The following is a 71829-nucleotide window of genomic DNA, read 5'->3' on the forward strand; positions in this document are numbered from 1 at the left end:
AGAAACTTTCGTGGAGTGTCATCTCTAGGATTAATCGGATCATAAGATTGGATACCTAGATTATCCAAAAAAAAAGACCCCTACGAAATTAATTTCCTTTAATGGAAAGACAAGCTTAGGACGCTAGCTGTGGAGTGATGCACCGTTCATACTTCTAAATTTATCTTGATGATGGGTGAAAAATTTCTATGAGATCGGACTGATAACTTTCAGGATTAGCCAATTCGAAAAATTGAATACTTAGATTTAAAACCCCTCAATAGATTCTTCCAAGTACCGAACATTTGAATCTCAAGATATACCCAAAAAAAAATCATCATCGTGTTTGAACTACTAGAACAACTAGGTTATTAGACCACCAAGTTATTCACACTTTTGTATTTATAGGGAGACGAATCAAGGGAAGGCCGTCCACTTCAAACTCTAATTAATCTAAAATTGAAAATTACACGTTAAATTAGAGAGAATTATTTTATTTAGAGTAATAATATTATTATATAAACATTAACCTTTAATTATAAAACGGTATTAGTTTAAACACTATTTAAACTATTAATTAAATAAAATTACTAGTTGTAGCGCCGCTGTTTTAACTTTTGTCAGGTTTTATTTGCCCCACTTTTTAACTAATAACTTTTTATGTCAGGCATTAGTTTTATCAGTTGGGTAAAAATTAAAAGTCTCCCTAATTATCATTTTCATAAAAAAAAGTATTTCTTTTTAAAAAAATCAAAATAATACTTCAGAATAAGTAGCAACTATGAGTAAAATTATAAAATTACTCCACTTCGTTCAAATTTATTATATATAAAAATAATTATATTATTTTTTTACTTATTAAAAATTAATTTAATGTGATTAAAATTATTTTTAATTTGTTGAAACGATTTTTATTATTGATATTTAAAAATAAAGTAGGAGGCGTCGCCGTCCAGTCCACCAGGAACAAAAGAAACCGTTGGATTTTTTTTGTTTGTTTTTAAATCAATGGGCTGTGTCGATTTAATCTGACGGACCTCAAACACGATGCTCCAAATTTCTCTGCTCTGCTCGTCTTCCGCGGCGTCGTCTGCACAGTTCTGAATCCATGAATCCTAAAACCCCACCTTTAGCCTCCTCGGATGATCTTCAGATCCATCCGCTCACGATGGATGTCCAACACCTGCATCTTCCTGGCCCCTCAGCCGCCGGCCGCGTATGCCCCTGTGCCTGCCCCTTCTGCTGCCGCCCCACGTCCCCCTCCTGGCGCCGCTCCATGAAGCGCCGCCTCGAAATCGATTCCTCCGACAACGGCAGCGGAGAGGTCGAGAACGAGGCGGATGCCCTGCGCGAAGCCTTGGCGAGCCAGCAGGAGACGATCCAGGAACTGTGTGCTGAGCTGGACGAGGAGCGGAACGCGGCTGCCTCGGCCGCCAGCGAGGCCATGTCCATGATCCTCCGCCTCCAGCGGGAGAAGGCCGAGGCCCAGATGGACGCGCGGCAGTTCAAGCTGTTCGCCGAGGAGAAGATGGAGCACGACCAGCAGGAGCTGCTCGATCTCGAGGAACTCATATTGAAGCGCGAAGAAGGCATCCAAGGCCTCGCATTGCAGCTCCAGGCTTACCGAGACCTCCTCATCAGCCACGGCATTGATCCTGACGACGTCGACGACGACACAGCACTCTCCGGTGTATCTCAATTCGAGGAGATGCACACAGTTGAATACCCCCCTTTGAAGTGCAACCTTCCAAATGACGTCGATGACGCTGCTAATCTCGAAGAGATCGCTTTTGGGGAGACGCCGGATGCAGACGAGGACCTTGACAGTTTGGAGACGCGTATTTATGAGCTAGAGACCTCGCCCAATCTACTCGACGAAGTGCATGAGATTGCGACAGTTGGTTCCTCTGAGGATTGCTTCGATACACAAAGGGAGAAGTGCAAGAGAAGGGGGACGGATGGAAGGATGGAAGGCGGGACTCCAGATATCTGGAACCTGTGCATGAGACTGCAGGCACTCGAGGCTGACAGGGACTCAATGAGGCAAACCATTATTTCAATGAGAACAGAGAAGGCACAGCTGGTGTTGCTTAGAGAGTTAGCACAGCAGCTGCATAAGGATCCCTTTTTGCCTGAGAGGAGGATTGCCAAGAAAAACTCTTCGTATGCAAGTTTTTCACTGGTCGCTCAGCTCGAGGTATATCACTTTTTATTGATCAATCAGCTTAACATGACAATTGATTTGGAAGTCTTCTTTTTCAGTGGCTATTGACGTTTCTTCTTTGGAGAAAGAAACCATCAAGAACTAGGTACGCGCTTGGTTCGTCCAATGCCAATGTGGGCTTGTTGTTGGTTCTGGAGAAGTCACCCCGAATTAGTGACCGGAGATTTTGTTGCACACGAATAGCAGGGTGAATTAAAACATTCTGTTCCACTTGTTTTGTTCAAAGTGGATCATCTCGTACGTGTATCTGCTGCGTTTGTAAGTGCATTTTGGAATCATCATTCAAGCACTTGTAATATGGTGTTCTATCGATAGAGTGCTAGCTATATTTCGTTTCTTGAGGTTGATGTCGGTGAACGTTGATGCCAATGATGCTAATGATCTGGTATTGTCTCATCTTTTAATGTGTGAAATAAAAGCTAATTAATTTACAACGACCACAGTTTATATATACGTTGCAAGGAATACAAGAACGAGAGGAAGAATAACTGCTATTGGACATGCTCACCCAGAGCCAAAGGGTAGGAAATGGGAATGTGCGCTTGCCCACATTGCCCACTTTCTTAGAGCATCTCCAATGCAAGGCTATGTTAGAGGTTTGTAAAATTAAAAAATCTCACCAAAAAGAGTTTTTATGGTTGTGTATGCAAGGTGTGGGGTTTTTAATTTAAGAGCGGGTTTGAGTTTTCAAATCTGTTTTTTTCTCTTAAAGGTGGAGCCAATAATTAATGTCAATGATTGTCATAATGCTTTATTTTATAAATAATTAATAATAAATTCACTTATGGAGAGAATTAATGTGCATGAGCCATGCAATTACATGTGGAGAGAATTACAAAAAAAACTCACTTAGAGCTTTAATCATTGGGAATATTTTAATGAGCTTTTATAATGTTGATGTGGTATATTGAAATCTTAAAAAAAGCTCTTTCAAAACTTTAACGATTGGAGATGCCCTTAAGGGAAAAAGTCCCGTTTACTTCTACGATAATTTTCATTATAAAATGTGCATCCAAGGGTGGTTTACGAGAAGGGTGTGGAAGAACGAAAGGAAGAAGAACATCTGAGACTGTGAGATTTAGTGTGTGGAATTGTCAAGAAGTGTTCGTAACTGTAACCTTCTCGCAGACGGCAAGAGACGACTTCCTCCATCCAGCGTTTTGCTCCTCCTTCGAATTTCACTACAACGAGATATGATTTATTGTTTCGTATAGTAAATTTGAATTATAATTCCTCCATTGGTATTAGAGCATTAGAAATTATATCTAGTTGTGATTTCTCGTCACGGTTTGTACGACACATTAGATTAATGTGTCATAGCAGACGAGCGTCGACGACTACATCACAGCAGTAGGAGATGTTGACAGTACAGTCACAGGGAGACCAGCGATAGGGTCGCTGGTAAGCGTTGCTTGCCAGCGTTAGCAGCGCTACTATGCAACGCACTGCACCAGGTTGGAAAATCACGACAGTGCCGCGATTTCCACCGGGGCTGGGCTCACGCCATGGGGATATGTTGGCGACGACATTCCGAAGCCGGTGATAGCTTCCCGTCTAGCCGGCGATGCGCTAGTTGCTGGGATGCGTAGAACAGCGACCAACGATTCGACGGAGCCAAGTCGATCAAAGTCCAATGTCGGAAAGGATCGACGACCACCCGAGTAGGCCGGAAATTGGCTTTCATGGTTGGTGACTGTGTCTGTCACGGTTGTGTAGAAGCAGTGATGTGCGACATGGGTGGCGTGCGACAGAGAAAGCGCTGAGAAGAAGAAACACGAAGCACAGTGCTTCGTGAGAAAAAAGTTTGATTATATATATATATAAATATTTTGTTATACTACGGACTCTATCCTGCGGATTGTTATGCCATGTCATATTATTTTATTTTTTTTAATTAAATATTTTCTCTTTCGAAATTTTTTTTCTTCTTCTCGTTGTAACGAAGCCCGCGCCTCGTCGTCGCTGGCCACCCGCTTGTCCGCCGCCCGCGTTGGCCTGCTGACGCGCCAGAATCCGGTCGCGATCTCGTCGGATTCCGGTCGCTATCGCATCCGGAATCCGGCGCGATCGCGACCGGACTCCGGACGCGATCGCGACTGGACGCTCGCAACTGGATGCTCGCGACTAGACACGATCATGCCAGATTCCGGCGAGATCACGGCCGGATTCCGGCAAGATCGTGGCCGGATTCCGGCGCGATCGTGTCCAGTCGCAATATTGTCCGGAGTCCGGCCGCGATCCCCGACGGGTTCACCCTTGGGCTATAGTGTGGGTGGGTCCAGGCGGCCTCCGGGAGGGCGGGTGGCGAGCGCGCGAGGAGGCGCGGTGAGCACAGTGAGCAGGGATAACCAATTGTTTCGGCGAGAACGAAGAGAAAAAAAAAGAAAAAGTTGCATTTAAAAAATAAAAAAAAAATGACATGGCAAGTTCGTAACAATCCGTAGTAAATAGTCCGCAGCATAACAATCCTCTCTCTCTATATATATATATATATATATATGTGTGTGTGTGTGTGTGTGTGTGTTCCTGTCGGGAAGCTGAGAAGATGGATCTGCCGGTGTGACGTGTTTGAAAGGTTGACCGCATCCCCATGACCCGGTGGTGAGCTGTCCTCCATGTTGACCGAGTCGTTCAAAGTCCTCCTGGTCAACGTTACCTGTAACCAGCGACCGGGATGCCCCGGTCCCTGGTACCCCGATGCTCGAGGTAAATCCCACGGATATATAAGTAGCCGAATGATAATAACAATGGAATAGTGCAATAAATATAAGACGGGTACGGTGACATACCTTGGCCCCGGGGGTGCCCTTGGATGGATGGATGAGCTAGTTGCGGCGCTGATCGAGTCGTCGTAGCTGTGAGGAGTAGATAGACGTCCACCAGATGAGTAACTGGCTCCTATGGCTCCAAGCCGGACGTGATATGGATCCTCATGACGATACGCGGTCTGACTATAGCCTTGGCTTGCAGACTGGAATGCAACAGCGGCACGAAGGCCGAACACTCTATCGGCTCGTAGACCGAGATACAACAACGACACGAAGGTCAAACACGTCATCGGGTCGCAGGCCGGAATATAGGCATAGTGCGATACCTGAGCCCTTAGACGGAGACTGCTCGGAGGGTGACGACGACTGCCAGGAGGTGACGGCGGCTACGACCATGGCTGCCAGAGATGACGGCACTGGACACCGGAGGCGCTGGCCGCCCAAGGAGGCTGTGGCAGTGGTCGCTCGAGACGACGACGTTGGTTGCCGGAGGCGTTAGCCACCAAAGGCGGTTGTGGCAGTGGCTGTCATAGGTGGCGGAGTTGGCTGCCGGAGGCAACAATTGCAGCTAAGGGCGGCGGCTGTCGCTGGGGTGGCTCTAACCGCTAGAGGCGGTGCCCACTGGGGACGACGCTGACAGTGCTCTGAGGCGATGTCGGCGTGGAGAAGATGCAGCAACCCTCCGTCTCAGGTAGCCGAAGGTGTCTGCTGATAGAGGGAGAGGGAGAGAAGAGAAGGATAGCCCTGGCGACTGCCGGCATGAGGAAGATCGGCGATAGAGGCCTCCTGAACCGTGCGTGAGGCGCTGGCCGTGCTCCGAGGTGACACCAGCGTGGAGGAGAGGTTCCTCCCTCGCTTGCGAGCTTGGAAGCGACCAATGAATGCCCTCCTCTTCTTGGTGGCGGCAGGGAAGTGAAGGGGCTGGAGGGAAGGAGGAAGAGGATAAGAGGAGGGAAGCGCCGGAGGCTTCGTCAGCGCCGACGAAGGCGGCGAAGGCCCCCCCCCCCCCCCCCCTTTTTTCTTTCTTCCCCTTCCCCTTCCCCTTAACAGTGCTTATAAGCACTAAAACCCTAAAGCCTTATCCTCCCAAAATAACGAAAATCCCCCCTCCTATCTACTTAATTCCACCTCAGTCCCCTAATACATCCGCATCAAAATATATATACTTTTTGTTATTCACATCAAAAAATATAATTCTAAAATTTATTAGTAATTTACACAAACGCATAAATCTGTAATCTAGAGTTCAAGACTCAGCTGCGGTATATTATTGAGAATTGTTCTCATTAATCAATTATAGATCTAGAGTTTTCTTTAGTCTCACATCTTAGCATTGGTAACACTGTAAGCAAAGAAATTTCTATAAATATTTTGGGCTGCCGATATTAAAATCATACTTTTCTCAGCTTTTTGGTTAAAATTAAATATGACATTAAATTAATTTTTTATAAGGGGAAGTTTGTTATAGTAATTTGCTACTAGGATTCTCAAGCATTACCCTATCATTATACTATTGCATGGGTCCCTTACCTAAGAATATATTACCTGTATTATATTTCACACGCAAGCAAAGGTTACCTCACTTTGTATAAAGGGCCTAGCTCAAGGAGTGGTTACCCCACTTGGTATAAAGGGCTAGCTCATGCAACACGTGCACACTCACTAGTATATGAATGGTAAGAAAAAATAATTATTTTTTCTTCACCGGTTTGGTTCAGATCATATAGGTTTGAATCAAATGGTTTAATTACATCATTAGGTCTTGATCTAATTTAATTATTAGTTGATTTAGCCGAACTAAGTTATTCAAATTGAAATTGATTTGGGTTGATTTAATTGGGGCTTGGACCAAATATAATCAAATGACCAAATTTATTTTATTGGGTCAAATTTGATTATATTGATTAGATTTATTCTAATGGGTCAGACTTAAACCGATGAGTATTGGTTTGATCAAATGAACTTGAGTTTGATCAATAAGTTTAAAATTAGTTGAAATGAACTTAGATTAAATAATAACATAATATAGGTACGGCAGATCCTTGTCAAATTAGATTTGTTTTAATTGAGGACAATGGACCAAGCTCGGGATCTGAATTCCCGATCGACCAGTCCAATGGGTCAGTCAACTTAAACACCAGTCCAATGGGTCAGTCAACTTAGACTCCTAAAAATCAAGAAGATTTGCTTTTCTTGATTTATTATGTTGGTTCTATGCTTGTATAAATTGAATTAAGCTGGTTTTGTATTGATTTATTTAATTTTAAATTTTCAAATGACACGGATGATTACCACATTCTCTCGTCGCGAAGTGCAGCAGAACCAACTAAGGGAGGAAATTCAGGAGATAGAGTATAACTTTGTTTATGGAGTCGACGGACACGTTGGACAGCTTGATGAGCTATTTTGGAAATTTGAGCGAAAAGAGTTTCCAGTCCTGGACAGTTATAGGATTTGGAATTTGATATATGCGCTCATTACTAGAGTATCCAAGGTGATGACAGACTATGTTTGGGGTGTCATGAAGGACGTATCATATATTCAGAATTATGTGAGGAACTGCTTCATTATATGGCTGAAGAGAATCCTGAAGAGTTCGAAGAGGACCCGGAAATGATCAAGGAAGATCCAAAAGAGGATCCGATAGAGAATTCTGAAACTATCCCATCTGTGATTACCCCAAATGTGTATAGATTGAAAGGGATAATGTTGACCACTGTACTAGTGTCTGTCATAGCGGAAGTGGTGTTAACCTATCTAGTTTATTAGAGTTTTGTTATTATTATTGTCATTATGTATGAACAATATTAATCCATTTAGTTCATGTCAGATTGTTATATGTTAACAATATGTTGTATTTTTATGTTAATGATATGTTCATTCATATGTTTAATTTATGTTGTTTACTGTACATAATGCATGATAAATGATTAGTTCATTTTATTAAAGAAATCATGATATAATAAATGATTAGTTCATTTATTGGGATGTGTGTAATAGAATTATATTGATCAATATTAATTTGATTGATCATACGAATGATGAGTGAAAACATAGTTATCACTTGATTTTGTAAACCAATTCAAATTAATATTGAGTCAATCATAAATTGCATGTATATGATTTATACTGAATACTAAATAATGTGTTTATTTATGATAGATTATGACAACCAAAAATATTATAGCTGAACTCAACAAGGGTGAAAAACTTAATGAGAATAACTATAAGATCTGATACCACTACAAGAAAAAAGCCTAACAACAACGGTTTTTCACCTTTGTCATAAGCCCTTTCGGACTGTTGTTAAATGTCATGTTGTTAAAGAGGATGCCCAAAGACAATAGTTTTTAACCGTTGTCTTTGAAGACAAAGACAACAGTTTTACAACGATAAAAAATCGTTGTCTTTTTATTCAACGACAACAGTTGTTCACCGTTGTCTTTGAGTGTATTCCTTTAATAATATGCTCTTCAACAACAGTTTTGAACTGTCTACGACAACGGTTAAAAACTGTTGTCTTTTTAGCCAATGACAACGGTTAAAAACCGTTGTCTTTTTAGTCATCAATGTTATTTAACATCAGTTTGACAATGATTTTTCACCGTTGTCTTTTAACGCCATTGACAACAGTTTCACATATTTAAACTGATGTCTTTGGGTACAATATACAACATTTTGACAATAAATAAAAAACTAAATCTTTTTCATCATTTTATAACCATTATTTTATTTAAATAATATATCTACAAAATATCATTGATAAAAAACCTACAATCCAAACATCATCATCCAGTGCAAATTTCATTAAAGTACCAAACATCATCATCCAAACATCATTAAAGTACCAAACATCAACATCCAAACATCACAAAAGTTTACAAAACTAAATATATAGTACCCATAACAATATATCACACATATATATGAAGTCCAAAATATCTTGTTTTGTTGGATCAAATCTTCTCTACCTGTGCATCTTCTAAACACCCTGTGCATCTTCTAAACACCATATCGAGAACTGCAGCCTTTTCTGCTTTCTCCTCCCTCCTAGCTTTTCTTTTCTTCTCCTTTCTAGGTATGGTCATTATCTTTTCCCTGAGGTAAATAGCATATGATTGCAAGTTAAGTCATTTCAAAGATGCTGTACACAATTGAATATGATAACAATACTTCTTTCTAGGCACAAACTAAAATTACTGCATACCTCAATTTCAGTTCAAGTTATCTACAAAATATCATTGATCAAGAACCTATAATCCAAACATCATTAAAGTACCAAACATCAACATCCAAACATCGAACCCATAACAATATATCACACATATATATGCCAAAGTATCTTGTTTTGTTAGATCAAATCTTCTCTACTTGTGCATCTTCTAAACACCTTTTTACTTCCTGTGAAAATAAAAATCATATGATTTTAATCCAATTCAACAACAACAAGTCTAGCTAGTCTCCAGTAATATAGAGCTTTAGAGTTTGCAAAGTATATAACAAAAACTGGCTAACAAGGTTTGTTATTTTTTTCATTGTGATATACTCTAAATTAAACTTCTCATACAATATTTTCATAAGCAACCAACAATATGATAACACTATTAAAACAAAGGTAGAACAATGTAACACGAGATTTTCTACATAGATGTCGGTGAAGAGGAGGGATTGCAGCTCCTAGTGCTCCTTAATTTGTTAAAGTCTCTTCATTTTTTTAGTTTGTCGGCATTCTTCCCAATACTCTTGAGGACACCTATTCGAATAAAGATATATATTACAAATTAGAAACTAAACTGTACGCGTGATTCTAATTGCATTGCATAAATGTTACATAACCATAAAAACCATTTGATATAGTCATCTAACAGAAGTGCAAAAAGCGTTATCTATGTAACATAAATGGTAACCTCTTGAAACAATATGGTGGCTCTTAAATTTCTTATTAAGCAGAATTTTCATTCTATGTCACTGCATACAAAGTTTCTATTATAAACCATGCAAACATTATTTTTCCCAGTGATCAAGCAGCATTAATTCTAAAAGGTACAATCTAATGCAAATGTTCCCACACACTCCATATGATGCTAAGGAGTAAGTCATACATTAAATTCTAAAAGGGGAAATTAAAGGAAAGAATGTCTTAAATAAAAATGAATCCAGAAAGTTACCATAGGTTTTGGATTAATACTTTAAGTTTACATTGATCATGAGCTAAATCATAAAAAGAGAAGTGGAGTGACATGTTACATCAGTTGACTTTCTAATCTTTAATTTAAGTTTCACCATTTAAAGAAACAAGTCTATTTCTTCCTCTTGGAATCTCAAGATCTATTACATCATCAAGCTGATACATAGGATACCAATTTAGATGTTAACAACTTATAAAGTATATTCCTCATTAAATTTGTGTCCTCACCTTAAGAAAATATGGAATATACTATTTTAAAGTCATGAACACGTTAAGGTTTTCACCAACTATAGTAGGAATGACTACAGTAATTACCTGAAACAACATAAATCGTTAGTTTTGAAGGCAGAGTAGAGAGATGTCATGCAACTTTTAGAAATCAATGCAACATAATCTTAAATAATAACATTATAGCAGGATAAAGATGCTAAAAAGAGCTGTAGATTGAAGAACAATCTATCATTGATCTAGACTTCTTTGGTCAAAAAGTATGCTACAATCCCAAATTAAGGCATCTCATAGTGCAAAACAAATATCATTGAATTTTGAACTACGATATGAAATAACAAAACAAATATGAAATTAAACCTAAGGAACAAAAGAACAAAGCAAGTATGAAATCTAATCCTAATTAATGAAAGACATCCTATCTATCCATTAGTAGTGATCTCATAGCGCATTGTCACTCTACACTACGATTTCACCATTAACGGAACCAAACTAAGGAATGAAAGAGCAAAGCATTAAATGAACCTAAACTAAGAAATGAAAGATGATGCAAATAAGAAAACCTAGTCTAACTTAAGCTATGATTGCAAGGAAATTAAAGACAACATAAAGTAAGCAACTAAAGAAATTAAGCATAGAACGTAATCTAGAGCATTAAAGAAATCTAATCCTAATTGCATACAATAAAAGGACAACTATCACTAACATTTAACCAAACAAAGCATTGAAAGAAATTAAGGAACTAAAAATCAGTTAACAAATGTGTATCTTGAAACTTTGTGAGCATGGAATCTCTTGATGCATTCACTTTTGTTGCAAAGTTAGTTTTGTAACCAAAGGCTGTTTAAGCTTGAACGAAAATAGATGGTTGGTTTATGCACTCATTTTCAATGAAGTGCTTTTATTATTCCTTCAAATAACAAGTCAAAGTTCTCTAAATATTTACTTTACACAAATGAAAACAAGAATATATTTATTTCTTCGTTCAGGGGATAAACTCCAAACAAAGTAGAGGCTACATAAAAAAAAGACTACGGGGAAATGTGATCAATCCTTTTCCTATTTCTTCAAACTCAACAACTAAAAGATAACAAATCTTTTTTAAAAAATTAAAAAAAAAATAACTAAAAGATAACTTATAGATATTTCATTCACCAAAGTTAAAAATATGTGCCAAAACTCAATTGATTTGAGAAGGAAAAGGAATGGGAGTTGTGACTCACTTGTAAAGTGCAAAAAGTGAAGAGGGTGATGCCAATGTTCTTGTGATTGGTGTGCACAATGCCCTTGGATTTGTTCCCAAGGACTAGACCAGTAGCCTAGCCAGCAACACCAATGACATAGCCAAGCATCTGGCAAGAAATATGGAGGTAAAACCATGCAGGGTCTGCGGACTTGAATGTCTTCAGATATCTGACAAATATTTGACCCAGTGGAAACAAAACACCTTAACTGACAACACAAAGAATTCCATGGGTCTGCAAAGTATGGAAATCATAATCAAATCGATGATCAAAGGTTTATAAACAACTAAAAATTAAGATTGTGAAAGACCTGTTTTCTATCATTGATCATTGATTTGATTGTGATGACATGTTTTCTTCCTACTGGGGTTTATAAACAACTGACAATCAAATCGATGCTTTGTTTGGAATATGATGAAGGAGCTTCACATAAAACACCCAGCTCTTGAACTCCCAGAACCGATGAACAGCAACCAAATACCGGCTGTGCTTGCTTCAACAACGGTGATGATGAACGAATCTTCCACCAAGGAACCCCCTCGGATGGAAGATGAACGGAAGTAATGGAGGTGCTGGAATGAACCGCCGCCAACCTCTGCCTCTACCGCCTGAACCCCAGTAGGAAGAAGTGAAGAAGACCACCGTAAGGTGAAGGATCTTGTCGGAGAACCCCTCCGACAAGGTGGATGCTCATTGCTGCTGTCGTCGCTCGCTATTGCCGCCAAGAGATGTTTGTTGCTACCGTCACCGATTGGAATCCAGAAGAGGAAGATTGGACAGTGGATGGCCGGCCGGCGGCGGTGTGTGGGCAGAGGTTGTCGCTGGCCATTGGTGAAGGAGAAGAAGTGGAAGGGCGGTGGCGTCGCGAGCCCTAGATCGAGGAGAAGCCGCACGAGATCAGAATCGGGGGTTCTGGTACTGTGCCGTGTGAAGAAATAAAGGAAAGGGAATGGTTTTCTCCTCCTTTAATCTGGGTCGTCCGATTTGATGAAGATGGATCCATTTGATCTAGCTGATGAAGAGATGAGTGGTGCGGATCTAGTTGCCTTCTTGCTTCGATCCAATGGTCCATGTAGCTTCAAATTTGGATGGAGGGTTGGATGGCTTAGATCTGAATAAAGGAGGAAGATTTCTCTTGATCTGGATCAACGACTCATATTAATTCTACTTGATCTCCATCATTTGACCTCCAAATAAAGTCAAATTTGGAGGAGGAGCGTTTTTCACGGAGGAGTCGCGAAGGAGGAGTCGGAGATAGGTTTTTGTTCGTTTGAAGAGTCACAGAGAAGTGAGTTTTAGGTTTTTTTTTCATGGAGTTAAAAAAATTGTTGTGTTTTTAGGATTCAACAACATTCAATAGACAACAGTTTAATAAAACTGTTGTATATTATCACATAAACAACACTAAAAGATAATAGTTTTTTAAAACCGTTGTCTTTGACACACATTAGACAACAGTGTTTTGAAAAACTATTGTTATTTAAAAAATATTATGGTGAACAACAACAGTTTTCAATAAAACTGTTGTTAAATGGAAAAAAGACAATAATTTCTTGAAAAACTGTTGTCTATTAGGTGTGGTTAAATCCAGAAATTCTTGTAGTGTACCGCAGGATACATTATGTGTTGGTGCAACCTTAGGTCAAGGTTGATCTGGTTGACCCGACTCGAGGTGACTTGACTCGAGTTGTATTTTGATGTTTGACTTGGGAAGATTGTCGGTGCAACCTTAGGTCAAGGTTGACCTAGTTGAGTTGCATGTTGATGTTTGACACTCGTGAGAGAGTTCTATTCTTGATATGGGACAAGAATAGATGTTTGGGAGATTATTGGTGCAACCGTAAGTCAAGGTTGACTTGGTTGACCTGATTCGGGAAAAAGTCCAAGTATGGAGACTTGGCACTGGAGAAGTCCAAGCAGGGAGCTTGGCACGAGGGAAAGTCCTGGTGAGTGAAGCCAGGCAGTGGAAAGTCCTAACTGGGATGTTAGGCAGTTGGAAAGTCCTGGTGAGTGAAGCCAGGCAGTGGAAAGTCCTAACTGGGATGTTAGGCAGTTGAAAAGTCCTGGTGAGTAAAGCCAGGCAGGGAAAGTCCTAACTGGATGTTAGGCGGTTGGAAAGTCCCGTGAGTGAAACCAGTGGGAAAGTCCTAACTGGATGTTAGGCATTGGAAAGTCTTAGTGAGGAGCTAGGAAAGTCCTAACTGGGATGTTAGGCGGTTGGAAAGTCCCGTGAGTGAAGCCGGTGGGAAAGTCCTAAGCGGGATGTTAGGCGGTGTAGAAAGTCCCGTGAGTGAAGCGGGCAGCAAAAATCCGAGATGGATCAAGGTGATCGGACATCTGGTGGGAAAAGTCTAAGTGGGTCAAAAGGATTGACCGGACACTTAGCGGGAGTACTGCCGGTCAAGGGAGTGACCGGATGCTAGAGATGATGTACCAACAGTCAAGGTTGACCGGATGTTGGTGTGGAAGCCTTAGGTTTAGGGTCGAGAAGTTTGGATCGGCCGCACCGATCCAATGATATGAGCTCATCCGATCGGTCCGAGACCGATCGAGAAGATCGATGGCAAATTAGCAGAAGCGATCGGTCACGGACCGATCGGAAGGTTTCTGATCGGCGTGGACCGATCAGAGAGTTCTGATCGGTCCATGGACCGATCAGGGACGCGAGCGAAGGCTTCTTTCCCGATCGGTCCGCATCGATCAGATGTTCTGATCGGTCCACGCATCGATCGGGTTCTAGCCGCGACGCAACGGCCAGTTTCGCTGTTTCTTCTTCGCAGGTATAAAGGGGTCGAGGGCTGCTGCTGTACAGGCAACTCTTCTTCTTTCTTTCCTCTCTTCTGCTGAAGATTTGTGGGCTGCGATAAGAGCTCTGTTGAGTTCCTTCCGAAAGCTTCGCGTGAGCTTCCCCGACTGGAACAGCTGCTGCTGTTAGGGTTTTTGAAGCTGCTGCTTCATCCGGACTCCAGTCGACGAAAAAGCAAGATTGGTAGAGTGCTTGTGTATTCTTATTGTATTTCTTGCTTATTCTTTGTACTTGTACTCCTGTTTGTTGTTGCAAACAAGTGTGGCGAGGTTTCTCCACCCAGAAGGAGTTTTTATTAGCCGATTTTCCGGGGACTCATCCACCGACGGATTGATTGGGTTCGTCCACCTTACGGACACGCCGAGTAGTAGGAGCATCATCTCCGAACCTCGTACATCGCTGTGTTAAGGTTTGATATTCTTCCTTTCGTTTCTAGTTTATTTTTCCGCTGCGCTAACGAATTGTAGGAAGAAACGAGCGATTTGGGGTCGGCTATTCACACCCCCCCCTCTCTAGCCGTACGAAGAGATCCTAACAAGTGGTATCAGAGCGAGGCCGCTCTTCGTCGGATCAACATCCGTGGGAGCAAAGCTAGAGAATGAATCTCTATGGAGAAGACATCACCATTCCACCCTTCTACGATCGCGACGACTTCGCGTATTGGAAGGTAAGGATGAAATATTTCCTTATGACTAACATTGAAAATTGGAGTTGTGTACAATTAGGTTTCAAGCCTCCGATGGACAAGAAAGGAGAAACCCTAGAGAAGAAGGAGTGGACCAAGGAACAAGTCCACCAATCCCTAGTCAACGATGAGGTATTGAAAATTTTTGAATTTTCTTTACCTAATGATGTTCTATGTAAGATAGGAGGATACAACAATGCCAAGGAGTTGTGGAACAACTTGGCTAAGTTCCATGAGGGGAACTCCACTTCAAGCCATGAAGAGGAGTCAAGTGAGCCAAGGAGCTCACATCATGGAGGAGAGGAATTAGAAGTTGAGGGTTACTCAACATCGAAAGAAGAAGAGGAGGAGTGTTCCTCTTCAAGTTCGGAGCAAGGAGAAGAAGCTTCTACCTCCGGAAGGGATGAAGGAGAGAGCGTTCATCCATCCTTAACTCTAGGTAACTCAAGCCATTTAGTTTCTAGCAAATTACACATAATGTGCTTTGAGTGTAGGGAGTATGGACATTACAAGAGTAAGTGTCCAAAGAGGGTTAGGAAGACTCCACCGGCGCCAAAGATCAAGGAAGCCGGAGTCCCGATACGCAAGAGCAAGGAGCACGTGGTGTGTTTCCAATGCAAGCGAAGGGGACATTATCGGAGCCAATGTCCGAGGGGGAGGCAACCTCACAAGGACAAGAAGACGAGCACATCGATAGGGGGAGCTAAGGCAAACCCTAAGGTAATTTCTAAGGCACATTATTGCAATAATAATAAGACACATGCTAGTAGCCTTATTGCTATTGTCAAAAATGACAAGCATGTTAACACTAGAAATCAATACATGTGCTTAGGTGCTAAACATGTCAACCTAGATAGGGATACTACTAGGAATGCTAACCCTAGGATTAACACTTCTAAGGTTAAGGAAAACCTAGGTAGAAACCCTAAATCAACTAGACACATGCCTAGGAACACCTCAAGAAAGAATGACAAATCAAAACTTGAGGTAATAGAAAAGGAGAATCAAGTCTTGAGTTCAAGGCTTGATACCCTAGAAAAGGCCCTTAAAAATTTAGAGAAGTCAACTCTAGGGCCTAAGGGTCAAAAGTCCCAGGACAAGAAAGGTTTGGGTCACAAATCTAAGTCCCAAGTGGTCAAGCCCACTTACCACAATGTTCCATTCGATTATGGAACAAAACCTAGGGCTAGGAAGACCACCACCAAGGTCACAAGGAGTGACCCTAGAGTTGATCTTGATGAGTCCCAAATGACCAAGGCTTCAAAGCCTAAGAGGGTCATTAGGAGGGTTGCTAGGGAAGTTATCCCTAGTGAATTCTTAGTGAACCCAATGAGCTCAAATAGGTATTGGGTTCCTAGGAGCATCTTCTCTACCCCATAGATGGGTTAGAGAGTGTCAACTCCGATTAGAAGGGTAGTTAACCCAACTTTGAGGAAATTGACACTCAAGGAGCATTTTCAAGGTTTTGAGAACTCTTGAAAATGAAATGGAATTATCATTTACTCCTTTGAAGAGTTAAATGTGCCTAAAGATTGGAAATTTTATTTTTAATCTCAATTGGCACAATTTGGAAAAATCTAGAGAACTCTCGAGGAAAAATGAAACATGCCAAGTTTTGAGGATAAATTTGATCTTTAAGTGGCATGAATTAATCTAGAGTTCAAGAAGTGTCAAAATTATGATTTTGGCATCTTGGGGCAATCTAGGATTAAATTTGAAGTTAGCCAAGTGGTTAAGGATACTTAGATAGGTAATCTAGGTATATTTATTTATGCTAAATCTTGCCATGATTGTTTGCCCTCACATGTCATGACATCATGTTTAGTTTTATCATCATTTGAAATGTCATGATAATGTTTAGGCTAGTTTTTATGTCATGTTTATTTAAGTTTCAAACTTTATGCCATGACATCATGACATTGGCACATGTTTTCATTTATGATACCATTTTATGTCATGTCATCATCTCTTGCTTTAGTAATCAATTGAATTGATTTAAGGATGAAAAACACATTTTGATATTGAGATCAAATTTGTGTTTAGAAAATGCATGAGACCTTAGTCTAAGATACCTAAACCCATATCTCACATCAAAATTGACATGGATGTGTTTGATACACTTTAGATGTGTGTGAGATATTAGGATCATGAGTTAGGATCAAGGTGCATAGTTCTTGTACCTAGATGAGCCTAATTCAAGAAATGGAGGATCATAGGGAAAACTTGTGTACAAGTCATGTACATATAGTCCTAAGATTATGATCCTAAATTAAAGGGTTTAAAATCATTTCAAAATTGATTTGAAAAACCTTGATGAAGCTTTCCTAGTGATTGCATTCATCATTGATCATTGTGATACAAAGTTGAGTTAAACTTGAACTATTTCAAAGTTTTTGAACTTTGTATCAAGATTGAAAAATGGAAGTTATTTTTATAGAAAACTATTTTTCCATGATAGTGTATGATATGAGGAATGTAACCTCAAAGTTTCGTAATTTTTGGAATTTTCTTGAATTTATTAGGAGTTTCTGATTTTCCGGAAGGGGAAATCAGAAGTTCTGATTTCAGTGGCTGGATCGGTCCAGGGACCGATCCAGGGAAGATCTGATCGGTCTGCGGACCGATCCAGAGTATTGTGGATCGGTCTGCAGACCGATCCAGTGAGTTCCAGTAGCACGAGTGCGATCTGGTGAAGGGCTGATCCGTCTGGGGACCGATCAGGGCGTGCCGAATTTCTGATTTTTTAGCTGTTGTCTGAAATTTCAGTTATGGAAGTGATGTTTTTGGATTTCTAAAGGTTTGGAACTCTCAAAGACATTGTTGGTGCAATGGTCAAAGGGGGAGTTGACCTTTAGGGGGAGTTTTACCTAATTGTCAAGGGGGAGTTGACTTTTAGGGGGAGTTTTTACTCCTTAAGACTTTTGAGGATTAGTGATATGGGATTATCACTAAGTTGATTGTTGAGTTTAGTATCAAGGGGGAAATTAAGAGTTTCAATGAAAGGTATGAGACTTTCATTAGGAAGAAACTCTTGACCTTGATACCCTCCTTTTTCTTTTTGATGTATGTCAAAAAGGGGAGAGTGTTCATTGGAGAATTATTGGAGAACCCAAGTTAGGTTATCGGGTTAACCTAAGCTAGGGGAAGAATGTCAAGGAATGTTCAAGGAAGAACATTGGAATTCTTTTTGATGTGTGTCAAAAAGGGGGAGAATTATTGGAGAACCCAAGTTAGGTTATCGGGTTAACCTAAGGGGAGAATGTCCAGAGAATGTTCAAGGAAAGAACATTGGACATTGGAAGATGGTTCGAAAACCTAAGTTAGGTTATCGGGTTAACCTAACTTGATTATGGGTTTTGTCAAACATCAAAAAGGGGGAGATTGTTGGTGCAACCTTAAGTCAAGGTTGATCTGGTTGACCCGACTCGAGGTGACTTGACTCGAGTTGTATTTTGATGTTTGACTTGGGAAGATTGTCGGTGCAACCTTAGGTCAAGGTTGACCTAGTTGAGTTGCATGTTGATGTTTGACACTCGTGAGAGAGTTCTATTCTTGATATGGGACAAGAATAGATGTTTGGGAGATTATTGGTGCAACCGTAAGTCAAGGTTGACTTGGTTGACCTGATTCGGGAAAAGTCCAAGTATGGAGACTTGGCACTGGGAAAGTCCTAACTGGGATGTTAGGCAGTTGGAAAGTCCTGGTAAGTGAAGCCAGGGAAAGTCCTAACTGGGATGTTAGGCGGTTGGAAAGTCCCGTGAGTGAAGCTGCGATGGAAAGTCCTAAGCGGGATGTTAGGCGGTTGAAAAGTCCCGTGAGTAAAGCTGCAGGGAAAGTCCTAAGCGGGATGTTAGGCGGTTGGAAAGTCCTGGTGAGTGAAACCAGGCGGTGGGAAAGTCCTAACTGGGATGTTAGGCGGTGTAGAAAGTCCTGGTGAGTGAAGCGGGCAAGGTAAAATCTAGATGGATCAAGGGTGATCGGACATCGGTGGGAAAAGTCTAAGTGGGTCAAAAGGATTGGCCGGACACTTAGCGGAGTGCTAGCAGTCAAGGGAGTGACCGGATGCTAGAGATGATGTACCAACAGTCAAGGTTGACCGGATGTTGGTGTGGAAGCCTTAGGTTTAGGGTCGAGAAGTTTGGATCGGGCTGCAGACCGATCCAATGATGAGTTCCCTGATCGGTCCGGAGACCGATCGGAGAAAAGATCGAAGTAGAATCCCGATCGGTCTACGGACCGATCTCTCGACCTCTGTGTGGACCGATCGGTCTCTGATCGATGCGTGGACCGATCAGTGACACGTGCCAGAATTCCTGATCGGTCTGACCGATCAGATATTGAACAGGACCGATCGGGGTTCTAGCCGTTGCGACGCAACGGCTAGTTTCTTCGCTGTTTCGCTGTTTCTTCTTCGCAGGTATAAAGGGGTCGAGGGCTGCTGCTGTACAGGCAACTCTTCTTCTTTCTTTCCTCTCTTCTGCTGAAGATTTGTGGGCTGCGATAAGAGCTCTGTTGAGTTCCTTCCGAAAGCTTCGCGTGAGCTTCCCCGACTGGAACAGCTGCTGCTGTTAGGGTTTTTGAAGCTGCTGCTTCATCCGGACTCCAGTCGACGAAAAAGCAAGATTGGTAGAGTGCTTGTGTATTCTTATTGTATTTCTTGCTTATTCTTTGTACTTGTACTCCTGTTTGTTGTTGCAAACAAGTGTGGCGAGGTTTCTCCACCCAGAAGGAGTTTTTATTAGCCGATTTTCCGGGGACTCATCCACCGACGGATTGATTGGGTTCGTCCACCTTACGGACACGCCGAGGAGTAGGAGCATCATCTCCGAACCTCGTACATCGCTGTGTTAAGGTTTGATATTCTTCCTTTCGTTTCTAGTTTATTTTTCCGCTGCGCTAACGAATTGTAGGAAGAAACGAGCGATTTGGGGTCGGCTATTCACACCCCCCCTCTCTAGCCGTACGAAGAGATCCTAACATTATGTACTTAAGGAACAAGAAGTATTGGAGGTTGTAAATCAGGTTATGGTAGAACCTGTAGATGGTCTCACTGCACAGAACAGACGATATCTTGATGCTTATAAGATATGGAAGAAAAATGACTTCACTACAAAGGACATATTGATTAGTTCAATGGTAGATGATCTAGCTTTTGAGTATGAGTCATATCTTTTAGCTCATGCAGTTTGGGTAGCCCTTAAAGAAAAATACAGTGGAGTGAGTCTGAGCAAGCTTTGACAGTTGACGATTAAATTTGACAGCTACAAGAAGCGTCCGAATGTTTCAATGGTTCAACACATCAGGGAGATGTCAAACATGATTCGGGAGCTTAAAATTGTCGGTCATAAGTTGCCCGATGAACAACATGTTCAAGCAGTTATTCATTCCCTTCCAGATTCTTGGGAGACCATGAGGCAGACCTTGACTCATAGTGAGAGTATCAAGACTTTCATTGATGTCTCACGTCGTGTAGAATTGGAGGCGGAGAGAGTTGAATCCGCAAGGATTTTTAGACTAGCCTATGTGACTGTCGGTTTTGTTGGATCATCTGAATCTATGAAAAAGAAATGGTTCAAAAAAGGGAAGGGAAAGAAGAAAGAAACTACTACTGTGGGACAAGGCCCAATTAAGAAGATAGAATAGAAGACTGGAAAGATACCCAAAAGTAAGTTGACTTGCTTTAACTGCGACAAGAAGGGTCACTTCGCTCGGGAGTGCACTGAGCCGAAAAAAAGTAAATCCAAATGTGTTTTCTTTTCCTGATTATTTTGCTGTTAGCTCAGTGTTGTTAACTAATTCTTATCCTTGGTTGATCATAGATTCGGAAGCAACCAACCATGTAGGTGAGGAGCGAGTTACATTTGTAGAGTACCGTCGGGTATCAGCTGGCAACAAATGAATCTATGTAAGAAACAATGCAAGAGTTGAAGTCAAATGAGTCAACACTTACAAACTCAACTTTCGTTGTGGTAGTGTTTTGTTTCTACATGATATCCTGTATGCTCCTGAAATTTAACGAAATATCCTATTGGAGAGATGCATTATTAACTGCCGCTTATATACTTAACAAAGTGCATTTAAAATCAATTTCATCTACCCCATATGAACATTGGACAGACAAAAAATTATATTTAAGTAATCTGAGACCTTGGGAGTCAGTTGCTTATATTCATGATAGTTCTCACAAGTATGGAAAACTGGGATCTAGGGGGTAAGAAATGTATCTTTATCAGATACCATAAAACCTCCAAAGGTTATGTTTTTATAGGTGAGCAATTAGATGGAACATCTCTGAAATAGATTCAAGAGATGTGACTTTTCTCAAAATAGAGTTCCCAACCAAAAGTGATGTTGATAAAAGAGTTCTTCTATTTGAGGAGGATAAGATATTATCAACAAGAAAAGTATCAAAAGGGATACCTGAGTCTAACCAACCAAGTGAGAGTAATACGTCAAGTCATGAGTTGACTTCTCAATATCATAACTTACGAAGAAGTGTTTGTAAGATCAAACCTAAGAAGAGGTTTGATATTAAGAATGAGGCATTGATAACACTTCCAGTTGACGATGATGAACCTCAATCTATTGAGGAAGCATTGGGATATAGACTTAGAGAAAAAATGGAAAGCTGCAATGGTTGAAGAGATGGAGTCTATGATAAAAAATCATATTTAGAACTTAGTCGATCTTTCTCCGGGCCGAAAAGCTATTGGGAATAAGTGGATTCTCAAAATAAAGAGGAAAGTTGATGAATCGATTAACAGATATAAAACTCGTTTAGTTGCAAAAAGATATACCCAAATTAAGGGTATCGACTTTGAAGAGACATTTTCTCCCGTAGTAAAATTTGTATCAATACGAGTTATTTTGGCTTTTGTGACATATTATGACTTAGAATTATATTAAGTGAATATAAAAATCGCTTTCCTTAACGGTGAGCTTAACGAGAAAATCTATATGGTTCAGACAGAATATTTCATTGCTGAACGCCAAGAGGAGAAAGTATGTTGACTTAAAAAGTCTATATATGGGTTAAAACAAGCGTTAAGATAATGGAACATAAAATTTAACGAAGTTATTTTATTTTATGGTTTTGAGATTATCAATGAAGATCATTGTGTTTTCCTGAAAAGGGGAAAAGGAAAGTATGTCATTTTATCATTATATGTTGATGATATTGCTGATAGTTGGAAATGATATTGGATATGTGAATGAAGTTAAGAAGTATTGTCATCACAATTTGATACAACGGATATGGGAGAAGCTGAGTGCATATTAGGGGTGAAGATCATTAGAGATCGTCCTAAAAGACTTTTGGGTATATCACAAGAGTCTTATATCAATAAGATGTTATATCATTTCAGCATGTCTAATTACAACATAAAACATACACCTATTGTGAAATGTATTGTTTTGAGCAAAAGTATGTGCCTCAAAACTCCAAAGAAAATAGCTAAAATGAATAAAAAATCATATGTCATTGCTATTGGTAGTTTAATGTATACTATGTTGTGTACACATCATGATATCAACTATGATGTTGGCTTAGTGAGTCACTTCTAGTCAAACCCAGGACCGAGACATTGGAAGACGGTAAAAAGGATATTCATATATCTGAAGGTGACAACAAATTATTGTCTGTATTTTCAAGAATCAGATATGAGTCTGAAAGGTTATTCAGATGTAGATTGGGCTAGGGACCTGGATGATAGGAAATCCACATCATACTATGCGTTCTTACTGAATGGTGGCACCATCTCATGAAACAGCAAGAAACAAGCTTGTGTAGTTTTGTCAACTATAGAAGCTGAATATGTAGCATATTCAACGGCCATATATTCAGTGACTGTGCAAGAAGCAATCTGGTTGAGAAGATTCCTGAAGCATCTATCTGAAAATTGCTGAGGATAGTGGGAGTTCAGTAGCTGCCTACTGTGATAGTCAAGCTGCAATAACTTTTTTCAAGGATCATAAATATCGTAGCAAAGGTAAGCATATAATTATAAAATATAACTTTATAGTGATATTGTGGCTAAAAGAAAAGTAATTCTTGAGTATGTCTCTACATGTGCTATGTTTGTAGATCTTTTTACTAAGCCAATGAAAAAAAAGTCATTTAAATAATATGTAAAGTCTTTAGGAGTTCGTAGAATGTAACAACATTATAAGTACAATCAGATATTGTGATTTGATTGTATAATTTGCCATAATTTATTCAGTGTATATGATTTCGTTACATTCATATAAGATCTCGATGAGCATGTTGGCAGGTTGAGATTGGTCTACTCACATGGACAATTATCTATGTTTGCTGAGTACAAATAGAGGTAAGACCGTTATTAATGGGATAACTTATGTAGCTGTGAACAAAGACAGATCCATAAGTTAAGGTTGCCTTAATAACTGTGTCAAGTTGAGATCATTTATGTGTTAATAATGATCGAAGTAAATGAACCCACCATTTACTAAACCTGTTGAAAGCCAGATTGGAATTCATATGTTGAATTTAGGGTTACACATTAGGTATGTCTAATCAAAATCTATACGATATTAAATTTGAGGAAAACATGTGTTTTTTTTAATAAAGAGAATAATATCGTAGCATGTGATTTATACCATATGTGCTATTGCGACAATAAAGGTAGTAAGAGAATGGATCTATGTTTCTCTACTATGTGAGACTTTGGAGATTATAAGTTAAACTTAGTTGTGTTCTTAGTGACTATTTAGCTATTTACTTGACTATGGATGATTCAGTTTATGAAATATAACTAGGAAAGCGACTGATTAGAATGAATAGATTCTAGCTAAAAAGGAAGATTGAATAGATTTACATCTTTAGATATTATTCATTGATCGATCCATTTCTGTTATGTATAGAAATGATTGTGAATATTGAATATGGAACATGCTCTTGATATAATAGTCATTATAAGAGATTAAAGATATTCATATTGTAAATAAAAATTATTTAATCTAGGTAAATAGCAAGACATGAATATCTCCAAGATAATGATTGTGTGCCACTAGGAGATTAGATGTATCCTGGAGAAAGGCTATGTGCCACCATGACAGAAAGGTTATGTGCTATTATGAGAATGTCTCTGATTTATTTGGAAGAACGACTAAATAAAGTGTAACAACTTTGTTAGCATTGATTGCTCAAAGCCCGAATATGTAAAGTGTAACAATTTTCTTAGCATCTATCACTCAGTATGCTTGCTATCACACGAATCATTTTCTCTAAGTATGGATTGAATGTTCTGATATTGTCTTTGTGACTAAACTCTTATATAGTCTATGTGACTTATTTAGTCTTTGTGACTGACTGGTCTTAGTGATTTACTTGGATGAACTAGTATTAGTGATTTTCCTTGGACGAGTGGGAGATGTAGGAAATGGGAATGTGGACTTGCCCACGTTGCCCACTTTCTTAAGGGAAACAAGTCCCTTTTACCTTTGGGATAATTCCCATTATAAAGGGTGTGCCCAAAGGTGGTTCACGAGAGGGGTGTGGAAGAACGAAAGGAAGAAGAACATCCAAGGCTGTGAGATTTGACTTATGGAATCATCGAGAAGTATTTGTGATCGTAACCTTCTCACGACGACAAAAGACAACTTCCTCCATCCAATATTTTGTTCCTCCTTCAAATTCGACCATAACAAGGTATAGTTTATTATTTTGTACGGTAAATTTGAATTATAATTCTAAGTTCTCAGTTGCATTAAAGATGAGACAAGGGTTTTTGTGAGTGAGATGAGGTTGTAGAGGCCGTCGGGCAACAATTTTCAGAGATCCACGTAGTTCCAAATCAATTAGAATTTTTTTTTAAGTATCTAGACTCTTACATACTCCAACAACTATCGTCCTAAATATTTTATCTCATTCAAAAAAAAAATACCCCATACACGGTAATGAGATTTAAACAAAAAATGCTATTTGTAAAGATGATTAATCCAGCTCCATTAAAATTGTTTACTGGCAACCAGAGAAATTAAAAAATATTAATGAAGATTTATTAAAATAATTAATATTCTTAGACCCACTTTTACGACAGAAAAATCCTTAATAATGTGCCAAAATTAAGATTCAAAATTTAAATTTCTTAATTATCGATTAGAAGATCTAATGCACCCCTTAATAAACATCCAAATATAAAGTTTTGATAGGGTCGTAAACAATTAATCATTTTTTATCTTTTGGGAAAAATGATTATCATTTTAAAAGGTCACATTTTTTTAAAAAATAAAATAGTCAACATAGCTCTCTACTATATTTATATAATAAAAAATATTATACATAAATACAATTTTATATTTAAAAAATTCTTAATCAATTTAGTTTACAATTTTTAAGCTTGATTAGAAATGTGGGAATCCATTTATAATAATTCAAGTTTAATAATTTTGATCAAATTAATAATTTCTTTAATATAAAAAAATTCTATGTATAATATTTTTGATAAATTCGAAACAATTTATTTTAATACGTTATAACAATTATTTTGTAGTTGTTATAATAATAATTGATATTTTTAAAATAAAAATATATTGAGATATTATTTTATTTTGTTTTAAAAAATATAATCTTGTTATAATTCTAATAATTAAGATTTCTTTTTTGCTTTTTAATTTTTACCTTTTTTTCAATCCTCTATTTTACAAAGGTAAAAATAAAATAAAATAGATTTTTTTTATTCCCATTCCTCTAAAATAATCTAATATATTAATTAATTAAAGAATTCATCCGTCATGCTCGCATATAATTCTAAAATTTTATGCGTCTAATCGGTGGATTTCATCTCCGCCTGTTTTTATTTCGACTCCCCAGGTCTTTCGCTCTAACTGCTCCCGCTCTCACTGCTCCCTTGTTTCCACTGCGATTGAATTGAAACCCCAATTGTTCGTTTCCTTCGTATCTTTGCCGTCGCCCTCCTCGCCCTTCCATTGTGCTTTTCCCTAATGGAGATGCGGCCATACGGGGGCGGGATCGGAGGGAAGCTTCGCCGGAAGCCGCTCCGTAAGGTGGCGAAAACGCCATACGACCGACCGGCGACCTCCGTCTCCGGCATCAGGGATCCCGAGGAGGGAAGCTGGCTGGGGAGGCTCGTCAATAGCGTGTCCAGACTCTTCTCCTCGGTGTTGCCCAAACGTCTTTCTGCGAGGCCGGTCCAGGGAGTTCCAGTTATAGGTTGGAGACCTGAATCTGTCTTCTTGGAATTTTCCCATTCCAGTTCTTGAGTCTGGGATTGCTTTTTTTGGGATTTTTCCCTAGGGTTTTGGCTCCCTTCTTTGTTTATTGTGAATTTATTAAAAAATCGTATTATTTTCTGATCGATTGGTGTGACCGTGGTTAGGGGTTTAACTAACATCTAGTCATTGGTGAATTACACACTTAAGTATGAGTCTCTCTCTCTCTCTCTTTTTCTTTTTTCTTTTTTCTTTTGTGTGTCTAAATGCGTATATTGAGCTTCAATCTTTGGAGATTAGCTTGCTTATCTGCAGCCGGATGCCTTGTTTACTTATTTTTTGATTCCATGAGTTCAGTTGATTGCTTTACCTTAGTATCTTCCTTGATGACAATCAATCTTGAAATTCCCTCTAGCTTAATTATTGAGAATTTGCTTACGAAGTTAATTTGTTATTTAGTTCATATAGTAATGCAAATCCATTTGTTTAAAGATGCACGGTTTGTTTAGGCAACTATTGATTATCTATGCGGATATTATCATATGTTTGTCTTCAAAGCTAACTATTTTTTGTCAACATGGTATAAATTTCATTGTTTTCTTTGGACTCGGTGCAACCTTTTGAAAAGTTTCAGGAAGCCATTATGGTTATATTTTGCCTGCATATTTCATTTTTTTTTGTTTCTCAAAGTAATGTTTTTCTTCAAAATAATATGGTTCTTTACCATGTTTAGGCGTCGAGAAGCTTTTAGATGTTTATGTACATCCACATAGTTTGAGATGCAAACTATTATACCTTGTCTGTATCAACTATGACCCCTTATTAAATTTAGCATGAATATTGTCTTGGTCCAATGTCAAATGCCTATCAATTTATTGACTACATAAATAGATTACCCATTCCTGTCAGCAAGGGAGTTAATCTTTTCATGCAATATGTGGTCATAGCGTTGACAACTTATTTACGTTGGTGGATAAATTGGAAGTAAGAGGAGATAAATAGTATAAAAGGGTAGTCCGATACATGAAGCTCCCGTTAATGTGGGTCCTGGGGAAGGGTCACCTACATTAGGTCTATTGCACACTGTCTTATCTTGCATTGCAAGAGGCTGCTTTCGTGACTCGAACCCGTGACCATAAGGTCACATGGAGCAACTTTACCATTGCGCTTTGTGGTCAAACGAAGCAATTTTACCGTTGCGCTAAGGCTCCTCTCAAGATAAATAGGATAAGGAAAAAAAATGATATTTCATTTTTTGGTTCCTTATACTTTGTTTGCCCTCTTCTCTTGTGTTCTTCTTAACAAGCTTTGAATGCCTTAAGGATCCCCAACTAGAAGTTGACAAGTGTTATTTTGTGAGATTCCACTGCATGGCTCAGATGTGTGTGCAAAGTGCAAACCTCAATACCTTATACAATTTCTCTACATCACCACAATGACTTATATGCTTGCTTGAGATACTAGGCACAAGCAATCTGTGAGTAGGTTCTCAAAAACAGATTTGGAGTGAATGCATGGACCATTACTCATGAGGGCCATTTTTGAAATTTTACGTTGGTAATTCCAAGGTGCTAGGATTGTTGAATGCTCGATTTTGGAAACTCGTCGAGTCTCTCTATAAGTACAATATGAGAAAATTGTTTTCAACAAAGTCCTGCAAGTGAGCAACTTAGTACAATGTTGCATGCTATTATTTCAAATCTAGTTTTCTTGGTGGCAATTGGGCACCTTTGATGTTACAACCCATGATTGGGCAATTTCCTTACCATGACCTCTGTCACTCAAACTCATTGTTACTCCCTGCCTTACTGATGTCAACACTACACGATACTAGTATGGGTATAAAAACGAGCTTATGAGTTGAAATTGTTGAGGAAGAAACAAAAAGTGGGAGAAAGAAGAAGACACAAACGAGGAAACTTAACTCCTTGCAGGTAGCTAGCATCGCACTGGGGAGAAGCTTTGTAAGCAGGCTCGTGTCTTAGGCAAATTTGTGCAAGAAAGAGAGTCTAGCTGCAACTTCGCTTATGGTGGGTGGTGTTGTTGCACAGGCCAGGAAGGGCAAGAAGGGCGAGGAATGAGAATCATGAAATATGATGAAGAAGGTTAGTGTAAAATTAAGGTTATACAATATACAATATAAGATATATTTTAATTTATAATTGATATTATATAATATTTTGAATCATAATATAACATAATATTTCTTATGACTGATAACTTATAATAAAAAGTCTTATGTTATATGATGTAACACTAATATAGCACAACTTAAATTATATCTTATAACTTAAATATAACTTATATAACTTAAATTTGTGTATATAAGTTATATATTTTATAACTTAAATTATAGTTTTATTACAAAATTAAATATTTATTTATTTATTGTTAATATATTGAATTATAATACATACATATATGTATATATCTCATCTTTTAATTCATTCATTAAGAAATCATTAAATATATTTAGTTAATATATTTGTTTTAGCTATATTATTGTCTTATCCTTGTACCCCTATCATAAAATTGGACTCTTTATTGACGAATCCTTGTGTCTCAAGTCTCAACTTTGAGAAAATCATATGTTTTATGTTTAGATCCATACCTGTGTGTTTAATGTTTGTATCTGAGTTCAAGTAATATAGACCATGATAGTGTTTCTGTGCTCTGAGGTTACAAATACTATATGTGGCTGAAGATCCCATGCAATCACTATTATTTTGCATGTTAAGGCTTACATCAACGTTGCAATTGTGAGACCAAGTCTTAATTTTTTGCCCATTAGTTCCCTCCAATTACACATGAAAACTTCTTCAGCACTATCTATTTTGGAGAGAAAGTTGAGGAAGAATTGAAAGGTAGGGGAAAACAAAACATCCTAGCTTTCTTCCCAAATCTTTTTCATGAAATTGGAAATAAACTCCACTTCTTTCTCTCCTCTTGTAAATTTACTGTCTTCCCATCACTTCCCTCTTTTACATGTTGGTTGACCATGCTTTGCTATCATCACTCAATGATCTTCTGCCACATATGGTCTGTCTGCCATTGCTGCATCTGTCCATTCAGTGGGTGTTTTGACCCATGGTGACTGAAGGGAGCAGCAAGAGGAAAATGACAAAGGTAAAATCACCGTTCGTCAATTTCAAAATTTCTTCCTTCCTGTTTTTTTTTTTTTGAGCAAACAACGTTCCTCCCTTTCTAAATTATCTATCTTATTTTATCTTTCTCCCTTAGGTTTTTTCCTCTTGAGTACCATATCCTACTAATCTCCGTGATTCTTTAGGACCTCTTGTCTCTCTGTGCTTCTTGATAAGTTGGAATCATTGACATCTACACTCTAGTTAATATTGTTTAAGCTGCTGTATTTTTTTGCTACCTTTTTCTTGCAGTACACTATACCTATTGCCTTTACAATTTGAAGAGGTTCAATTCAATAATTAACTATCTCATTGTCATCCAACTGATAGATTGTTAAAGTTGTTGGTTATAATTACATTTGATTCTAGTTCAAGTTTCTTAATTGGTACATAATTAATCAAGTTGAGTGAGCTCTAGTTGTAAACCAGTCAGCCTTGAGCCTTTCATGGACTTGGTGAAACTTCCATTTGATTGTAATTGAAGCTTTGCAGTTCTAACATAATCAGTCAAGTTGAGTGTGCTTTACTTGTAAATAAGCCAGTCTCGAGTTTACATGAGCTTGGTGAAACTTAGATAAGTCAAATTTAAACATGAATTTATAATTGAATCACATTCTAGCTTGATAATAGTTGAAGCTGAACCTGAACAAAGGAAAGCTTGAATTGCTCCGTTTGTATATTATTCAGCCCAAGTCCTATGTTCTATAAATTTGGCTAGGGCTGTCATAACTTCTTTTCAAACATTAGAAGGGTGCGCTGATTTTCTTGTAACACAATTTTAAGATTTTTGTTTCCATAAAACACGGGTGGTATCCTTTGGCTGCTTTTTTATTGGGGAGTTTATATCTTGTATGATGCATTTAGAAAACAGGTTTTTCATTGCTACTTGTGGCAGTTTGTGAACGTCTCACTTGCACTAAAGCTTTACCAGTTTCTTGATAGGATTGGTTGCTTCATTGACCTTTTTCAGTAGTTAAAATTGAAAATGAGTCTTTCCTTAGGTGTGATTGTTTCCACAAAATATTTATTTCAATTAGTAGTCATATATAACCTTTGGATTGCATATGCAGGTGGGACCTCTTTGTCTCAATCTGCACAAGTTACTGGAGCAATTTCTCATGTATGTAGCAAAAAGTCTAGTTTTCAACTGAATGCTTTCCCAAGTTCACAAGGTTCTTATGTTACAACCATTAGATAAGAAATATTTTAGTAATTAGAAATGCAAACTTATTAAATAACAATGATGATAATTGTTTACTTCTTTATAATAAATTCATTGACTAAGTGATTTTTTTTTGTTGCTATGACTAAGAATTGTTTTATGTTAAATTCACTGAATTTCTGAAGATTTTTCTTCATTGAAAGTAGCTTATGATAATGGAATGAGACTAATTTTGTGGTATTAAGTTGATCATAAACAACACTAAACAAAGTGTCGCTGATTGAGGCCCATGTATGCAATAGCATCATTTTGAGCTTTTCTCATGCTAAGGCCTCCATCCTTGGATTACACATGAATTGTCCTCTTTTTCAGTTTGTTACAAGTAAATACCAATGAGTTTTGACACTTTTTTTTTAACAATTAGTACACAAGCAAAATGCCTAGTGTAATCTTTATGTTTTTATGGAACTTTATTAGAGAAAAAAACAAGTCTTAAAGTGCTCAACATATGGTAATCATGATTATTTGAGGACTTAGGAGGAGTCAACATTAGGAAGATTTGAGTTTCGGGAGAGAACACAAGGATTGTTAGTTGGTTTGCACGTGAGCAAGGTTGATTACAAATTCAGATGTGTAACAGATAATGCATTGGTTTTGATTAAACCAGTGTAGCTCATTTGCTTTGTTGAGGATTTACAGTACATGTATAATATATAGGAGGCTATTTGTATATCTGTCATCCCATACAACATACATCGTTGTGCAAGCTAGGTTCTCCTATCGACGCTCCTATTTGAGGCATCACATCACCGACCCGCACTTTAGCGTCATCACCCTTTTTGGCATTTGTGAATGAAAAGTGTCAACATCTCCATCCACTTTGATGCTTCATCGTCCTTCAGTGTCGATTGCATCATTGTGGCAACCGCACGTAGGTGATGCTAGGAATTAATTTGAATTTGAATTTGAATTTTTGAGTCTCGATTGATTTTGGTAATTGTCCAATTTAGGTGTCAAAGTTTTATATCTTTGGCAATTTACCATACGACGCACTTATAAAAATACTCAATATGCACATGTAACTTCCATATTTACCTAAGAGACTTTTTTTATTGAAATATCCTCCCTCTTATTACATCTGTTATTCCAACTTGAACTGGACCAAACCGAAAAAAATCTCACCTTGGGAAAAAAAAACTTCAGTAGCTCGCGACTATCTAGACTGCAAGCATTCTCAGCCGCGAGTGTGCTGCCAAGCGGTCGTGAAATCATGGCAAGCCTGTCATGATTCCGCGATCAGACAACAAGCATTCGTGGTGGACACAATTTTGCAACTTGTGGCGATTCAATTTATTGAATCTGGTAAAGTTACAAAGGAGATTTGCCCCGCCAATCCATTGATCACAGCCAAATCTTGTGGCAATTCAACATCGATCATCTTGGTATAAGCGTATGCTCTTTCAAATTTTACTTTTTCTTATTTAGATGGTAAATTTAAATTTCTTACACTAAATAAGTTTTTCTCACAAATTTCATATGTTTCATCCATTCATAAAAAAACTCAAAATCTCTATCATAATTTCTAACTTATTTATTTGTAATTCACCCAAATAATACCATCATTAATTTTATTTATCATCTACATATTTTTGCATTGTGATTATGCATTATGTTTATTGCATTACTTTATAATCCTTGTTAGTTGATATGATATTGTCCTACTTTAGGTGTCAAGGTTTACTATTGTTTATTTATTAAGAGTATCTTTTGATGCGGTAGTAGTTTAATCGGGGATGTTTTATTTTTCAATTATTGTTTTTTTTTATAAAAATGATATTCAAAAGATAAGTTCTAACTTACCCTAATATATCAAACTTATGAAAACTTAAATCAACTTTAAAATTTTGAAACTCTGGAACAAAACTAATTCTAAAATTAAGCCTGAAAATTTAGATACATCATTCTCCCCACCAAAGGAACTGGAGTACTTAACTCCATTCTAGGTAAGTTGTTAATATCTTTCTTCTGATGTTGTTTCTAACTTTGTTGAACATTTTTTTTTTTCATTATCTTCCCTTGGCCTTACTGAGTATTGATTTTCTTTCTATCTTATTTTGATTCCTGAAGAATTGAGTTAACATATAATGATCGAGGCTTAAATGTTTCTAATTTAATATGTGAACTTTTTAATAATCATTATAATTTCTTTCAGCCTTTGCCTTTGATACCATTTGATATAACACTAGAATTAATAAAACTTGCAGAGAGCTTTCATATCAAAACTAATACCACATATAGGGATAACTATTTCATACAAAGAAAAATTTCACACAAAGAAATCTCACAATTAAGAAGAGGTTTATTAAAATCGAAAAGTTAACTTAGAAGAGGGTATATAGGGTCTTTTTTATAAAACAACTTAAGATCCTAGTCTTCTCAATTAATTTTTAAGATGATAAAGCCTTACCATATGCAGCTTAAAACTAACTCTAAACTTATGCTCTAAATTTTAAACTTCCTCTCTAGGAGGGGAAAAACACTATGGAGGACCTGATGCAAGTAGTTATTGGGGGTTTTGTTTGATTTGATTTGACTCAAATTGCTTGGAAATTGGAATGTAGCACATCCTCAAAATTTTTTAGGCTTGTATATGCGGATTGCATAGATTACTTGACCTTGTCTATGAAGAAACAATAATTTGGGACCACGTATGCTATATTCAATGTACTTTTACCAATTATATACTTTTGATCATCTCCTGCATTACTTTTTAAAACACTAAGTTTACAATTTGGTAGTACTTGGTCTCTGGTAAACAGGAGTAAGATAATCACATTTGAGTGGTAGTATTGTTTTGAGCATATGGCATAGTTCACAAATTAGTAATATTATCTTCAATCAGAATCCTCTTGTCAGCAAATTTCTAAAGTTGTTTTACTTGAATCTTCACTGGCATTATTGGGAAGATATAAAATGTGCAATTATTGTTGCCATAAGCCTATAAATTAAATTTTTGGACTAATTTTAATGGTTGACGTGTGGGATATTATCATGTCGGGATGCGCAATGCATAGTCAGAAATTGTCCAATAAGTAAGAAGTTTGATGAATTTGTGAACAATTTAATACTCATACCAAACTGCAACCTCATGTGCTCCTTAAGTCCTACCAAGTGTCAAGGTAGGACTATTGGGGTTGGTCTATGATGCTTTATTTCTCCAAGTCAGATTGTTTCTGTGATTTGGAACCTGGTGCGTCACATAGTGGTATTTTTACCCAATCTCCATGCATGGATTTGAAAGGATACTAATAAAAAGACTTGACACTGTATATGATGAACCTGATGTTTATAACTCGATAATTCAGTAACACATTTCAAGGTCCTTATTTGTGAATACTTGTTTGCCATGCAGGAGCTCTCAGGTGAACTACCAGAAAATAAAATCAACAACCAAAACATTGCAGCAAATAATCCTGCAGACAATACAATTTTGGAATTTGAACAATTTATTAAGCAGAAAAGCTTCACAAGGCAAGTACCTTACGCCGTTCTTCTCCTTGAAATTCATTGTCATCTGGAACACCTCAATACTAGAGTTATTAGTAAGGTTGAGCTTCTTGGATTCCTTCATTCTGTATCAACACAGTTTTTATCCTTCTGATTATAAAGTTGCTATGGTTGTAGAGAGGAAGATTCTTTGGTTGCCATTTCACATCATCCTTTAATTACAACTTAGAGGCTTCTTTGTTAATTCTTGTATCTTTAATCCTAATCTTCATAACTTTGTGTGGGAATGTTCTTCACCAGCTACCTATGCATGCATCTAGTAGAGTTGATTTCCATGTCATCCACTGGATCAGTTACCTGCATTTTTTTCCCTTACATCTACGTGCCCTTGTCATGTTTTCCTATTATTTGACTTCAGTTTGGAAGAATGAACCAGACTCAAGAAATTGATCATATGCATCTAAAGCTTTTGTTTGGCTATTTAAGTTTTGTTTTTTTTAACTCCTTTTATTCCTAATACCAATCCTTTTTGTCTTTTAACAGAGCTCAATGTGAGCATTTGATAAGTATACTGCAGTCAAGAATTGTTGATTCAGATTCGAAGAAATCTGGAGCAAGTGGCATGAAAAATGATGACGTAGTTGTTCCTCTGCGAGCAACAATATCTCACCAGGAATCTGTGAGTTCTTTAGCTATCTTATTCTTCAAAAAAACATTATCATTCATTTCATCTGATTTCAGTGATAACTCATATATTTCTTTGGATTTAGTATATACTCCTGTGAAAATAGATAATGCCAGGAATAACCTAACATTGTCCAGAGAATTGACCTGCAATCTCCTCTATGTTATCCTTTATCTTCCTAACATTGCTTGTACATTTTATAGATTCCTGATGATCATACTGTTCCATCAGTCGAACTTGCAAGAGAATATATGCGCTTCAAGATCTCAAATGCATCTCCTTTGCATCAAAATTTGCAGAACCATATGTTTCATGAGAATAAACAAGTGCAAAGTAATTCAAATTCAGCAAAAAAGTTCAGCCTTAATGGTCAAAAGCCTCCCATTCTATCTCATGTATCTGCTGAGATTCCTGAAAATAAGTATTTCACTCCAGGATCTGTTCGAACATCTGGAATCTATAAAATGGCAGGGTCTTCTTATGTTAAGGTTTGTGATGCTCCTGCCTGCATAATGTGTCTGGATATAGAGAAATGATTTTTTTTTTCATATGAAATCCCCTCTCCTGAATATTTCTGGGGATTATTGTTCTCTGCTAATTTAGTTTTTCTGCCATTTAGGGTGAGGGATCTTCCAAAGATGGTTATGTTGGGTCCTTGTCTCTTAAGACATCAGGCACCAATCAAAATGTGGGACAGGTAATTTACTGGTCTTAAGTCTGTTACTTTTTGTTTTGTGATGATGTGTATTGTTGTAACTAAGGCCATTGCTACTGTGTAGCCTTATATCCAATTTAATGCCGTGTTAGATCCATCTAACTGACCCTAAATTGTTAGGCTAAACAGGCTATTTGTTGCTGTTGAATGATGATGATGGTATTTTCATGATAAATATCTAAAAAACATTTAGCTTTTCACATTGTTCTACATTAATTCTCTGGTAGGTAGGATTGCTAAAGCACTTTGCCAGGTCCTTTATCTCACCTAATTGCCAATTATTCAACAAAGTTAAACAATTCACATTTTAGATATTGTATAAAGTAGCTAATTTTGTGCAAAAGTAGACTATAATAAAGTTTAAAACTTATGGAATTTCCATGTCATTTAAAGCTAAGAACTGAAAAAAAATGATATCCACAGGATTTCTAAAATTAGAAAGAAAAACAAAAAAAATCTGTGATTTAGGTTATATTAGATGTTTGGAAGACAAAGGTGTAGATGAAACAATCAAGAGAAATAAATGTTGCAGATTATTTAATAGCACTTTATGAAACATCTAACTTTGCAGATTAAAAATTATGGCAAGTCTATGAATGATAGTTCTGATATTAGATCAAATGGTTTTGAAGAAACTTTAGGGAACAAATAAATTGTTTTTTATATGAATAAAGCTGAAGTCAATGTTTCTTAATGGTAAAGTGATTAAATTGCTAAGTCACACTATGAAATTTTTTGAATATCTTTTATTATTAGTCCGGTCCATGACAAATTAACCCGGTCATGGCCGGTTTCAAGCCTGGATAAAAGAGGATGGTTGCGTTAGATTGCCAGCCGACGTTAAACTAAGGTAAATATTCAATGAATGAATCCATTAAATTTTGTGCTAATGCTAGGTTGTTCTTGGGAAGGAACGCGTTGTAGGGACCGTTATATCTTCAGAAGTCGGGTGTAATCTTAAATATGCAAGAGTTCGTGTTGCAGGCGTATCGGCAATGACCTCTACATTTCCATGAGAACTTGGGTGTAATGTTAAATAGACAAGAGTTTTTACACCATAGGTTTGATAAGAACAAATATTATAGGAAAATTAATAGTCTAAGATTTAGAACATAGAATATAGGAACCCTCACTGATAAAGTAATGGAGGTAGTAGATACAATTATTAAGAGAAAAATTAGTATTTTGTGTGTGCAAGAGACAAAATGGGTAGGCGAGAAGATAAAGATGATAGAGAACTCGGGTTTTAAGTTATGATACAAACAAGAAATGGAGTGAGTATTGTTGTAGATAATTCGTTAAAAGATGACGTTGTAAGAGTAGTTACAGAGGGGATAGAATTATAACTATAGTTGGTGAACGAAACTATGAACGTAATTAGCATATATGCATCTCAAGTAGGATTATATGAAAATACCAAATCAAGGTTTTGAGATGACCTAGATGAAGTATTACAAAACACTCTGTAAAATAAAATAATTTTAATAGGAGACGATCTAATTGAGTATGTTGGAGTGAAAAATGAGAAATATGAGAGGGTGCATGAGGGTTATGGGTTTGGAACAAGAATGAAGAAGGGAAAACTATATTGAATTTTTTAATAGCATATGACCTTATACTAGCTAATACATTTTTTAAGAAAAGAGAAAACACTTCATCACGTTCAAAAGTGAGAATGATAAATCGTAAATTGACTTTCTTATAGTTAGGAAGAGGGATAGAAAGATTTGTAATGATGACAAGATCATCCATAGAGAAAGCATAACTATCCAATATAAGTTAGTAGTGTTGGATATTCGTCTCAAACATAATCTCAGTAAAAGAAAAATATACACAATTCTTAGAATTAAGTGTTGGAAGTTAAAAAATGGGAAGCAAAGCATATTTAAGGAGAAGGTAGAAGTACAAGCAGTAGGTGAAATATACGGTGATTCTAATACGATATAAGATAAAATAGTATCAAAGTTGAAAATAGTAGTTAAGATTGTACTCGATGAGTCAAAGGGGCATGCACCACCAACTAAGGAATCTTGGTGGTGGAATGAGAAAGTATAGAAGAAAGTGAAGGAAAAACGAATTATATATTTGTAAAACAAGAAATTTTTTTAAAAAATATACAATAGCCAAGAAAGAGGCTAAGAAAGTAGTGAATGAAGCAAAAAAATGAAACTTTTGAACGGTTATATCGACAATTGGATTAAAAAAAGGGGAAAGAGACATTTATATAACAACTAAGTGAGAAAAAGGAAGACAAGAGATCTTATCCAAATAATATCTATTAAAAATGAATACAATAGGGTACCAGTAAATGATGGAGAAATAAAAGAACGGTGGTAGAGTATTTTCATCACCTTTTAATGAATGTTTAGGTGACCAACTTAACTTAGATAATTTAAGTAGGTCAAATGAGTATACAAATTAAAATTTTTATCGTAAAATTCAAATTTTAAAAGTAGAACAAATTTTAAATGGAATGCAAAATAAACAAGTAACTAGATATTCCTATAGAGGTATGGAAGTGCATAGGGAAACAATGTATTGAATGACTTACAAAATTATTTAACATGATATTGAAAATAAAAAAAACCTAATCAATAGAGGATAAGTATTCTAATTCCCTTATATAAAAATAAGGTAGATCTATAAAATTGTACAAACTATAGGGGGATTATACTGAGTCATACTATGAAACTTTGGAAAAGAGTCATAGCAAAAAGATTAAGGAGAGCACAGTGATCGAAATTAATTTGAGTTCATGCCTAGATGGTCAACAATAAAAATTATACATCTTTTTAGACAATTAATTGAAAAGTATCATGAGCAAAATCAAGATCTACATATAATATTCATTGACTTAGAAAAAGAGTCCCAAGAGAAATTATATGGAAAATTCTAGAAAAGAGAGGTGTTAGCGTAACATATATTGAACTAATTAAGGATATGCATAAGGATGTAACGACCAAAGTGAAGAGGGTTACATTAGCTCTAAGTCTTTATCTTTTTACACTAATCATGGACTATGGACGAACTTGCAGGATAGAGTATCGTGGTGCATGTTGTTTGTCGAACTTACGGGACACATTTAAGATAGAGTACCGTGGTGCATGCTGATAATATTATTTTGTATGAAAATATGATATTAGAGTTCGAGCTTGAAAAATATATTTGATTCAGATTCGATTCAAAGCTTGAAAATACAAATGATTTTTGGCTTGAGTTTGGTTGGAGTGGTTTGAACCTTGATTTGAGTAGAATCAAACTATAGCTCGAAATGACCTAAATTTAAGTTGAGCTTTAGTTATTCGAACCTTAATTTGAGTATATTTAAACTGAAATTGTGTAAAAATAAACAAAATCCGGTTTGAATTCAGTTCACGAGTGACTTGTGAACAATTGAATAAAATATTGTGGGTTTGAATATGACTCGAAAAAATTATTGAACATGTTCGAGTTCGGTTTGAATTCAGTAATTTCGAATACTAATCAAATATTCTTTGAGCCCGCTCGAAAAGCTTGCGAACAGGCTCGATTCCTTTGCACCTCTAGTTTTGCGAGACACTATTAATGCATTATTTATATCGATATAGATATTTTGGATTAAAATAATAACATAAAATAATAAAACATATATAATCATTAATATTTGATATTGTAATTTTTTATTATTGAAAAATTTACGTACTTAGCAAAAAATATCTTTTCCCATTTGGTTGTCTCACCTTCCATTGATTATATCATCATAACGTTAATAATTGTTTGACAATATAAGTACATTTTGATTTCCATGAATTAAGTAGTAGACATTGCCCATTTGTGGTTTCTTGTCGATAGCAACCTTGCAAACAATATTATGCAAGAACACTATTTCTATAAGAATCTCAAGAATGTAGTCCTAAAATTAACATATAGAATAAATTTTAGTGTCTCGCTGCCCTTAGTGGTGCTAAAGTATTGTGATACTTTCCTATCCTCACAAGTGAATATGACCTTCAAGCTGTCATTTTTTTTAGATGACTTTAACATAAGAAAGTGAGTTGTAAACCTAATTACTCCGGATTATGGAATCTTTTTGTCAATAATCATTAGTTTATAAATCCAATGATAATTCTAGTAGAACTTTGTTAATGGTTACGCTTTTTTCACTATTCTTTTCAGTATACCAAGATTATCAATATTTGTCATCATCAAATCAATATACATGTTGCATATGATATCCAGAAGACCAGAACCATATTGGATGTTGTTGGTCCTACAACTCTTTGATCTTGTTAAAGCTGGCATCTTTGTTTAAGGCCAACCACACTCTATACTCTATATATCTTTTGAACTGCATTATCTATTAAGCTATTTATGTAAGATGTAATATAATATTTTGCAATTGCATCAATAAATCAATGAAATATCTCTTTCTATTGTAGTATACTAGAAAGTTAATACTCATCCACATTGGTTCTATCCAACTATCATGTTGTAGAAAGTTGGGAGGGGTGACCTGTCAAAAAATTGGATTGGGGTTTAGTGGTGTTGCTTTGGCACTCACTTATGAAGAGACTGCCCTGCATTCGAGAGGGAAGGGAGCGTTAGAGAGATGGGTTAGGTTATGAGCTATGGGGTAAAGTTATTCAGAGTAGAACTTATATAGTTGTATATAATTTACAAATGCAAAGATTAAAGACAAGTGTTCTCAACTGACAAAAGAATGATTAGCCTTGACCAACCCACAACCTAGAGACTCAATCAACCTAGATATTGATATTTTTTAGGTTTAGTTTTGCATGGTGTGTTTCTTGAAATTTTTGAGTGGATAAAGATTAGACCTTTGACTTTAATATTCAAAATTGATGAAAATAAATATATGATTAGATAGTTAAAATAGAAATCCATGAAGAATGATGCTCAAAATCCTACTAATTTGGAGGGTAGACCCAAAAAGAACTTCAAATATGTTCCTGATTGGGTCTGTCTTTTCTTATGAAAAATCTGTTAAGGTTAGGTTTTTGTTTTTTCCCCAATTCCAAAAAGCTTTGGCTTGTTTTGGATTTATATCAAATTCTAAGACTTTTACTCTCCTTTCCATCACTAGACTCTAGCGTTAATGTAATTCAAGATTGCTTCTATTGGATATTAGTCTTCAAAATAACTTGTACAAGAAATCTCTTTAACCTAATTAACTAGCAACTTTTAATTTGTCTAGCTTGAGCCTGTACATGTTAAAACTTTCCTATCTACATTTTCACCATATTATGAAAGATTGATAATGGCTTCTACACTACTACAATCCGGGGTGTAAACGAGCCGAGCCTAGTTGTGTTCAAGTTTGTTTATTTACTTATTGAACTTGTTTATTAAAAATCCTATCGAGATCGAGTTATTTTATTGAGCTCAACTAACAAGATTAGTGAAGGGGAGCCTTGGCGCAACGGTAAAGTTGTTGTCATGTGACCAAAAAGGTCACGGGTTCGAATCCTGGAAACAGCCTCTTGCAAAAAGTAGGGTAAGGCTGCGTACAATGGATCCTTCCCCGGGACCCCGCATGGCGGGAGCTTCGTGCACCGGGCTGCCCTTAACTAACAAGATTAGTGCTCTTATAAATTAGGTTAAACATTTATTTAAATTTGTTCATGAAATTTTCATGAACTTTATTTATGAACATTAACGAGCCAAGCTTACTAGTGTTGAAGCTTGTTTATTTTATATAATTTTTTTATTATTGAAGTAATATAAACGAGCTTTATCGACTCAAACACCAAGCTTATTCACTAATGTCCCGTACATTTGCAACCCTAGCTACAGGAAAGGACATATATTGTGTCTTGTAACTTGGGACACTTGTTGTGATTTTTTTATTATTATTTTGTTTTTATTAGGATTGCATGAGCAGAATGTTAGTTCATTAAATTTTGTATATAATGTGTGATCACTTAAAAGCTCAAACGATCTCCTTCTCTGTAGGTGTTGAAACGAAGAAATTCAACATTGTACGATAAATTTCGATCAACTTGTCCCATACGAAGAGTTCGTCAAAAGCTCGGTCTGAATTCTTCAAAAAGAATCATCCATTCAGTTCTTCCTGGAAATGTTGAGCTTTGTACCTCAACTGTATTCAAAAAAGATTTTCAAGATAATCCATCACCAAATCAAAGGCTTAATTGTTTAGATGGACATGAGGAAAGTATTTTTAAGAAAAGATCCAGCTGTGATATTGCCCCAGCTTTAGCTCAATCAACTAAGATGGAAAACCAAATCTTCCAACACCTACATGAGTTAGCACCTTCACCAAAGAGAAAATCACCCAAACTAGAGGATAATCCCCTTGATGTAACAATTGCTGATGGTATTCATTCATTTTCAAAATGCCAGGCTCTCAGCCTCTCACTGATCTTCTCTTACAATTCAAAAGCATATAAAGCTACTTTTGTTTGTCTTATTGCAGGTTTTATCAATTCTTTATCTCATAATCAAGAAGGGGTTGGAGTGCTTGAGGAGGACGCATCAACTTCTTCAGGAGTCAAATCTATAAATGCAACCAATGATATTAATTTAGTACCTGGTGCTGCTACCATACACGGTAATAATGCTGTTGATGCTGGAATCTCAAATTGCAAAGCAATTTCTGGGAATCACAAGCCATCTTTTCAGAAAAGAGAATCTGAGGTATTGCAGTTCTTCTGTCATGGCTGAAAATGTTGTAATGTGTTTCCGTATCTAATTGGTGTTTTTTAATCCTTCCATTTGTATTTAAGGTTTTTTCATCATTTTGTTGTTCAGGATAAAGTGATGGATCCTTCATCTCAACTCAAGCATGAAGATGAGTCGAATATTTCTCAGCATAAAGCTATCCCATCAACAAGAACTGAGGGATCTCCTCCAACTGTGCTTGCAAACTTTCCTTCAACATCTGTATTCTCTAAGGCATCTGATCTGAAGCCTTCCATTGATTCTGTTGCCAAGTATAGCAAGGGTTTTACTTTTCCCTCTATGCCTTCTTCCTTAACTTCTCAACCACCGCCAACACCTACTATGCCAAGACCTTTAGTTCAGAAGCTTGTGACACAAAAAGAACATGGTATGACTCCTTCATTTACCTCAGCCTCCATGGGAGCTAAAAGAGCTTTATTTTCTTTACCTACGACAAAGGACAATTCTCACGCTTCTATGCTAGAAAATGGCACAAGGTATGGAACTATTTATGTTTTTTGGTTATGTAATTATTGCTAGTGGCAAATTGTAATTGTTAATTCTTTGAACAATATATAGGTTTCTATCCCCAAATGCCTTCCTTTATTCCCTTTTTTGTTTCTTAAAGAAAGTGAAGCAAGCAAATGGTTGGGCATTAAGGCCTAATGGACTAAATTCTTAGTATCGATCAGTAAAGTCAGGGAAGTACTTGTATAGACAAGATATGCACAAGTTAATTTGCTAAATTTTTTGCCTTTGTTTCATGTACTGTGTATTTATAAGCTAAAATATTTTTTGGTGTTTCTCACTATGGAGGCTTTTCTTGTGGTTTCACTGAATTTGTCTTTACCCATTGTCTGCTATTCTACTTGTGGCAGTTTATGAAATGATTGATAGCACAACTTTCTTTGCTGCCAGGTTAAGCAATAATTCAACGTCATATGTAGCAGGAATATTTTCCACCATTCCTACACTCGACTTTGGATCTACATCCTTGATCATTTCTTCCACTTTGGCATCTCAACCATTGAATGTAGTCAATGATACAAATTTGGAAGGAAAGCCTCACAATGAATCACCTGTGAATTCAAATAGTTCCAGTCATGATAACACTACACTTTTTAATTTTGGAAGCAAATCCTCTGCATCAGCTGCTGTGTCTCAGTTTCCAGGCACTGACAGTGGCTCTGTTTTAGCAGCAACTAGTCTTCCCAATTCTGCAGTCGGTTCTACTGCTGCATCAAGTCTGCCTCCAGATAGTAGAAACCCATCTTCACTAGCTGCAAAAACATTATCAGATGGAAGCAATAATCTTAATTTCATTTCATCCAAGTCTAATAAGTTAGATTCATTGTATCAGGACAACAGTGCCAACAGCTTGTCTAGTGTTAATGTTACTGGATTTGGTGGAACTCGTGCAACTCAAGTTGAAAGTCCAACCTCACAAAATTCTACCTCAGCAAGTCTGTTCCAATTAACATATGGGAACAAAGTTAACAGTGGATTTGATATGGCAACATCCACAGGCCCAAGCATGGGAAACAGTTCTGCTGCTGTATCAAGTCTGTTTCCTAGTGCTCGAGGGAGCCAATCTGCTTTTTCACCTACTTTATTAGGTGCAAGTGACCATAAGTTTAATTTCAGTTCAACAAAATTTGATAATCTAGCCTTATCGGATCTGCACAATGGTGGCAAAACCTCTCCTCTTGCTACTCCCCCTGGGTTTGCTGGAAATCTTTCAACTCAAGTTGAAAGTGGAAGCTATGACAGTTTAGCGAGTCAAGTCCAGTCAACATCTGGACACAGAGCTGATGGTTGTGCTGTTTCTGCAGCACCCAGTATTTCAAGCTTTGCAATCACTTCATCTCTTGCATCAAGTCTGTTTCTGCATGCTAGTGGAAGCCAACCAACTGTTGCACCTACAACAATATCTGGTCCAAGCAACAACCTTTTCAGTTTTATTTCTAAACCCAGAGACACTGGCTCTTCGATACTGGATGACAGCCAACAGTCCTTCCCAGGTGTTATTGTTACTGGATTTGGTCGAACTCCTCCAACTCAAGTTCAAAGTGGAACCTCACTTATTTCTAGTAGCTTGACGAGTCAGCCCCAGTCGTTCATCCCCTCTTCAACTATGGGAATGGACATTTCTTCCTCATCGAGTTTGGGCAGCTCATTTTTTGGAACAGTTTGCAATCCTTTCATCTCAAGTTCATCTTTTCCCATGGATGCTGTTTTTTCCAGTCCCTGTACTGCTGCTGCTGCTACTACCTTTCCTTTGGCAACGGTCTCTAATTTGTTTGGTTTGAATTCTAAACCGCCAACGTTGCCTACTTCTGGTCTTTTTGTTTCTAGTGCATCTTCTCAAAATTCTGGATTTCCATTTTCCACACCATTTATATTTAATTCGTCTTCCAATTTGGCATCTTCTTTTAGTTCTGCTGCTAGTACTTCATCAGTCTTTTCTAGACATCCCACATTTGGCTTGCAGAATTCAGCAGCTGGTACCAGCACAGCTGGGGACAATGCGATGAGTATTGAGGAAACTGGAGACAATAACCAGTTAGCGGATAGTATGTTTCAACATTTGGGCCAGCCAGGAACTTCACCAGCTGGACCAGTGTTCAGTGTGCCGGCAGTTCAACCTGCTTCACCAGTCTCTCAGTTTGCTGGTCAACAGAATTTCCCGTCTCCAGTTCCTCCAAAATTTCAACCATCTGGCAGTGTGGAGTTCCCTCAAGGAGGAAGCTTTGCCTTTGGCAGTGGTGGTGGTGGTGTTGACAAATCCAGCCGCCGAATAATAAGGGTTAGAAAAGACAAGATGCGGAAAAAATAGCATAGAAACACGAAGATGCAGCTGAATGGCTTGGTCTGAGCAGGTCTTGTTTTTGCTCTCTTGTGCAGGTGGTGAAAGGGCAAGAGGCAAGATTTTTGTGATGCCTTGAGCATTGCTGGAAATCAGATCGTTGCTAACTTGCCTTGGCAGTTTTATGTCTTGGATTTACGTCCAAATTTTGGTCCATTCCTGAGGAACACCATTGCGAACAAATTCTTGTACTGGTCTGCTTTGGGTGTAAAATAGATTTTTTTTCCCCTTTTTTTTATGCTGAATCTAATTAATTGTGACAAAGTAGGGTGCCTACCATTCTTTTCACGGCGGGTCAGAAAGTGTCAAACAAGACATGATGTCCCGAACGATATTGCGAGATGATTGCTCTAATGCCAAAAAACAAAAGAATGGGCATGTGTCCCAGAGGCTGTGTTTCCTTCAGTGGAATGGCACAAACTGGAGGCGAAGAACTACGAAAAAAAAAAGTGATTTTGCTGTTTGCTTGACCCATGAGCACAAAGAAAGCAGGAGAATTTTCTGTTTGCTTGACACGAACACAAAGAAGGCATAAAGAATCAGGTTCTCCTTCCTGTCGAAGAGAGGGAGGGAGTACCACTCTCATCTTGAGCTTCTAGGTAAACAAATTGTTGCATTGTAAGTTGTTTAAACTGAACCTAAATCTTAGGTGAAACTGCGACAATTGTAACAGCTTAAAACATCTTCAAACGATACAATGCATTTTGATAATTGATCTTAGCTCCTCCAAATTGAGGTGAAGATATTCTTTTTGTATGACCTTGATTTTGGAGAAATCTATCTCAATTCCTTGATAATATCATGAAGTTTAGAAACTTGCCTCAGGAAGTTTTGAATGTAAATCCTGAGCGGGTTCTTTAGATTATACTATTTGATATTGAACACTCTTTCAAGGTTAGTCCAGTAGTAGTTTATTGAATTGACCACTTGATTGCCTCTGGATTCTTTGACCTGAATGAAAGGAACACTACTCATTTCTTTGTTAAGGAACACTACTTGGACTGAATGAAAGGAATACTACTATTTATTTTTCAAACAATGATCATTACTATTACTTGACATTTTTTTGTAAGGCCTAAAGCATATTTTCGCAATGCAATAAAAGTTTTGCTTTCTTATTGCAAGATTATATATATATTTTTAGATAATTATATAAATTAATGAGTTGCCTATCCTTCACAGGTCTATTTTCACTTATAAAAAATAATAGCAACTTCCCTAGTCAAACAAAATTATTTCCAGTAGGGAGGATGCATGGGCACAGCCTACAACTTTGTAGGCTGAGCTAGCCACACACCAAAGCGCAAAGGCCATTGTCTGAAATGCAATATATCCATTAAATAATACGATGTGACTTCTGATGTTTGTTTTTTCCCACAACCAATGCATGTGAAATCACGTTCGGCATTCACCTGTCTCTTCACATAAGCCTCGACCTTGACTGTCAAATAACAAGTAGAACAATAAATTTCATAAGATGGATCAGTTTAGCATCCAAGTTAGCCCCTTTCCATCTCAGGCACATCTGATGCGTACATGCCCTTTTAAAACACCAAGCCAAGTGAATTAGAAGAAGATAAAATACAGTAATGGCTTAGATGCTTTTGAAACATGGTCAAAAGGGACATACCTTCTTCCAGTTCTGCCCTCCTCTGCACCACCACCACCACCACCATCAATGTCGCTGCTGAACAACGTAGTCCACGGATTAAACACCTGAAGCTACTGCTATGATCACGACCACAACCAAGCCAGCAATGAGTGTTGCATGATTCGATCTCAAAGTGTTGGAAATCGACTTCATTGTCTCGTTGTTTGTCTCTGGGCCACTGTTGCTGATGGAGCTGGCAGTGGTCAGACATGGCGGAGCTTGCGAGTAGAATGGGAGAAGAGGGTTCCGGTGGCTGGGTGGGTTCATGCACAGCCCCCGGTTGTCCCTCACATCCAGTCTCCCCCCGAGCCTCCTCACGAACTCGTCGGAGAAAGCAAGCTCCCCGGTGAGGAGGTTTTGACTGAGGTTGAGTTGATCGAGGTTGGGAATTGTCTCTAACGAACAAGGAATTTTGCCACTGAGCCTGTTCCTGTCCAAGGACAGGGTCGTGAGGTTGCCGAGCGCAGCAAGAAATGGCGGCACGGGGCCTGAGAGCCCGCAGCCTGAGAGGTCGAGCACCATCAAGCTCTTGATTGCCCCAAGAAAACGAGGGATGGCTGTGCCGATAGGGTTGCTCTCGGCGAGGAAGTACTGGACTCGCCTCAAACCTGATAATCCATCCGGCAGCGGCCCTGCCAAGGAGTTGCGGCTCAAATCCAGCAAGACCAGACTCTCCAACCTGCCTGCCTCGGCTGGGATCCTCCCTGAGATGTTGTTGCAGCTCAGGTCGAGCTTCTGGAGCCGCCGCAGCTGACCGATTGAAGGAGGGATCTCGCCTCGCAGCCCGTTCCAGCTCAGGTCCAAGATGGTCAAGCTCGAAAGTCCGCCAATCTCCGCGGGGATGGAGCCGGCGAGATCGTTGTAGCTGAGGTCGAGTTGCTCTAATCTCGCAAGCGACCCGAGCTCCCTCGGGATGTCTCCACGGAGGCCATTCTGCGAGAGGCAGAGGACCCTGAGGCGGCGGAGGGAGCCCAGGGAGGGAGGGATGGTCCCGGCGAGGCCGGCGTTGGACTTGATCACCAGCTGCTCCAATGATGAGGCGTTGGTGAAGAGGGAGGGAGGGAGGGGCACCGACTCGTCGTCAGCGGCGAGGAAGCAGCCGAGCAAAGAGAGGCTCTTGAGGTAAGGCAGGCGGAGGATCGCCGGCGAGAGTCGCGCTGAGCTCTTGCACGGCGGCGAGGCAACATCCGGCCCGATGTGGAGCTTCGTGACATGGAGATAAGGATCCTGCACCATCTCGCACTGGACTCCAAGCCACGGAGTGTCAGTGCACGGGCGGGGATGGAGCTGAGCCCAGCCGGAGTCCTGAAGCAGGGCACCCATCACCTCGAACAAAGCCAAGAGCTCACCGGTCTCCATTCCAGCTCCTCCTTCTCCATCATCCACGGCGTGAACCATGACGAGCATCCAACAGCAACATGCGAAAAGCTTAGCAAGGCAAGAAGAAGCCATGGATTTGTAAGGCGAGGGAAAAGAGATCTAGCTTTATGAGTTCGATTAGAGAGAATGGAATCGGCTTATTTAATGGCCTCCAACAGCTCGGAAAAGCTGGTGGCAAGTCACTGTTCCGCTAATCTGTCTGGCATCTTGTCTGAGGGAGAAACCACGAACTGTCTTGCTTACTCGAATCCATCGCCATCATCGTATCATCATCAAGATCTTTCTTTTCAGCTCCTTTTTCTCAGCGTGCATCTCCAATTATATTGCCTTAATCCTCGAGCGACCTACAGGGCATATATGCCGTTGGCTGCGTGGGAGGTTGATTCCATAATCCATCCATGTCCAGAAATGGCGATCCTTCGTACGATGCTGGAGACGAGCTAAGACGCTTTTTTTTTTTGCTCTCTCTGTTTTACATCTCGCTCAAAGATCAAAAAACAGACTGGAGGCGGATGTGACGCCGACAGACGTGGAGAAATAGCGACGACTGAGGACTGTGCAGTGAAAATGGACAGAATCTGGACTAGATTCGACGATACAGTAGTGTCGTGGAGGTTTACTGCTCAGCAGGATCTCGCGGGCAACATTTCTGAAGCCGTACGTACGTGTACAACGATCGATATACCTGAGCAAATTTCTGAAAGGTCTCCGAAATTCAAATGGAAAAGTCAAGACAAGCAATTCAACTTATTTTTATTATAAAAATATTTTTATTTCATGTCTATTCGATAGTCTCTCGAGCATCGACGGAAGTAGAAGTTCTGTATCGAAAGGAAGCTTGATTATGTGGCCTGTTGAATTATTAGTTGCAGATATATCATTAGTAACTAATTTACTGTATTTATTCACTTGTTGTGGTTGCATCATCAGAGAAGAGAGCCCGTGACTAACGTAATTGAGTTGGTATCCAAATGATAGATTTGTATCGATGGATAAGAATTCGAGTTGTGACTATAACATTGTACTTTTTACGGATTAGGATATTTGTTATAGGCACAACTCGAATTCTTAGGACTAAGATATTTAAAGAAGTCATAAATCTTGGTCACTCTTCCATTCTACCTTGTAATCATGTCAACCTTTGTGTAACATCCTCTAATAATCCAACAGTTCATAGTATAAAATCTCGTATCTGTAACAATCGTTTTATCATAGGAAAAGCTGAGTGTTACTATTAAAGAAATGATTCTAGTTGATTGATAAAATTAATTTAATTAATATGATTTTTTAAATATATTCTATGTAATTAATTTATATTAAATTAGGTCTTAGTTTCCTTATTTTATGTACTGAGAAATTGTATATATTCTTGTAATTGACTATTATTTTAGATACACAGAATTAATATAACTTTCCTCCTTACATACTTTCATATTTTTCATGGTATCAGAGTAAAGTTTATAAAAACAATACACTTCCGCTATAATAATGGGAGAAAGCTCGAAGGAGAAGGGAGCCAACCAATCGGATCCTCTCTCTTTGCATCATTCCGGGCAAAAAATCTATAAACTCCTCTGTTGTTCCCAATATAGAGAGGAGTGAAACCAAGCAGTTGACGACAAAAGAATATGATCAGATTATGACCCTCCTTCGCAAAGACATCGGTAACACTGAATCTCTTATCAATACCTTAGGTATCGATTCTATTTATGCAAGTAGTACATGGATTTTGGACAGTGGTGCTACTGATCACGTATGTAATACTCCACCTATTGCAATTAAATTTTTCTCTAAACATGATGTTGTGCAACTACCAAATGGAGGACATGCAGAGATAAAATTCATTGAGTCTAAGAAATTAAGCAACAATATGACTATTGAGAATGTACTCTATGTTCCAAAATTTAAGTTAAACTTGCTTTTGATTAGCAAACTTACACATGCTCTAGGTTGCAAAGTGACATTTTACCCTGATTCTTGTGTAATGTAGGATTTAACTACGAAGAAGACGATTGGGTTGGGTAAACCGAATCGCCTTTGCAGCACCATCAACCATACATCCAACCTCTGGCATAAACGTCTTGGACATCCCTCCGTTCATCCACTATGGTAACTATCTAAAACTATTCCAGATATTTCTTTAGAATCAAGCAATGTTTGTGATATTTATCATTTAGCAAAACAATCTCGTTTACGTTTTTCCATTAGTAATATTTCCAATCATGAACCTTTTGATCTAATACATTATGATATTTGGGGACCTCAGAGAATCCACTCCTATTATGGAGCAAAATATTTTTTTTGACAATTGTTGATAATTATTCTCGTTATACCTGGGTTCATCTCATGCGTCAAAAGTCTGAAGTTTAATCAATTATCAAGAATTTTTTCTCTTGGGTCAAAACACAACATAATCGCCAAGTCAAAACATTAAGATATGATAATGGGCTAGAATTTCTTTCTTTGCAAATCTTCTTTGATGGCAATGGCACCAATTTTCATCGATCTTGTAATTGCACACCCCAACAAAATGTGGTAGTTGAACGTAAACATCGTCATCTCTTAAATGTAGCCCGAGCCATTTGCTTTCAAGCCAATCTTCCTTTGAAATTTTGGGGGAAATATATTAAAGCAGCATGTTATCTTGTTAATCGTTTACTCACACCACTTTTATCAAATAAAACACCATATGAAAAATTACATAATAAAATACCCTCTTATTCCCACTTATGGGTCTATGGTTGTCTTTGTTTTGTCACAAATCTATAACCCACTCATAAATTCGATGTCCATGCATGACGTTGTATTTTTCTTGGGTATCCACCAGGGCAAAAAGGGTATCTTCTCTATGATTTGGCTGATAGAAAAATGATTACATCTCGAGATGTTATATTTTATGAAAATATTTTTCCATACTCAACCACGTCATATGATGACCAAGACGATATGCCAGTTTTGCCAAAGCTTGTCGATAAGGACATAGATATACCTTTAATCACTCAACCTATACAAGATGTCAATAATCCTACTCATAGTCACATTGACCTCCAACCCAATATCATGTCTACACAAAACCCGAACACACAAGAACAACCACATCAACCAAATGAAATTTCTCTACAACCAGAATCACTACTCCGGAGATCTACTAGACCTAGTCGCACACCATCCCACCTTCTAGATTATCAAGTCAACCATACTCTGCCAGCCACTACCTCGTCTCTTCTGGTTATATCCAGTACTCAACACCCATTATCAAGGCCGGTATGTGTCATATTGTAATCTTTCTCCTTCACACCGTACTTTCATCTATAATGTTTCTCACTTGGTTGAGCCAGAAACATATGAGCAGGCCTGTAAAGATAAAAAATGGATTGAAGCGATGAATGCTGAAATTTCTGCACTGGAAGCAAATAAGACTTGGTCCCTTGTTTCTCTTCCTACAAGACATCGCCCCATTGATGCAAATGGGTATACAAGATCAAGTACAACTCTAATGGTACTGCTGAAAGATATAAAGCTCATCTAGTTGCCAAAGGATACACCCAATGAGAAGGTATTGATTACAATGAAATATTTGCTCTAGTTGCAAAACTCACCACTCTTCGATGCATACTAGCTATCACATCTGTTCATGGTTGGGCCCTCCACCAAATGGATGTTCAAAATATATTTTTACATGGCAACCTTGCGGAAGAAGTCTATATGCAACCACCCCCTGGTTTTCGTCGACAGGGGGAGTCACTTGTATGTCGACTTCATAAATCCCTTTACGGATTAAAACAAGCTTCAAGATCATGGTTTCAAAAGTTTCTTTCTACCATTACCAAGTTTGGTTTCAAAAGTTTCTTTCTACCATTACCAGGTTTGGACTCACTCTTCACATAGGTGTGTGGAAATTCCTTTACAATTATCTTACTGTATGTTGATGATATGATTATAGCAGGGAATGATCAAAAGGCCATAAACAATGTGAAGGCTTTTCTTGCAACTTGCTTTAAATTGAAGGACCTTGGTGTTGATACAGTCTGATCTGGATGTTGTTTTGCTGTTGACACTGATTTAAGTTTTATCAGATATTTAACTCAGATTAATTACTGATCTAGGTTGACTAGGTTGACCTGATTGAGAAAGTCCTAACTGGGATGTTAGGCAGTTGGAAAGTCCTGGTGAGTGAAGCCAGGCAGATTGGGAATCCTGGTGAGTGAAGCCAGGTGAAAACCCTAGTGAGTGAAGCTAGGTGCAAGTCCTGGTGAGTGAAGCCAGGCAAGGGAAAATCCAGATGGATCAAGGGTGATCGGACATCTGGTGTTGAAAAGTCCAAGAAGGAAACTTGGCATGCGAAGTCAGAGAGGGCTCGGTAGCTCGTTCTCTAGGACCAGATGAAGTCGGAGAGGGCTAGGGAGCTCGTTTCTCCGGACTAGGTCAGAGAGGGCTCGACCCGGACTAAGTCAAGAAGCTGGATCGGTCGGCAGACCGATCCAGTGAAACTCCGATCTCCTCTTCTCGATCGATCAGGGATATCGATCGATCGACATCGATCGATCAAGTCGAAGAGGAAGGAGATTTTAACGGGAGAGAGAGAGAGAGAGAGCGCGAGAGAGAGAGGTGTCAAGAGACGGCATCGGGACCGATCAGATTAGTGCCTGATCGGTCCGCAGACCGATCAGAAGCTGTGCGCAGCGACATCTGATCGGTCTGGAGACCGATCAGATTAGTTCCTGATCGGTCGCCAGACCGATCAGCGATGATCCAGAAAGCGTGGATCGGTCTGCTGACCGATCCACGGTATTGATTGTTCTGCATGCACTTTTTCTTCTTGCCGTATTTGTTTTCACCCGTCTGTTTTTAACCATCTGCTGTGAGTCTTTTTAGCTTGCAGGTCGCAGGTCACACTCTCATGGTTGAATTCAAATTAAGCTTCATTAAGAGAAGAAGACAAGTGCTCTTTTCACTGTGATTTGCTGCAACAGATGCATTTGAGGCATCAACGTTCACTGGCGAATCTGATTGCGATTGGGCTGCGCTCAGTTTGACCTCTACTTATTGGTTCGTATCCAGAGACGCCAGTGATGACTGTGATTTCATTGGTGTGAGTTCAGAGAACCAGGTAAGGAGAAAGAGGGATTGGTTGCAGCACTGATTCGTGCAGTCTGACCATGATCGGGAACAGGGCTTCAGAAGCAGTAAAAAACAGCGAGAGGAAAGAAGAACACAACAACAAGAAAGCTTGAAAGAAAAGTCTGTGCTGTTGTGCAAAGTTCTTGAGCTCGGGTGAACTGCGATCTCTGTTCTGCTACTGATCCTCGCGTGGTTGTAAGCATTTTTTATTCTTCTCTGCCACCGAGCTTCTGTAAGTCTTGTGCTTTAACTTAGATATTTCTTGAGACTTTGTGGGAAGGTTACTCCACCTACAAGGAGGATCTTTAGCCGGAATTCTTCCGGGGTGCGATCTACCGAAGATCAAGGAGTCGTCCACCTTACGGACACGCCGAGGAGTAAGGGCAAGTTATCCCCGAACCTCGTAAATTTGTGTATCAGTGTTTGTGTGCTGGTTTTCGTTTTGTTTTAGTTTGCTTATTCCGCTGCGCTAACTAGTTTCTGTGTAGAACTCTCTGCTTAAGTTTTTAAAGAGGCTATTCACCCCCCCTTTAGCCATCTAAGATCCCAACAAGTGGTATCAGAGCAAGGGGCTCTTTGATTCGGATTAACACCCAAAAGAGCAAACAAGGATGGCTATGAAGGAAGGCTTTAGCACAAATCGACCACCCTATTTCGAAGGAGCAGATTTTCAATATTGGAAGGGCCGCATGGAGTATTACCTCAAGACCGACATTGCCATGTGGTTCTCAGTCAACGAAGGTTTCACACCACCAAAGGATGAAGAAGGTAAGGAACTCGATTCGTCAAGGTGGTCTACCGAACAACTCCGCAAAGCACAAGCCGATGCCAAGGCTATGGTCACCTTGCAATGTGGAATCGCCAAGGACCAACTCGTCAAGGTAGGTCCGTTCTCAAGTGCAAGAGACTTATGGAACAAACTCATCGAGCTCCAAGAGGGAACTCGAGATTCTCGGATTGCCAAGAGGGACCTATTCTTGAATCAACTCCAAAATCTAACCATGAAGGACAATGAAACGGTAAGTGAACTTCATGGTAGATTCAAGGAGATCATCAACGGTCTACACTCTGTGGACGAACAAGTGGAGAATCGCGATCTAGTAAGGTATGCTCTTAAATCTTTTCCTAGGAATGCCTTGTGGTCATCTATGGTAGATGCCTACAAGGTATCCAAGGATCTTTCCATTGTTAAACTAGATGAATTTTTCTGTGAGATGGAACTTCATGAGCTTGCTAACAAAGGTCAAAAAGAGAAGGGTATTGCTTTATTTGCAGGACCAAAGAGCAAGGATGGAAGAAGGAAGAAGGAAAAGAAGAAGGAAAAGGAGATTTCCTCATCCACCTCTTCCTCCGAATCCGATGATGAAAGTGGATCATCATTAAGTGAGATGGCGAACTTCGTAAGAAGGATTATGAGAAGAAGCCGAAGATACAAAGGAAAAGGTAAAACTAATGATCAAAATTTTGATAAATCTAATGTTATATGTTATGAGTGTAGCAAGAAAGGACACATTCGGAGCGAGTGTCCGAAATTAAAGAGGAAGCAGGAACGAGCCAAAAAGAAGGAGGAAAGAGCCAAGAAGAAGAAGGCTCTCAAGGCCACTTGGGATGAGTCCTCATCAAGCTCTTCGGAGGAAGAAGAGAAGATGGAAAAGAGCACACGACAATTAGCACTCATGGCAAGGGAGGTTTCGGACTCCGAAAGTGAGGGAGATTCGAGCGACGCTTCAACCGGGGCTTCATCATCGTCGGATGATGAAGAGGTAACCTCTTCTCATATAGAAAAGTGTTATAAGACTATCACTCACTTATCTACATTGCTTAAAAAGTCAAAAACAGAAAATAAATTGTTAAAAGAAGAAGTAAAAACCTTAAGGACCCTTAGGGAAGATGAGGTCGATGACCTACATCTAGAAGTCCTTGAGGATGAGAACAAGGCTTTAAAGGGTGAGGTTGAGAAACTCAAGAAAATGCTTGAGAAGTTCTCAACTAGCTCTAAGACTCTAGACATGATTCTAAACGCCCAAAGGGCAGTCTACAACAAGGCCGGGCTAGGGTATCAACCCAAGGAGTCGAGTTTCATTTCCCTAATGTCTAGAACTCAAAATAGTAGATCACATGTTTCTAGGGCTCATGGAACTAGGAAAGGTATGACCAAGGCATGGGTCCCTAGGTCTTTCGTTGTAGAAGCATTAGGTCCCAAGATTTGGGTACCTAAAACCTCTATCTTCCGTGTCTTGTAGGCATTGGTCGAGGGGGAGCATCTATCAACTTGGTTTGTTGATAGTGGATGCTCCAAGCACATGACCGGGGACAGATCACTGTTTACAACCATTCAAAACAAAAGTAGAAGTAATGTGTCGTTTGGTAATAATGGAAGCCTTAAGGTTGTAGGAGTTGGAGACATTCATATATCCGAATGTCTCCATATCAAGAATGTCCTTCTAGTCAAGGGGATGACTTTTAATCTCCTAAGTGTCAGTCAATTGTGTGATACGGGTTACACAATTGAATTTCATTCAAGTCAATGTTTGGTTAAACACATTGACACACTTGACACGGTACTAGTAGGCACAAGGGTTGATAATATTTATCAAGTATCGTTTAAAAGTGCTACTAATGCTTTGATTAAGTGTTTCATGTCGAAAAAAGAAGAGTCTTGGCTATGACATAGAAGGTTGGCACATGTAAACATGAAGAACATCCGGAAGTTGGCCAACCAAGGATTAGTGCGAGACTTACCTAGCATCAAATACCACAAGACCAAACTATGTGATGCATGTCAAAAGGGTAAGCAAACAAAAGTTGTTCATAAAGGTAAAAGCACTGTAAGTACATCTACTGCTTTAGATTTATTGCACATGGACCTATTTGATTGCAGTAGTGTAATATCATTGAATGGAAGTAGATATTGCTTGGTAATCGTTGATGATTTTACTAGATACACATGGACTTTCTTTTTGAAACATAAGGACCAAACTATATATATTTTTATTTCCTTTTGTAGAAGAACTGAAAATGAAAAATCGACAACAATTAAAACTATTAGAAGTGATCATGGTGGGGAATTTCAAAATCATAGGTTTTTAGAGTTTTGTCAAGAAAAGGGATATAGGCATGAGTTCTCTACTCCAAGGACCCCACAGCAAAATGGGGTTGTGGAGAGAAAGAACCGAGTCCTACAAGAGGCTGCACGAAGCATGCTCAATGAGTACTCACTACCGAGCTACTTATGGGCTGAAGCTGTGAATACAGCTTGCTATGTGCAAAATCGAGTTTTAATACATAGGTTTTTAGGAAAGACTCCCCATGAACTTTGGTTTGGGAAACCGCCTACAATTAAACATCTTAGGGTGTTTGGTTGTAAGGTGTTTATCTTGAACACCAAGGATCATCTTGGGAAGTTCACGGCTAAGGCTGATCAAGGGATACTGGTCGGGTACTCTCTTACCAGCAAAGCCTATCGAGTCTACAACAATATGACTAAATTAATTGAAGAGTCCTCGGATGTAGCTTTCGAAGAAATCCCTGATAATCAATCAAGGAATGTAGAAGAAGTTCAATTTGAACTTAGAAGGCTAGGTTTGAATGATCCAAACATGGAAAGAGTCGAAATTGACTCTGATGATGATGAGCAAGGGCAACAAAGAGCTCAGGCGGACCCGTTGCCTGATACTGAGTCCTCGCCTGTGCCGAGTGAGACCACTCATGAGGCACCGCCAACACCAAGGCAGTCTAGGTTAGCCTCTAGTCATCCCCAAGACCAAATTGTGGGAGACATCCAACAAGGGGTTAGGACTAGATCATTCTTTAGAAATGAGTCCAATGAGGTTGCCTTAATCTCAGAAATTGAACCAAGACTAGTTGATGAAGCATTGCACGATCCTGATTGGATCATAGCTATGCAAGACGAATTAGGTCAATTTGAAAGGAGCCAAGTATGAGATTTAGTTCCTAGACCTAGGAAGACCACCATTATTGGAACCAAATGGGTCTTCAAAAATAAGTTAAATCAAAAGGGAGAAGTTGTAAGAAACAAGGCAAGACTTGTAGCCAAGGGCTATAGTCAAGTCGAAGGTCTCGATTATGATGAGACTTATGCTCCCGTGGCTCGATTAGAGTCCATTCGTTTGATGCTAGCTTTTGCTGCACATAGAGGTTTCAAGCTCTATCAAATGGACGTTAAATCAGCCTTCTTAAACGGATTCATCAAAGAAGAGGTCTATGTTGAACAACCACCGGGGTTTGTGAATACCGAAGTTCCAAACCACGTGTACAAGCTCAAGAAAGCTCTTTATGGGCTTAAACAAGCACCTCGAGCTTGGTACGAAAGGCTGTCAACTTATTTACTAGAGAAGGGATTTGTAAGAGGTCAAATAGACCCAACACTATTTCTATGTAGAGATGGAGAAAACATTTTTGTAGCCCAAGTATATGTCGATGACATAATTTGTGGCTCAAATAACAAGGGCTATTTGAATGAATTCATTTCTCACATGGAAAGTGAGTTTGAGATGAGTCTAGTAGGAGAGTTGACATTCTTCCTCGGACTTGAAATCAAACAGACTCGAGATAGAATTTATGTCCATCAGACAAAATACACTCAAGAGATGCTTAGAAAATTCAATATGAGTGACTCTAAGGAAGTGTCCACTCCAATGGCGACAAACACTCGCCTTGACAATGATGAGAGTGGAAAACCAATTGATCTAACGCAATATAGAAGCATGATTGGTAGTCTTCTATATCTCACAGCTAGTCGACCAGACATATTTTTTGCTGTGGGCATGTGCGCTAGATATCAAGTCTGTGCCAAGAAATCTCATTTAATTGCAGTTAAGAGAATATTGAGATACCTTAAGGGCACAATTCGAGTAGGTCTATGGTACCCTCGTACAGAGTCTTTTGACTTGATAGGCTATACCGATTCCGATTATGCTGGGTGCAAATTGGATCGGAAAAGTACTAGTGGAGGCTGCCAATTTTTAGGTTCATCTTTAGTTAGTTGGTCAAGTCGGAAGCAACATTGTGTTGCTCTCTCCACGACCGAGGCCGAATATATTGCCATGGGAGAGAGTGTATCACATTTGTTGTGGATGATACACACCCTAGAGGATTATGGACTTTCTTATAAGGGTGTACAAGTGCTATGTGACAACGTTAGCACAATCAACCTAACTAAAAATCCAGTCCATCATTCGAGGACCAAACACATTGAAGTGCGTCATCACTTCATAAGAGATCACGTAGCTAGGGGAGACATTGCACTCACATATGTTGAGTCAAAGTCAAACCTAGCTGATATTTTCACCAAACCCCTTCCGGAGAATGAATTTAGTTATTTAAGGAGGGAGTTGGGAATGTGCTTGGCTCCTTAGGTCATTAGAACTTCACCATGATCAATAAGGACTATTAAAATGACAAGAGTAATTGGGACAATAATTTGGGCAACTTGGGAACATCTCACACAATCTATAAGATTTAACAAAATATTTTTGTTTGCTAGAAATGGGGTGAGATGCTAGAAACAACCAAATTATTCAAAATGTATCATGCATCTCTTGAATAATTAGGTTGAAGAGACATTAATTGAGTATGGGGAACACCATTACATAATTCATGTGTAATTGGTTCATAGATTTTACTCATATATTCCAACCAAGGAAACTTGGTTGGGCCTTTGCCTAGATTTGATCTGATTTTGATTAATGGGTTGTTTGATATGACTGTTCATGATTTTGAATGAAAAATAAGACAGGCTATTGAAGTAATTCTAGCATTTTGAATATATTTTGACAAACTTGAAACTGTACATAACAAAGGTGAAAAATTTCACTTTTCAGGCCTTAAGTTGTTTGTTTTCTAAATGTCTGCAACCTTAAGGCTATAAACAAGTTCAGACCATAACTTTTAGGTAAGAGTTATGCTTGTAGATCCTCCAGGTTCTAGGCTCTGAACTTGGAAGTTTTCCTAGAGAAACTTCCACGAATTATCGAACACGAGTTACTGAAATTACTATTTTCAGTTACTGAAATTACGGGAGATACTAGTATCAGACACTGATCGGTCTACGGACCGATCAGGTCAGCCTGGAACGCTCGAGCCCGCTACTGATCCCTTTCTGATCGGTCTACAGACCGATCAGAGAGTTCCCTGATCGGTCCGGAGACCGATCAGATCAACTCGGCATAAAAGCCACTGATCAATCTATGATCGGTCTACCGACCGATCAAGAATCTCGCTGATCGGTCAAGGGACCGATCAGTGAGTACTGATCGTCTCCTGATCGGTCCGTGGACCGATCAGGATGTTCCTGGATCGGTCCAGGGACCGATCAGGAGGCTTCTGATACCTTTTGATCGGACAACCGTCCGATCATTTCTTCACTGTACACCCATCTAAACCCTTAAAACCTCCCGATCCCTTCTTTTCCTCGTTCACGCGAAACCCTAGCCGACTCTTCCCACCAGCTCACCCTTTCTCTTCTCTTTGCACGCCAAACCCTAACCGAAGCTCTAGCCCTCGGAAGCCCTAGCCTAAAGTTCAAATGGCACCAAGGTAACTTCTTACCTCTCTAGAACTTGGCATTGTGTTTTCATTTCTCACTGAATCTTCTGTTGTTCTGTTGTCTCGGTTCTTGATTGTTGGTGGCTCCGGTGCTCACTCATTGCCCCATTTTACCACATTGCTAACCCCTTAGGAAGATACCAGTAGGTGAGGGTACTTCCAAGTCAAAAGATAAATCCAAATCCAAAGAAACCTCCCGACCTCAACCGTCCAGTTCGGGGAGATTCCTCAACCAACAGTTTGAAAAATCCTTTAAGGAAAGGACCTTCAAGTTGCTCCCATGTAGATCAGTCGATAAAAACTACATGAATGAGTTTTGTCCAGCGATTACGGAGACCATAGCCTACTATAAACTTGATTCCTTGGTATATTTAGAGAGGGATATCAACTTTGACCTAGTTTCTGAATTCTATAACAACCTTCATCAGACTATTGATGGTAGTTATAGATCAAGAGTGGCTAAGCAAAACGTTGATTTCAGCATAGTTGCCTTCTTTGATTATTTAGGCTGTCGTATGTATTCGGGGATGGTGTTCTCATTCTATCCTGCTTTGCCTGAACCCGTGCCTCATCCTATTGATGTCTCATCTGACTCGATTTATGAGTACTTCTTTGGACATCCGAGACCGGATGGATTAGATGAGTTAGATGTCGATTTTCCTACATTTGCAGCCCTTGGCCTTTCTGCTCCTGATTACATTCTTTTCAAAATTGTCACAAACTATCTTCTACCTATTACCTCTAAACCATTGGCAGAGATTCGACCGTATCATTGTCTGATGCTTTATGGGTTGCGTAGGCGTCTTGACTTTGATATCATGTCGAGTGTCTATACTTCTATCATATCCCATAGCGAGCCAAGCGGTTACACTATCTATATGCCTTATGGGCATGTAATTACTGACTGGCTTGAGACCCTGGGTATTGACGTCTCTAAGGGGAGGATAGTAAAGATGGTTAGGCAGGATTGTCGACTTGGGAAACGTGCGTTTTCCAAGTCTGGAATCTTAGGATAGGCTGGGGCGGTTAGGTGGAAGGATGGGAGGGCACTAGGTGAGTTATCTCGACGACAGGTTGCTGCTACTGCTGCATATGGCGAGGCGGATCCAGATCTGCGCTGGCAGATCGCTGAGTTGGAGAGCCGATTTGATCGCCACGAGGAGATGATGGCTGCTGAGTTCGATGGACTACGCATACGGATTGACCAGCGCTACGACGATCTGCGCAGCCAGCAGTTGGTGACTCAGCAACTGCTTCGAGGGTGGATGGCCAGTTACCCACCTCCGCAGCACCACCCGGACCATACACTTTCGAGCAGCAGCATCCCGCCTTCGGAAGATATTCCTCCAGCCGACACTGGAGATGTTCCTCGTCTTGAGGAAGATGACTGATACTTTTTGATGATCATATTGATTGTATGTTTTGGATGATGGTTGCTAGATACTTATGTCTGACCTGGTTGTCTGCTACTTACTGTTATGCTACTCATTCCTCTTTATATATTTGCTGTTCTTCTCTTGGTTGTTACTATACTCTTCATATGCCTTTTATTTCTTTATTCTTAGAAGGAATTCTAGGGGGATTAAGCAGAAGACAGTATGGATTAAGGGGGAGTTTTTTTAAGTTATCTTACCTTGTTCGCTCCTTTTCGGTGTTTGACAAAGGGGGAGAAGATAACTAAGTTTAGAAATGAATGAAAGGTTGATTTTAGGGGAGAGGATGACTTTGAGTCCTGTTGAATCCTCTTACCTAATTCGCACATATTCGACTAAGTTAAGTGATGAATTGACTTCGTCAAGTCAATATGAAAAAAAAGGGAGAAGATAACTAAGGTATATCCGTCTTAGGGGGAGGATCCTGATTTCCCTAAAATTATGGGTATATGAGCATTTTTGATCTAAACTTAAATCGTGTTGTCAAACAACAAAAAGGGGGAGATTGTTGATACAGTCTGATCTGGATGTTGTTTTACTGTTGACACTGATTTAAGTTTTATCAGATATTTAACTCAGATTAATTACTGATCTAGGTTGACTAGGTTGACCTGATTGAGAAAGTCCTAACTGGGATGTTAGGCAGTTGGAAAGTCCCGCATGCCCACGAGTACTCACCACCGAGCTACTTATGGGTCAAGTCATGAATACAAATTGCTAAAAAATCGAGTTTTAATACATAGGTTTTAGAAAGACTCCCATGAACTTTGGTTTGGGAAACCGCACAATTAAACATCTTAGGTGTTTGGTAAGGTGTTTATCTTGAACACCAAGGATCATCTTGGGAAGTTCACGGCTAAGGCTGATCAAGGGATACTGGTCGGGTACTCTCTTACCAGCAAAGCCTATCGAGTCTACAATGAGAGGACTAAATTGATTGAAGAGTCCTCAGATGTAGCTTTCGAAGAAATCCCTGATAATCAATCAAGGAATGTAGAAAAAATTCAATTCGAACTTAGAAGGCTAGGTTTAAATGATCCAAACATGGAAAGAGTCGAAATTGACTCTGATGATGATGAGCAAGGGCAACAAAGAACTCAGGCAGACCCGTTGCCTGATACTGAGTCCTCGCCTGTGCCGAGTGAGACCACTCATGAGGCACCGCCAACACCAAGGCAGTCTAGGTTAGCCTCTAGTCATCCCCAAGACCAGATTGTGGGAGACATCCAACAAGGGGTTAGGACTAGATCATTCTTTAGAAATGAGTCCAATGAGGTTGCCTTAATCTCAGAAATTGAACCAAGACTAGTTGATGAAGCATTGCACGATCCTGATTGGATCATAGCTATGCAAGACGAATTAGGTCAATTTGAAAGGAGCCAAGTATGAGATTTAGTTCCTAGACCTAGGAAGACCACCATTATTGGAACCAAATGGGTCTTCAAAAATAAGTTAAATCAAAAGGGAGAAGTTGTAAGAAACAAGGCAAGACTTGTAGCCAAGGGCTATAGTCAAGTCGAAGGTCTCGATTATGATGAGACTTATGCTCCCGTGGCTCGATTAGAGTCCATTCGTTTGATGCTAGCTTTTGCTGCACATAGAGGTTTCAAGCTCTATCAAATGGACGTTAAATCAGCCTTCTTAAACTGATTCATCAAAGAAGAGGTCTATGTTGAACAACCACCGGGGTTTGTGAATACCAAAGTTCCAAACCACGTGTACAAGCTCAAGAAAGCTCTTTATGGGCTTAAACAAGCACCTCGAGCTTGGTACGAAAGGCTGTCAACTTATTTACTAGAGAAGGGATTTGTAAGAGGTCAAATAGACCCAACACTATTTCTATGTAGAGATGGAGAAAACATTTTTGTAGCCCAAGTATATGTCGATGACATAATTTGTGGCTCAAATAACAAGGGCTATTTGAATGAATTCATTTCTCACATGGAAAGTGAGTTTGAGATGAGTCTAGTAGGAGAGTTGACATTCTTCCTCGGACTTGAAATCAAACAGACTCGAGATAGAATTTATGTCCATCAGACAAAATACACTCAAGAGATGCTTAGAAAATTCAATATGAGTGACTCTAAGGAAGTGTCCACTCCAATGGCGACAAACACTCGCCTTGACAATGATGAGAGTGGAAAACCAATTGATCTAACGCAATATAGAAGCATGATTGGTAGTCTTCTATATCTCACAGCTAGTCGACTGGACATATTTTTTTGTGGGCATGTGCGCTAGATATCAAGTCTGTGCCAAGAAATCTCATTTAATTGCAGTTAAGAGAATATTGAGATACCTTAAGGGCACAATTCGAGTAGGTCTATGGTACCCTCGTACAGAGTCTTTTGACTTGATAGGCTATACCGATTCCGATTATGCTGGGTGCAAATTGGATCGGAAAAGTACTAGTGGAGGCTGCCAATTTTTAGGTTCATCTTTAGTTAGTTGGTCAAGTCGGAAGCAACATTGTGTTGCTCTCTCCACGACCGAGGCCGAATATATTGCCATGGGAGAGAGTGTATCACATTTGTTGTGGATGATACACACCCTAGAGGATTATGGACTTTCTTATAAGGGTGTACAAGTGCTATGTGACAACGTTAGCACAATCAACCTAACTAAAAATCCAGTCCATCATTCGAGGACCAAACACATTGAAGTGCGTCATCACTTCATAAGAGATCACGTAGCTAGGGGAGACATTGCACTCACATATGTTGAGTCAAAGTCAAACCTAGCTGATATTTTCACCAAACCCCTTCCGGAGAATGAATTTAGTCATTTAAGGAGGGAGTTGGGAATGTGTTTGGCTCCTTAGGTCATTAGAACTTCACCATGATCAATAAGGACTATTAAAATGACAAGAGTAATTGGGACAATAATTTGGGCAACTTGGGAACATCTCACACAAACTATAAGGTTTAACAAAATATTTTTGTTTGCTAGAAATGGGGTGAGATGCTAGGAACAACCAAATTATTCAAAATGTATCATGCATCTCTTGAATAATTAGGTTGAAGAGACATTAATTGAGTATGGGGAACACCATTACATAATTCATGTGTAATTGGTTCCTAGATCTTACTCATATATTCCAACCAAGGAAACTTGGTTGGGCCTTTGCCTAGATTTGATCTGATTTTGATTAATGGGTTGTTTGATATGGCTGTTCATGATTTTGAATGAAAAATAAGACAGGCTATTGAAGTAATTCTAGCATTTTGAATATATTTTGACAAACTTGAAACTGTACATAACAAAGGTAAAAAATTTCAATTTTCAGGCCTTAAGTTGTTTGTTTTCTAAATGTCTGCAACCTTAAGGCTATAAACAAGTTCAGACCATAACTTTTAGGTAAGAGTTATGCTTGTAGATCCTCCAGGTTCTAGGCTCTGAACTTGGAAGTTTTCCTAGAGAAACTTCCACGAATTATCGAACACGAGTTACTGAAATTACTATTTTCAGTTACTGAAATTACGGGAGATACTAGTATCAGACACTGATCGGTCTACGGACCGATCAGGTCAGCCTGGAACGCTCGAGCCCGCTACTGATCCCTTTCTGATCGGTCTACAGACCGATCAGAGAGTTCCCTGATCGGTCCGGAGACCGATCAGATCAACTCGGCATAAAAGCCACTGATCAATCTCTGATCGGTCTACCGACCGATCAGGAATCTCGCTGATCGGTCAAGGGACCGATCAGTGAGTACTGATCGTCTCCTGATCGGTCCGTGGACCGATCAGGATGTTCCTGGATCGGTCCAGGGACCGATCAGGAGGCTTCTGATACCTTCTGATCGGACAACCGTCCGATCATTTCTTCACTGTACACCCATCTAAACCCTTAAAACCTCCCGATCCCTTCTTTTCCTCATTCACGCGAAACCCTAGCCGACTCTTCCCACCAGCTCACCCTTTCTCTTCTCTTTGCACGCCAAACCTAACCGAAGCTCTAGCCCTCGGAAGCCCTAGCCTAAAGTTCAAATGGCACCAAGGTAACTTCTTACCTCTCTAGAACTTGGCATTGTGTTTTCATTTCTCACTGAATCTTCTGTTGTTCTGTTGTCTCGGTTCTTGATTGTTGGTGGCTCCGGTGCTCACTCATTGCCCCATTTTACCACATTGCTAACCCCTTAGGAAGAAACCAGTAGGTGAGGGTACTTCCAAGTCCAAAGATAAATCCAAGTCCAAAGAAACCTCCCGACCTCAACCGTCCAGTTCGGGGAGATTCCTCAACCAACAGTTTGAAAAATCCTTTAAGGAAAGGACCTTCAAGTTGCTCCCATGTAGATCAGTCGATAAAAACTACATGAATGAGTTTTGTCCAGCGATTACGGAGACCATAGCCTACTATAAACTTGATTCCTTGGTATATTTAGAGAGGGATATCAACTTTGACCTAGTTTCTGAATTCTATAACAACCTTCATCAGACTATTGATGGTAGTTATAGATCAAGAGTGGCTAAGCAAAACGTTGATTTCAGCTTAATTATCTTCTTTGATTATTTAGGCTGTCGTATGTATTCGGGATGGTGTTCTCATTCTATCCTGCTTTGCCTGAACCCGTGCCTCATCCTCTTGATGTCTCATCTGACTCGATTTATGAGTACTTCTTTGGACATCCGAGACCGGATGGATTAGATGAGTTAGATGTCGATTTTCCTACATTTGCAGCCCTTGGCCTTTCTGCTCCTGATTACATTCTTTTCAAAATTGTCACAAACTATCTTCTACCTATTACCTCTAAACCATTGGCAGAGATTCGACCGTATCATTGTCTGATGCTTTATGGGTTGCGTAGGCGTCTTGACTTTGATATCATGTCGAGTGTCTATACTTCTATCATATCCCATAGCGAGCCAAGCGGTTACACTATCTATATGCCTTATGGGCATGTAATTACTGACTGGCTTGAGACCCTGGGTATTGACGTCTCTAAGGGGAGGATAGTAAAGATGGTTAGGCAGGATTGTCGACTTGGGAAACGTGCGTTTTCCAAGTCTGGAATCTTAGGATAGGCTGGGGCGGTTAGGTGGAAGGATGGGAGGGCACTAGGTGAGTTATCTCGACGACAGGTTGCTGCTACTGCTGCATATGGCGAGGAGGATCCAGATCCGCGCTGGCAGATCGCTGAGTTGGAGAGCCGTTTTGATCGCCACGAGGAGATGATGGCTGCTGAGTTGGATGGACTACGCATACGGATTGACCAACGCTACGACGATCTGCGCAGCCAGCAGTTGGTGACTCAGCAACTGCTTCGAGGGTGGATGGCCAGTTACCCACCTCCGCAGCACCACCCGAACCATCCACTTTCGAGCAGCAGCATCCCGCCTCCGGAAGATATTCCTCCAGCCGACACTGGAGATGTTCCTCGTCTTGAGGAAGATGACTGATACTTTTTGATGATCATATTGATTGTATGTTTTGGATGATGGTTGCTAGATACTTATGTCTGACCTGGTTGTCTGCTACTTACTGTTATGCTACTCATTCCTCTTTATATATTTGCTGTTCTTCTCTTGGTTGTTACTATACTCTTCATATGCCTTTTATTTCTTTATTCTTAGAAGGAATTCTAGGGGGATTAAGCAGAAGACAGTATGGATTAAGGGGGAGTTTTTTTTAAGTTATCTTACCTTGTTCGCTCCTTTTCGGTGTTTGACAAAGGGGGAGAAGATAACTAAGTTTAGAAATGAATGAAAGGTTGATTTTAGGGGAGAGGATGACTTTGAGTCCTGTTGAATCCTCTTACCTAATTCGCACATATTCGACTAAGTTAAGTGATGAATTGACTTCGTCAAGTCAATATGAAAAAAAAGGGAGAAGATAACTAAGGTATATCCGTCTTAGGAGGAGGATCCTGATTTCCCTAAAATTATGGGTATATGAGCATTTCTGATCTAAACTTAAATCGTGTTGTCAAACAACAAAAAGGGGGAGATTGTTGATACAGTCTGATCTGGATGTTGTTTTGCTGTTGACACTGATTTAAGTTTTATCAGATATTTAACTCAGATTAATTACTGATCTAGGTTGACTAGGTTGACCTGATTGAGAAAGTCCTAACTGGGATGTTAGGCAGTAGGAAAGTCCTGGTGAGTGAAGCCAGCGATTGGGAATCCTGGTGAGTGAAGTCGTGAAAACCCTAGTGAGTGAAGCTAGGTGCAAGTCCCGGTGAGTGAAGCGCAAGGAAAATCCAGATGGATCAAGGGTGATCGGACATCCGGTGTTGAAAAGTCCAAGAAGGAAACTTGGCATGCGAAGTCGAGAGGGCTCGGTAGCTCGTTCTCTAGGACCAGATGAAGTCGGAGAGGGCTAGGGAGCTCGTTTCTCCGGACTAGGTCGAGAGGGCTCGGACTCGGTCAAGAAGCTGGATCGGTCGGCGGACCGATCCAGCAGGAAACCTGATCGGTCCGGCGACCGATCAGAATCGATCAGTCTGATCGGTCTCTGCGACCAATCGAAATCAACCGCTCATCGAGATTTGATCGGTCCGGAGACCGATCGGGGCTTACAACGCTTGGGAAGAGCGACATCGATCGGTCTCGGACCGATCAGATTAGTCTGATCGGTCCACGGCCGATCGAAGGCGTGCGACATCGATCGGTCCGAGACCGATCGATTAGTTCTGATCGGTCGCCGGACCGATCAGGATTCGGCTGGATCGGTCACGGCGACCGCGTTTATTGTTGCATGCACTTTTTCTTCTTGCCGTATTTGTTTTCACCCGTCTGTTTTTAACCATCTGCTGTGAGTCTTTTTAGCTTGCAGGTCGCAGGTCACACTCTCATGGTTGAATTCAAATTAAGCTTCATTAAGAGAAGAAGACAAGTGCTCTTTTCACTGTGATTTGCTGCAACAGATGCATTTGAGGCATCAACGTTCACTGGCGAATCTGATTGCGATTGGGCTGCGCTCAGTTTGACCTCTACTTATTGGTTCGTATCCAGAGACGCCAGTGATGACTGTGATTTCATTGGTGTGAGTTCAGAGAACCAGGTAAGGAGAAAGAGGGATTGGCTGCAGCATTGATTCGTGCAGTCTGACCATGATCGGGAACAGGGCTTCAGAAGCAGTAAAAAACAGCGAGAGGAAAGAAGAACACAACAACAAGAAAGCTTGAAAGAAAAGTCTGTGCTGTTGTGCGAAGTTCTTGAGCTCTCGGGTGAACTGCGATCTTTGTTCTGCTACTGATCCTCGCGTGGTTGTAAGCATTTTTCATTCTTCTCTGCCACCAAGCTTCTGTAAGTCTTGTGCTTTAACTTAGATATTTCTTGAGACTTTGTGGGAAGATTACTCCACCTACAAGGAGGATCTTTAGCCGGAATTCTTCCGGGGTGCGATCTACCGAAGATCAAGGAGTCGTCCACCTTACGGACACGCCGAGGAGTAGAGGCAAGTTATCCCCGAACCTCGTAAATCTGTGTATCAGTGTTTGTGTGCTGGTTTTCGTTTTGTTTTAGTTTGCTTATTCCGCTGCGCTAACTAGTTTCTATGTAGAACTCTCTGCTTAAGTTTTTAAAGAGGCTATTCACCCACCCTCTAGCCATCTAAGATCCCAACACTTGGAATGTTAAAATATTTCCTTGGAATTGAAGTAGCTCGTTCTAAAATGGGCATTGACATCAACCAACGCAAATACACACTCGATCTTCTTCAAGAAATAGGATTGCTTGGTGCAAAACCTGCTAAGTTTCCCATGGAACAATCCTTGAAATTCACCTCAAATAATGGCAACTTACTTAAAGATCCGATGCATTATCGACGATTGATAGGAAAGTTGATTTACTTAACCATCACAAGACTAGAAATTTCATTTCCAGTCAATACTCTTAGTAAATTTATGCAGAAACCTAGACAACCTCACCTTGATGCAGTTCATCGATTGTTTCGATATTTAAAAGGTACACCAGGACAAAGATTATTTTTTCCTTCTAAAGGTGATTTAAGTTTGATCGGGTTCTGCGATGCCGACTAGGGTGGAGACATTTTTACATGGCAATCAGTCACTGGTTATTGTGTTTTTCTTGGAAAAACTCTTATCTCATGGAAAAGTAAAAACAAACCACTGTGTTTAAGTCTTCAGCTGAGGTAGAATATAGATCCCTGGCTTCCACTACTTGTGAAGTAACTTGGCTAAGGTACTTAACACTACAAAAAAACCTACAAATAACGACAAAATTCCCGACTGAATTCAATTCGGTCAGTGGTTACCGACTGAATAAATATCAGTCGGACAATTACCGGCTGAATTTAATTCAGTCGATGATTTTCGAGTGAATTAAATTCAGTCGGAAAATATTGACTGAATAGATATTTCAGTCGGTATTTACCGACTGAAGTTTTTATTCAGTAGACAAATCCTTTAACGGGTTCGGGTGTTGATGTTTACCGACAGAATGTTAGTTTCGTCGGTAAATATCAGTATTTGGGCGCTCCGATTCGGTAATGTTTAGGGTTAGGGATTACTGATGGATTGTAACAATTCGTCGAAAATTACCGATAGAATTGACATTCCGTCAGTAAATTAGAGTAAAAATTAGGGCACGGTTCCACTTTCCTCTCTGCGCGAACTCGATCTCCTTTCCTCTCCACATCCTCGGCGATTGACAACCGGCGATCTTGGCGTCCAGCCTCATGTCCTCTCCCGTTCTCGGTGATTAGCAATAGGTGACTCTGGTATTCTCCTCTCCTCCCTCTTCTCTTATGTTTGACGTGCACGCCGCCTGCTACGCCGGCGCCTGCTCCCCAAGAGAGTGCTCCGCCGGCGCCTGTTCGCTGCAGGTCGGTGACGCAGGCCGACGCCGCAGGCCCCTGCTCGCTGCAGACCGGCGCCGCATGCCCTTGCTCGCAGCAGCCGGCCGCCGCAGGCCCCTACTCGCGACAGGCCGGGCGCCGCAAGCCCTTGCTCGCGGTAGCCGCCGCAGGGCCCTGCTTGTGGCAGGCCGGGCGCCACAGGCCCATGCTCGTGGCTGGTCGCAGGCCCATGCTCGTGGCTGGCCGCAGGCCCATGCTCGTGGCTGGCCGCAGGCCAATGCTCACGGCTAGCCGCAGGCCCCTGCTTGTGGCTGTCCGCAGGCCCCTGCTCGCGGTTGGCCGCAGCCTCCATGATCACGGCTGGCCGTAGGCCCCTACTCGCGGCTGACCACAGGCCCCTGCTTATGTTCTATAAATTAGATTTGTTTTACTTGCATTATCTTTTGTTTAGTATACTTAGTTTCATTATATGTATTGTTATTTCATTTAATGAGCGTTTATGCAACAACATAGAATTTTGGTAATATGATACGAAGATCATGAGATGAAACTGAGCTCATAATGCTTTATTAGATAACAATGTATATGAACAAAGTTTGGATGTATAATCAATTAGAAAATGGATTTCTCAGAGCTGATTTTATTGCTGAAGTTGAACAGTTCATGAACTTTGCTAAAATTCATCCAGAATGGTGTCGAGTATCCACATACAGATTTACTCCTGATGGCCATTGAGTATCCACATACATTACAAGAAAATTTAAAGAAAGAGTCTATATTGCTGGTACTACATGGAGACATGTAGATAGTGAGACTAAAGGTCTTTATTATAAAGAATTTTGTGATAAGTAACTTGAATATGTATAATATATTTATTCTTTAATATACTAAATTTTTAATTTCTAATTGCAGAAAAAATATACATGGAAGGATGGACACGAGGCAGAATTTGTAGCGACTTGGAATATTTACTGTGTCAAGTTATACAAAGACCTTTTATATTATATGAGAAAGGATGACACTAGACCAGCTTATGTATCCGACGAGATTTGGAGTGCATGGACGACCACTTGGTCTACAAAAAGATGGCAGACAAAGGCTTTAAAAACTCGAGAAAATAGGAATACAGAGCTATGTGGCCCGAGTACCGGATCTGCTCGGCATACATCAGGATCTCGATCTATTGTTGAGCACGCCATGGATATGGTGAATTGAATTTAATATTTTGTAAATTAAATTTTTATTATTAACAAGCTTGTATATTTGTGACCCAACTTATTTGTGCATGCAGGAGCGTTCTTTAGAAAGACAACCCACTTGTCTGGAGGTCTTTCTTAAGACTCGCAAGAGAAAGGATGGTACATATGTAGATCTTCGATCGAAGAACATTGGGGTTTGAATTATTAACTTTATTATATTTAATCGTTATTAATGATTAATTAACTTTAGTAAATGTGTACAAGATATAAATTGTATATTTTTTTTCTACACAGGAGGAAATGACAAGTAGGTTGCTCAGGCATCTCAGCCACCAGTAAAGGGAGGGGAGTCACGGGATCAATCCACCCAACAAATAAATGAAATTTATTATGATGTTGTGGGTGGAAAGACAAAGAACTCCTCCCTCTACAGTCTAGGCTCCCAGGCCAAGGTGGTATTTGATCGCTTGAGGACTCCTAGGGGTCGTGTTAGTTCCTCTTCTTCTTCTTATGAGGTGGAGTCATTAAGAAAAAAAATCAAGAATTGAAGACTCAGATGACTACTATGGATCAGAGATAGGAGGAGAGATGGGCTGCTCAGGAGCAGACATTGTCCCAGATGTGAGCAGCCATTGCTAGATGGGACC

The 71829-nt window shown here is 39.3% G+C and overlaps 4 protein-coding genes across 11 annotated transcripts; 2 read left to right on the plus strand and 2 right to left on the minus strand.

Annotated features, from left to right (window-relative positions):
* The first annotated feature begins 1067 nt into the window (after positions 1 to 1067).
* Positions 1068 to 4470, plus strand: LOC122044099 (myosin-binding protein 7-like). Its single transcript, XM_042604640.1, has 3 exons — positions 1068 to 2176; positions 2242 to 2390; positions 4149 to 4470. The coding sequence occupies exons 1-3, from the start codon at positions 1088 to 1090 to the stop codon at positions 4468 to 4470; spliced, it is 1560 nt and encodes a 519-aa protein (XP_042460574.1). The 5' UTR covers positions 1068 to 1087.
* Positions 4471 to 4578: 108 nt separating this feature from the next.
* LOC122040129 lies at positions 4579 to 5975 on the minus strand. Its single transcript, XM_042599479.1, has 2 exons — positions 4993 to 5975; positions 4579 to 4889 (listed from the first exon to the last, which is right to left on the minus strand). The coding sequence occupies exons 1-2, from the start codon at positions 5259 to 5261 to the stop codon at positions 4856 to 4858; spliced, it is 303 nt and encodes a 100-aa protein (XP_042455413.1). The 5' UTR covers positions 5262 to 5975; the 3' UTR covers positions 4579 to 4855.
* Positions 5976 to 25931: 19956 nt separating this feature from the next.
* On the plus strand, positions 25932 to 46014 carry LOC122042567 (nuclear pore complex protein NUP1-like). 7 transcript variants are annotated; one of them, XR_006129298.1, is made up of 11 exons: positions 25932 to 26313; positions 30526 to 30575; positions 34030 to 34148; positions 34668 to 34803; positions 35013 to 35297; positions 35429 to 35506; positions 41477 to 41858; positions 41958 to 42178; positions 42293 to 42699; positions 43121 to 45262; positions 45337 to 46012. XR_006129298.1 is itself a non-coding variant. In XM_042602739.1 (11 exons), exons 1-11 carry the CDS (start codon positions 26085 to 26087, stop codon positions 45036 to 45038), a joined length of 3621 nt encoding a protein of 1206 aa, XP_042458673.1. In that variant the 5' UTR covers positions 25932 to 26084; the 3' UTR covers positions 45039 to 46014. The 7 variants fall into 7 exon arrangements, 5 of the variants coding, with proteins under 5 accessions (XP_042458673.1, XP_042458676.1, XP_042458672.1 ...); XR_006129299.1 differs by having other exon boundaries at positions 43121 to 45256; XM_042602739.1 differs by having other exon boundaries at positions 43121 to 44489; positions 44694 to 46014.
* A 367-nt stretch (positions 46015 to 46381) lies between these two features.
* Positions 46382 to 48603, minus strand: LOC122042569 (receptor like protein 29-like). Of its 2 annotated transcripts, none has more exons than XM_042602745.1 (2): positions 46699 to 48603; positions 46382 to 46509 (listed from the first exon to the last, which is right to left on the minus strand). In XM_042602745.1, the coding sequence occupies exon 1, from the start codon at positions 48169 to 48171 to the stop codon at positions 46777 to 46779; it is 1395 nt and encodes a 464-aa protein (XP_042458679.1). In that variant the 5' UTR covers positions 48172 to 48603; the 3' UTR covers positions 46382 to 46509; positions 46699 to 46776. The 2 variants fall into 2 exon arrangements, with proteins under 2 accessions (XP_042458679.1, XP_042458677.1); XM_042602743.1 differs by having other exon boundaries at positions 46382 to 46609.
* Between the last annotated feature and the right edge of the window lie 23226 nt (positions 48604 to 71829).

The sequence above is a fragment of the Zingiber officinale genome, chromosome 2A (genome assembly GCF_018446385.1).
Source record: "Zingiber officinale cultivar Zhangliang chromosome 2A, Zo_v1.1, whole genome shotgun sequence".
Lineage (NCBI taxonomy): Eukaryota > Viridiplantae > Streptophyta > Magnoliopsida > Zingiberales > Zingiberaceae > Zingiber > Zingiber officinale.

What these genes read in the sequence shown, in the direction of transcription:
- LOC122044099 (XM_042604640.1), top strand. Translation starts at nt 1,088, where the DNA reads ATGAATCCTAAAACCCCACCTTTAGCCTCCTCGGATGATCTTCAGATC. An exon ending in CACTGGTCGCTCAGCTCGAG is followed by an intron (nt 2,177 to 2,241) that starts GTATATCACTTT and finishes CTTCTTTTTCAG; the next exon opens with TGGCTATTGACGTTTCTTCT. An exon ending in TGTTGCACACGAATAGCAGG is followed by an intron (nt 2,391 to 4,148) that starts GTGAATTAAAAC and finishes GTTGTAACGAAG; the next exon opens with CCCGCGCCTCGTCGTCGCTG.
- LOC122040129 (XM_042599479.1), bottom strand. Translation starts at nt 5,261, where the DNA reads ATGACGTGTTTGACCTTCGTGTCGTTGTTGTATCTCGGTCTACGAGCC. An exon ending in AGGGCACCCCCGGGGCCAAG is followed by an intron (nt 4,890 to 4,992) that starts GTATGTCACCGT and finishes TCGGGGTACCAG; the next exon opens with GGACCGGGGCATCCCGGTCG.
- LOC122042567 (XM_042602738.1), top strand. Translation starts at nt 26,085, where the DNA reads ATGGAGATGCGGCCATACGGGGGCGGGATCGGAGGGAAGCTTCGCCGG. An exon ending in TTACTGGAGCAATTTCTCAT is followed by an intron (nt 30,576 to 34,029) that starts GTATGTAGCAAA and finishes TTTGCCATGCAG; the next exon opens with GAGCTCTCAGGTGAACTACC. An exon ending in TTCAGAAAAGAGAATCTGAG is followed by an intron (nt 42,179 to 42,292) that starts GTATTGCAGTTC and finishes TTTGTTGTTCAG; the next exon opens with GATAAAGTGATGGATCCTTC.
- LOC122042569 (XM_042602745.1), bottom strand. Translation starts at nt 48,171, where the DNA reads ATGGCTTCTTCTTGCCTTGCTAAGCTTTTCGCATGTTGCTGTTGGATG.